This window comes from Lygodium microphyllum, chromosome 19, assembly GCF_053477565.2.
Source record: "Lygodium microphyllum isolate KBCC chromosome 19, Lygodium_microphyllum_v1.1.10, whole genome shotgun sequence".
NCBI lineage: Eukaryota > Viridiplantae > Streptophyta > Polypodiopsida > Schizaeales > Lygodiaceae > Lygodium > Lygodium microphyllum.
This window is the reverse complement of record NC_141153.1, coordinates 42,601,384-42,673,472: the sequence shown is the minus strand read 5'-3', so window position 1 is coordinate 42,673,472 and position 72,089 is coordinate 42,601,384. Positions and strand designations below refer to the sequence as shown.

Sequence of the window (72,089 nt, the reverse complement as noted above, 5' to 3'; positions counted from 1 at the left end):
GTGATTGAGGAGGGGTGTTGAGATATTTGCAATCACACCTAATATAGCCTCTTTGTATGAGGCAGTTTAGGCTGAAGACATGCGGACTGCAGGAATCCCATATGCACAAAGAGGGAAACTGCTACCCATCCAGCAACTATAAAGCATTGTACTTAACTACCACTTTTTCATATATGATGAATGCAATATCATGATGCTTTACCATTTTAGTTAGTGTCTTGTTCATTGTCAGTCTTATACACAAGATTGTGTTTATGAGTCCAAGTCTCAATCTTGGAACCTAATTCACTTGTGTAATAAGTCAAGTCTTGTCTATGCCATCATGGTCTCAATCTTCATCTTCGATCCACCATAGCCATTGACATGCTCTAGATCCCGCATCTTTTACAGAGAACTGTCTCTACTCTAGCAACATCCAAAGGATGGAAACTTTGGTAGATGGATGTTTAAAATGTGTTCTTAAATGGGGATCTAGTTGAGGAAGTATACATGGAGCAACTAAAGGGTTATGTACATCCAAATTATACTAATCATGTATGCAAGTTGAAAAAGGCTCTTTATGGTTTAAGGCAAACACCAAGGGGATGGAATGCTAAGATCAGCTTTTATCTATAGGAACTTGGATTTCATATGGGGAATGCATATCACAGCCTATTTACAAAAAAGACAAATATAGATTATGTTTTCTTAGTTATTTATGTTGATGACTTAATCATCATTGGAGATGATGATTCAAGTATTGCTAAAATTAAGTCTATGTTGTAAGTGGAATTCAAAGTGAAAGACTTGGGAGAGTTAAGGGATTTGACTACTACAGAAGTAGTATGCATAGGAGATATACATGTTTAGAAAGTAGAATTTTGTGATTGAAAGAGATTATTGGGACTTATGTATTGGAGATGAAGCTAAACTAAAATTTCCAGATAGGAATCCTACTCCTAAGCAGTAGAGAGCTCATAGATTATGGATAGAAAGAGCAAGTAAAGTTCTACATTGGTTTCCATTATGCATCTCAAATGCTATGGCCATGCAAATCCTTGACTGTCGATCTCCAAAGAATGCATGGGAGATCCTTAAGAAATTTACCCTGGATGCCACTATTCCTAAACTAAAGGTAGCCATGTTTTCTCATGGCATTGGAGCAATCAAAGATGTTGAAATTTGGCATAAGCACATTGGGCATGTTAGTATACAATGACTGAAAACTATGCAGCAAAAAGAGATTGTACTTGGTCTTCTGAGAGCTTGTCAATTTGGAAAGCAAGCGAGATTTTCATTTGTTAGACATGTCAAGAATAGCACTGGACTATTGTAGTTATTAGTGCACTCAGATGTTTGGAGTCGAGCATATAATGCATCATTCAGTGGTGCAAGGTATTATGTATCTTTCATTGATGATTACAGCAAGTACACTTGGCTATATATTTTGAAGCACAAGGATGAAGTGCTAGATGCCTTTAAGGATTTCAAAAGTCATGTTGAAAAAGAGTTTGGGTCCTATATCTCTTTTTGATATCAAATGGAGGAGATGAATATGTCTCTCATGAATTTGAAAGGTATTTGGCTAAGCATGGAATCAAAAGGTAGCTTACATGTAGTTATACACCACAACAGAATAGTGTAGCAGAAAGGAAAAGTAGAGTGCTAATAGATGTTGCAAGAGCTATGCTAAATGAGAAGAAATTTCCAACTTACTATTGGTTCAAAGTAGTTGTGACTACTATGTATGTTTTGAATAGGACTCCTATAGCTATTATTCATGACAGTACACCATATGAGAAATTGTATGGCCACAAACCTAATATTATCCATTTAAAAGTCTTTGGACATATTGCCTATGTACATGTACTAGATGAGAAAAGGAAGAAGCTGGATCCAAAGGTAGTCAAGTCTGTATTTGTTGGCTATGCATAGGACAGGAAAGCATCCAAATGCTACAATCTTCCATGTGTGAGACATTGTTTAGCAGAGATGTTGTATTTGATGAGTTGGCTTCTTAGTATGTAGTCAAAATGTAGTTATTTCTAATGGACTAGCAGATGATACTCATATTGAAATTTGTACTATGTATATTACTAATGTTAGTGGGCCTACAGATGACACCTCTACTATTGGGCAGGCCACTTGCATAGTCATGGTTCTATGCCCACTAACACGAATATGTCAATGAGGAGGAGATTGGATAAAGGAAAAGAAAAAATGTTTGAAGATGTTACAAGGCCACTTACTTGTGGTTATGAGTCACCTAGGAGTAACAGTTTAAACAATGATCTTGGTATACCATCATGACTATGCGTGGAGTTAGGCAAAACAAGTATATACCACACCACCTCATCAGAGGGAGTCTCATAGTGCACCACAGTTGAGAAGATCAAAGAGAGTCAGAAAGAATATTGATAGGCTAACTTATAGTGGATATATAGCCAAGAACTTTGCTTATATGAAAAAAGTAATGGGTTATAAAGAGCCCACAAAATTCAGTGAAGTAGTTGTTGATGAAAATTGGTGCATAGCTATGGATGAAGACTATATTGCATTAGCTAAAAATGATACTTGGGATTTGGTTAGATTACCTAAAGGTAATGCACCTATTGGTTGCAAATGGGTTTACAAAGTGAAATGCAAAGCAAATGAGACCTTGGAGAGATTCAAAGCAAGTTTGGTTGCCAAAGGTTATGCACGGTAGTATGGACTTGATTATGAGGAGACTTTCAATCCGATTGCTAAAATGTTAACTATGAGAACTGTCATTGCTTTGGCTATATCCAAAGGATGGAAACTTTGGTAGATGGATGTTAAAAATGCATTCTTGAATGGGGATTTGGTTGAGAAAGTATACATGGAGCAACCAGAGGGTTATGTACATCTAGATTATCCTAATCATGTACGTAGGCTAAAAAGGGCACTTTATGGTTTGTAGGCATAGAGGGTATGGAATGCTAAGATCAGCTTTTATCTGTAGGAACTTGGATTTCATATGGGGAATGCAGATCATATCCTGATCACAAAAAAGACAAATACAAGTTATGTTTTCTTGGTCATTTATGTTGATGACTTAATCATCACTGGAGATGATGATTTTGGTATTTCTAAAATTAAGTCTATGTTACAGGCAGAATTCAAAGTGAAATACTTGGGAGAGTTACAGTATTTTCTTGGCATTGAGGTAATGACTACATCTCAAGGGATTTGGTTGCTACAGAAGTAGTACGCATAGGATATGCTATTCAAATATGGAATGCTAGACTATAAGCCCACGGAAACCTTGTTAGACCAAATTGTAAAGCTTGGAGTTAATGTTGGCAGTGAGACAGAGAACGTTACAATGTGTAGGTAGATGGTAGGTAGTGAGATAGAGAATGTACGATGTATAGATAGGCAACCTCATCGATCTTACCATTACGTGTGCTGACCTCAGTTACTCAATGGGGCTGATTACTCAATTTATGAAAAAACCATGCAAACCTCATTTGGATGCAATTAGGATGACTTGTAGTAGTTGACTTATAGTAAATAGTATTGAAATTTTCTTATAGTAAAACTCATTAGAAAATCCAAATTATGTTCTCTAGGTTGGTAGAAAATTGCTCCCACTCCAAATTTTGAAGCATCAATGTGCACATGGAAGGTTATGCTCTAATTTGGGGCTCCTAAGATTAGTGTGATAGTCAGAGTCTTTTTTATTTCTTCATAAGCATGTTGAAATTCCTTAGTGCTTAAGGGGGGATATTGAGATTCAAGCTCAAAGATGGACCCTAGTTAGACAATTATAGCCTAGCTGTCATTAGTCATGTGTGATATAATAAATGAGTCAGTCTTACTCAACCATGGTTTATGTGTATGACCAATTAGTGACCTATCTTATTTTTCATAGTAGTGTTAGACTATGATTCTTCTTGTTCTACATAATGGAATGATGAAGAGAAGAGGGATCACTGCCCTCTATTGTGACTGGTGGATCTATCCTATGTCTTTCTCTCTTCCTCTCTTTTGACATCTTGGTGATCAATTTTGTCCTTGATTCCAGAAATAAAACCAAAATGTTGGCTAACATGCACAACAATGGGACTTAGATGGAACTCTTATCAATTCGATAGCTTCAAGCACATTGGATCAAGGTATCTCTCACTTAGCTATTGCACATTCTATCGCTAAACCAACTATGCATTCTCTCTACTTATCCAAAAAAGCAAGAATACAAGACACGAGACTTGAGTTGTAGCAAACTCACCTATTTACCTCCCATGTTATATTCAAATCTTGAAGTTTCATAAATGGCTCCAAATTTCATATAATGGTTCTTGATTTTCTCCCACTACTTTGTTGCATTCAATTTGATCTATGAATGCTCTAACAAATATAGGAAACATAGAGAATAATAATAATAATAATAAAGGTGTAGAGAAGAGCTTTCCCAATCAGTCCCTCACTCTCGCTCACACACTCTCACACAATCTTAACCTCACACTCTACCTCTCGCCCTCCAAGCTATGGAAGAATAAGGGGAGGAAGAGAAGGAAAGCAAGAAGAGAGAATAACCTCACTCTTGACATCCCTCACTTGCACTCTCATTCTCACTCTCCCTCATGCATAATAAGATGCATAAGATGAGCTAGAAGCAAGGAGAAGGGTTTCTCTCAAAGTTGACAAATAAGAATGAGACCTTTGGTCACTTTTTGACTTTATACATTAAAGTTAGAGTTAGTTTTTCCACCCAAGGATGGGCATCCTATCCATTTTGGTGGCTTGTAACTAGCCATTTCAATATTTCATCCATGTCACTTAGGTTAATTGATCCAAAAAAGTGAATTGAAGTTTTATGCCCACAATCTAACATTTGTTGCAAGGCATCTATCTCTGGGAATTATCACAATTTTCACATTTATGAGCCCATCTCTCACAAGTTATTGCAAATCACTTGAGATCATATCACAATTACTTAAGGTAACATGATGAAGCTTGAAAAATTTTTGTTTTCTTCAAGGAATAACTTCACACTTGTCATTTATCTCCTTTGACTTGTATTTTTTACCCTTCACTTACTTTATCTTTACCACTCTTTCTTGAGGTTTATAGAGGAGAGAAATTTTAACAACATTGGCTATTCTAGCTCATAAAGATGAGGAGATGATTGAGAAAATTTTGAAGTAACCCATTTCTATATACTTTATCCAAAAAGGTACTTTGAGCCTTACAAAATAGGCTTCAAAGAATATAGGACATGGTTCTATAGAGTAGCTCTAAAAGAGGGAGAGCTATAATTCCATTGAGTGATTCTACCTCATAAAGATGAAGATATGATGGAGAATGGACTTTCCCCATTTAGAAATATTTTTTATCACCCAACTAACATATTTTGAACCAATCAAGAACCAACCAATAGCCAGGCAAGTTTCCCAAAACTTTGATGTATAATTCATGGGCGTCCCAAAAGGTGAATCTCAACCTCTAGTGGAGCTATTCCCCCAAATTACTTGATTTTGGAAAGAAGTACCACAATATACTCTACCACTTTTCACTAATTTGTGCTTGTATTTTTTACTTGATGGAGCTTTCTAATGAAGTGGCCTTTGTATCTATAAAATTACTTGATGTTTCTACCTTTGTTTATAATACCCCTTCCATGGCACATGTTTTTCATATATGCACCTCAAATATGTTATTGGACATCTCTATGCCTTAAATTCACACCACCTCCAAATGTCTATACTTCTTTAGAAAATATGAGTCATGAGCATACAATCCATGTTGTAAAATTGCATGTTGTATAGACAGTAAAGCTATAATTACAACAATAAACAAATGTTGTGGTATTTTAGGTGTGATTCACATTCACTTTGGTAGTGTCTCAAGGCAATTCAACTTAATTTGAAGTCTAAAGTGCCAAAAACCTTACATTGGGATAACCACTCATTTAAGTGGCACCAATGTATTTTCTTACAAACTTGAAATTTGGAAATGTGCTTATCAATGCCAGGACTTCAAGAGCAAGGCAAAATTTTGAGCAAAGTCACTTGGAATGAAGACTAAGAAATAGAGAGTCACAATGAAGCAATGCATTTTTCACATGGATGCATAATCTTTGTCTCCACCGTTTAGTTTTTCATTCTTTGATACATGAAAATTCTTGAGACATTGATCTTGTCCATGCCCTTATAGAGAGGAATCTAGTATTCTAATTTTCTAAAATTTTTATATTGAAAATAGAATTTTTCTTATTTCTCTCTCCTCTTTCTCTTCTACACATAGAGAGTGTTTGTGTGCCTTCATTCCTACATGAACAAGGAGTGGAAAGAGAGAGGATGGGGTGGAGTGAGAATTGAAGAAAATGTTGGAGATGAAGTAGAAGATAGATTAGCAACTATTGGTGTTTTACAAAGAAATTGGCATGTACTAAAAGTAATTGTATACTATTGCATGATTTCTTCATTTGCATAAGCCACAAGGAAATGAAAAAATTTACATATGCTTTTGTCTTTTTTCTTTTTTGACCACAAATGGGGGTCCTAGAATCTCCATCCTAGGGTTGCATCAATGTGGGAATTCCAAGGACATGAGTTTATGCAAGTAGGTCTCATTTCTATGTGATTGTTCATTATACATTATTTTTTATGTCTTTCCACTAATTGATTATGATTCTTAGTGATGTTAGTTCTCCATTACACCAAGAAAGACTTAGAAAATAGTTTTTTCATGAAATAGAGAAAGTGGTGTGAAAAATAGAGAAACTTTGTCTCAAGTGGAGAATCATTCTAAAGAGCACTCTAAACCAATTTGGGATTTATATGAATGATTTAGTTGTTGCCATTCTAAGGAGCAATCTAAAATGATTTGGGATTGATATAAATTATTCATTCACTGTCGTTCTAGATTAAGAGTGGTTAATATCATGAGGATAGCATTATGATGCCTCTGTGTTTGGTATTTAGCTTGGTATTTAGCTAGAAGTTGTCACTTAGGGATAGTACAAATTCTAAAGGGTCAAAGGAAGGGAAATGAGGCTTTAAATTTAAAATTTTTAGAATTATTGGATATACGTGACAATTTTTAAAAATTGAAGAAGATACATGAAAATACCATATAATGTGTTACGCACAAGTGGTTTGTATGATGAAATAGTATGAAAGAATAAGTTTAAGGGTCTATTTGTTTATCTTTCCTTGCATTTAAGCAAACCCTTAGGGTCTCATTTGTGTGTTAATGTGGAACTATGGGGTAGCACAAGGTGATCCTTGATGCCTTAAATTCATTATGTTAGCAATGAAGAAGTATGTTAGTTTATGCATGCAAGTGAAAGAAGCAAACATATGGTTGTGCACATAAGTAAATTTTCTCGATTAGATTAAAGTTTGTAATCTCACTTCCCATTTTTTGTGAGAAAAAGAAAGGTTTCATGAATTGCCCTTCAATTGCAAAAACTGAAGCTCTACATCCTTCATATTATGCATCCCTTATGTCTAGCACATATGAATGTCAACCATGCTATGGAAACTACATTGAAATTTCTTCAATGTAGCAACCTTTAGGTTACTACTTTAATATTATATGGCATTAGTCTCTATTTTTGCATTTGTTTCTCTCAATGTGAAGATGTTTTAATAAACACGTGCATTACATTTCACTTTCAATCTCTAAATTTCCATGTAAGTGGGTATTTAACTAACTACCAATGCAACCATGCAAATAGTCCTAATGATTAGGAGTATCTGGCCAGGAAGTTGAGTGTAGGTGTCACATTAATAGAATATGTATGTCATTGGTTGCCTTGGCTTGAGCCCTAATAATTTCTTGTTGCCATAGAATAGCATTTAATGCATTCATCTAGGGATGCCAAGAGTGAGAAAAGGAGATGGAGCTATGAGCCATGACTAAGTGTTTCTCCCCATGTACATGCCCATATACATTTACATAACATAGCCCATGTACATAAGGCTACCTAGATGGCTGTGCATGCCCATAACCATAATGCGGCTCATATGAATGTGTATATTCATTAGATGCATGCTTCTAGTCATAATATGCACAATCATCATATGCATGTTGACCATAAGTATGTGCAAGCTATTGCCTTTGCTCATCGGACCCATACCAATGGTCATGGTACTCATAACTCCCCTAGAAATGCCCATGCTACTACTCCTAATCATGTTGATCCATCTTGTTTAATCATAGCCATGTGAGCAACTTAAGTCGTAGGGGCTACAAGTTTGTCATTGGTTGCCTTGGCTTGAGTGTTGGTGGCTAAGATGGCTAAGATCAGTTGGTCCATCTTAAACATTAAGACTCCATTAAGATACTATGTCTCTTAATTAGTCCATTGTCTCTTTTAGCCTTGATCATTTCAATATATCATCCACCACATCTCAAGGGGATACTAAAAACCATGCAGCTTTTCACAAAGCTAAGGAGGATCTTAAATTCGATGAAGAGGAATCCATGATTATACATTCTATCATGCAAACTGCCCAAATTAATGATAAGCCCACATTATACTCTCAAGATTACTAATCGAGTGAATCCCTAACTTGGAAGGAGGATTTGCCTACCCAGAGTTGAGTTGGAAACTAAGCCACACAAAAGTGTGCATGTGCTTGAACCAATATGTATAGGCTAATATGCCAAACTTCCCCAATCATGTGGCTCCTAGTAACAATACAATAGCATGGCAGGGGACCACCTTTGCCTTTAGGCCAATGCTACTCCTACAAGAAGTGGATCCTCTCCAACAATTCGCAACTCAAGACTTGGTAAATTAGCTTTTGATCGAAACCTTGCCATGCTACCCCTGCAAAAGTAGATCTTGTCCAAGAGTTTGTGACTAAATCGTGCCACCATTGCAAGCATAAAATAATAGCAAATGAATAGACAGCCTCCCCCCCTGCAACTAGCAAATAGAAAGCTTTTTGCAATCTTGCATTACATCAACTCAAAGCCACACCACACACCTACAGTAGCAGCATCAAATAGCACATGAAAGCTTTTTGCAATCTTGCATTGCATCAACTCAAAGCCACACCACACACCTATAGTAGCAGCATCAAATAGCACATGAACCCACCACACTATTAATAGTTACAAGAGAGACCTATAACTTAGAGCCATTCCAACTACAAGAGAATCTTGGCTATTGACTATCGTTGGCATGGCTTTGAGTTAAAAGAGTTGATTGTAGTTGGCATGGCTCTAAGCCAACTCAAGAGAGCATGCCAACTACAAGAGAATCTTGCCACATGTAACTCAAAGCCATGCCAACTATAGTCAACACCTCAATAGAAATGGGTGATGCCATAGTGTCTCTTGTAGCACATGAAGGCACCACACAGTTTGTTAGCAAAAGAAGGAAAAGAACATGAAGAAATTTGATAAGGCTTCTAAAGACATGGATCTTGAGGCCATTTTAGCAAGGCTTACTCAGTTTGATCAAGTGGAGTTGAAGAAGAAATCTCTAGAGTTGTACCTTTGATATCTTCTTCATAGACTTTTTCTTCTTGGGACCTTCATACCCCGGTAGATGGTACTCCAAATACTTAGGATGAAGTAGAGAGAGCCATGACAACACCCATTTGTAAGGAAGGAGTAAGGTCTAAGAGATATGAAGAGATCTTGGCTTGGTACTCCATGGAAACCCCAAAAGGAAGCTTACAAGGAAGAAAGGGAAGACTTATTTTTAAAAGTAATTGTGACTAAATCCCTTTCTAACTCCTGAGAGTCCTTCTTGGCAAGTTTACCTCTAAAATTTGATTGGGGGTTGAAAACGAGCTGCCATGTTTGTCCTCTTACCTCCATATTTGTCCAAACCTCCTACCATAGCTTGTGTAGTCTTCAAGAACACTACTAGCATCATGTGGTACTCCATTAAAGCTTTTTATAGCTCTTGTCCTCCCTAATGTACCTATCTGACTAGTTTTTTTTTTTTTTTTTGTAACTAGATATGAGAAAAGGGAAAGAAGAAGGGACCAAAGAAAGTTCTAATACCAACTGTGATGAAGGAGGCTAAGAGGAGAGAGAGTGATCAAAAGAGAGAGAAAGAGAGGAAGAAGAGGAGAGAGAGAGAGAGACTAGGTGAAGAGAGAGAAAGAATGGAAGAAGAGAGAGAATGCCGAGAAGAGGAGAGAAAAGGGAGAGGAAGCCATGAAAGATAAAGGAGAAGAAAATGAAGATGAAAGGGTGTTTGTATTAACTGATCCTCCAAAAATGAGATCCCATACATCTTACATACTTGGCCTTGTAGCTGATAATTTTCCCTATTTTTCTTGAAAATTTATATTTTCCCTTCTTTACATGAACATGTCTCACCATTTGAAATACTTTAATTCTTAACACAAAGTCCTCATCCTATTGCACACTTACTTAGTTACAATGATTGATCAAGTAGATAATAAGGCCCCAATATCAATGGAGTCTATAATTGCATTAAATGTAAGTTTTCTTCTTGCGCAAGCTAATTTATTTGGGAGCTATCAAACCTCCCATAACACTATACATGCACTAAGGTGGTGCAATGTTGCTCTCAATAGCCATCTTGCATTTGTTGCATATGGAAGGTATTCTTCGAACATTACTAAATCAAATCAAAGAGGTACATAAGGATTAAGACCTTATGATCTCTAACTTCTATTATTAAAGAAAATCATGATCCCATATACAAATAGTAAAATTATTAGAACAATGCATACAACTATTCTTGTCCTAGGCCATGTGATGTTTCTAGTAGACTCTTAACTCTAAGTTGCAAGTGTTGTAGCTATAGCCTCTACATATAGGGTAAATGAATAAATATTGAAAACTAGCATGGGTTTTTAACGTTGGGAACTACAAGTATTCACGTATTAGGAACTATGGGTTCTAACAATTTGACACTACTAATTAGTACCAAGATCAAGCTACATTATCACCCCATGGATTTAGCAAAGCTTCTATTGAAGAAAGTTAAAACTAGTGCCATGAAAAATTATTCTCATGAATTTGTATTATAGATGCAAGTATTGATGGAAATCCCCTCTAAAGTTTGTTTCTTATTGAGGGCAATGTTGAAGGGGCTTGCATGGAAAGAGATCGATGTGGTAAGCTATTAAAATTTGTAGTATATCAATTTAGCATAGTAAATTTTGATATTAGAAAATTTTATGGATGTATTTGAAAGTTTCAAGGTGTAGTCAAACTTTTGTGTATTAAAAGTATTTCTCATTGTTACACAAAAAGGTTTAGAGTCCTACATCCAAATAGACAATTGCTAATTCATTATCTATTATATCTAAATAATGATATGAGTATCGTAGAGTTTTTGCTGATAAGGTGCATGTGTAAGCATAAGTAAAGTGTATTTGAATAAATACAAATTTTAATGGATTTATCTTGAGTACATTTAAGTTAACTAGATGTATTTTGCTAGGTATAGAAACTTTTATAGGCTTAGGCTATAAACATCCTTCTACAATTTGAAAAGTTTTTATGGATTCACAAAATCTAATGTAGAACCATTTGAAGGAGTAATAACATCTAAGGTAATAAGAATAGTACCTCCAATGCATTATCTAGCATAAAATAAACTCTAACAATCGATTTAAAAATAAACTTTGACATCCAACTTAATAATATGAAAGTTAATGTTATTTGAAAGAACAATTTCATATGTTTCACATGTAAGACCATAGAATGTTGAGATAGAGACTTGTAGAGAAAAGGTTGGGGGGTGGGTGTGAAGGCAACATTATAAAATAAGAAAGAGTAACAACAAAACTCCAAACAAATATACAAAGTATCTAACATAAATGACCTAGCAATGCATCCCTAGTCTTCTCCCATATTGTGGAGTTCTTAACCCAATGCATAGGGTCAAGGGCTTCATTCAAGTTTGGGACAAGTGGTTTGTTGTTCATTTCTAGACCATAACTCTAAGTTGATATTATGAAGCATGCAACAAGCAACAATGATCTTAGTCAAGAAACGCTTGTGTGGTTTTCTTATGGGCCCATCAAGGATTGGCCAAGATTGTTTTAGTCTATATATGCTATCTCAACATGGGTTCTACAAAATGCCAATCTAACATTGAAGTCTCGCTTCCTTACATCTTTAGGAATTAGAAATGGTGCCGGTAGCTAGGGAAGACAAATGTATCATGCATCTTCAATTATGTATTTAGGGATTTCTTGAGTGTTTTTGGTAATTATAAAGGGACCATCTAGAATATCTCCATTTTTTGTTAAAGCGTAGATAGAGCTATTTATAGTATGCACAAATCACTATCTTATCCTATCCACATTGCATAAATGTACATTGGTAACCGTATAAAAATACATGGATACATGTGATTTTGGTTTCTCCATGATAATTGTGACTCATTAACGAGTAGCTCCACTAGGCCACTTTGTAGTAGCAAGTGAAGTTGCCAATTGCCATGCTATCGCATGGTAACTTTGCTCGACAATCCATTTCTCCTCTTTCTCTCTCCTCTTTTTCCTCTATGCTTCTAATTTTGTTATTCTCTCTCAATTCCTAATGTCTATTTTTCTCTCTCTCTTTCTCTCTCTACCTTTTATTTTAGTTTATTTTCTCTCATCACCTTGTTCTCTCTCTCTCTCTCTCTCTCTCTCTCTCTCTCTCTCTCTCTCTCTCTTCTCCCCCTCTCCTCTTTTTTCCTTTTTTCCTTCTTCTTCTCCTCACTCTCTTAAAACATTATTTTCTCTCTCTTTTGATTTTTTTAATTTTCTCTCTATGTGTTCACATTCTCTCTTCTTCTTCTTCTTCTTCTCTCTCTCCCCTTTTCTTCTCTCCCTACTCTTTCTCTCTCTCTTTTCCCCCTCTCTCTCTCCTCTCTTTTCTTTCTCTCCTATTTTTCCTTTTTTATTCTCTCTTTTAAATTTTATCTTTCTTCTCTCTATAATTCTCTATCTCCATGCCTTTTATTTTAGTTTATTTTCTCTCATCTCCTCTCTCTCTCTCACCTCTTTTTTCATTTTTTTGTATTCTTCTTTCTCTTTCTCTTTGTTCTCTCTTTAAATCTTATTATTCTCTCTCTCTCTCTCTCCCTTTCTTTTAAATTTCATATTTTCTCTCCATAATTTTCTCTCTTTGTGTTCATATTTTCTCTTCTTCTTCTTCTTTTCTCTCTCTCCCCTTTTTTTCTCTCCCACTCTTTTCTCTCTCTCCTTTTTTTTCTCCCCCTTGTCTCCTATCTTTTATTCTCTCTCTCTCTCTCTCTCTCTCTCTCTCTCTCTCTCTCTCTCTCTCCTTTCTTCTCCCCCTCTCACCCCGCTTCTCCTCTTCTCTCTCTCTCTCTCTCTCTCTCTCTCCCCCCCTCTCTCTCTCTCTCTCTCTCTCTCTCTCTCTCTCTCCTCTTTTTTCTTTTTTTCATTCTTCTTCTCTCTCTCCCCCCTCCTTTTTGCTTACTCTCTATAATTCTCTCTCTCTCTTCTCCCCCTCTCTCTTATTATTCTTCTTCTCTTTCCTTTTCTTCTCTTCTCCTCTCTTCTTTTTTCCTTCTCTCTCCTTCTTTTTTCTTTTTTAATTCTCTCTTTTAAATTTTATATTTATTCTCTCTCTCTCACTGTGCCTTTTATTTTAGTTTATTTTTTCTCCTCTCTTTATTCTCTATCTCTCTCTCATTAAATGTAAAATTATATATGTCTCTATTCTTTTCTTCTCTCTCCCCCTCTCGCTCTCTTCTTCTCTCCCCTCTCTCTTCTTTTTCCTTCTCTCTCCCTCTTCTCTTTTTTTGTTGTTGTGTTGTTATTCTTCTCTCTCTCTCTCTCTCTCTCTCTCTCTCTCTCTCTCTCTCTCTCTCTTCATTCTTTCTTTAATTTTTTATATTTTCTCTCTGCCTCTTTTAAATTTTTATCATTTTTCTCTATAATTCTCTCTCTCTCTTCATAATCTCTCTCATATTTTTTTCTTCTCTCTCTTATTTTCTTCGCTTTCATCTTTCCTCTCTCTATAATTCTCTTTGTGTGTTCGTATCCTCTCTTCTTCTTCTTCTTCTTCTTCTCTATCTCTCTCTCCTTTTCTTCTGCCTCTCTTCTCTCTTTTCCTTCTCTCTGTCTTTCTTTCTCCTCTTTTTTTCTTTTTTATTCTCTCTCTCTCTATAATTCTCTGTGTGTTTCCCCTCTTTCTTCTTCTTCTTCTTCTTCTTCTTCTCTATCTCTCTCTCCTTTTCTTTTGCCTCTCTCCTCTCTTTTCCTTCTCTCTATCTTTCTTTCTCCTCTTTTTTTCTTTTTTATTCTCTCTCTCTATAATTCTCTGTGTGTTTCCCCTCTCTCTTCTTCTTCTTCTCTCTCCTTTGCTTCTCTTTCTGCTTCTCTCGCTCTCTCTTCTCCTCCCCCCTCTCTTCTATATTTTCCTTCTCTCTCCCTCTCCTCTTTTTTCTTTTTTTATTCTTCCTCTCTCTCTCTCTCTCTCTCTCTCTCTCTCTCTCTCTCTTTCTATGTTCATATGCTTTCTCTTCTTCTTCTTCCCGTTCTCTCTCTTTCTCTCTCTCTCTCTTTCCTATTTATTGTTTTCTCCTTGTTTTTTAACTCTCTTTTAAATTTATATTTTTCTCTTTGTAATTCTCTCTCTCTACTTCCCCCGCACACACACTTTTTCTCTCTCTTTGCCTTTTATTTTAGTCTATTTTCTTTCGTCTCATTATTCTCTCTCTCTCTCTCTATGTCTCTCTCACACTAAACATAAAATTCTCTCTTTGTCTCTCTGCTTTTCTTCTCTTTTCCCTCTCTCTCTCTCTCTCTCTCTCTCTCTCTCTCTCTCTCTCTCTCTCTTTATTTTTCTCTTCCCCTCTCTCTCTTCATTCTCTCTTTAATTTTTAAAATTTTCTCTCTCTTTTCAATTTTATATATCCTCTATAATTCTCTCTCTCTCCCCCCTTTTCTTCCCCCCCCTCTCCTCTCTCTTTTCTTTTTTCACTTTTTATTCTCTCTCTTTGTCTCTCTCCTTTTCTTCTCTTCCCACTTCTTCTCTCTCTCTCTCTCTCTCTCTCTCTCTCTCTGTCCCCCCTCTCTCTCTATCTCTCCCCCCTTTTCTTCTCCCCCTCTCTATCCTCTCTTTTCCTTCTCTCTCCCTCTCCTCTTTTTTCCTTTTTCTTCTTCTTCTCTCTCTCTATTCATTCTCTCTTTAAATTTTTTATTTTCTCTTTTTAAAATTCTCTCTTTTCAAATTTTTATTTCCTCTCCCTATAATTCTCTCTCTTCTTCTTCTTCTTCTTCTTCTTCTTCTTCTCTCTCTCTCTCTCTCTCTCTCTCTCTCTGTTTCTTCTCCCCCCTCTCTCCTCTCTTGTCCTTCTCTCCCCCTCTCCTCTTTTTTCCTTTTCTTCTTCTTCTTCTCTCTCTATCTTCATTCTCTTTTCTTCTTCTTCTTCTCTCCCTTTCCCCCCTCTCTCTCAAAGTATGTGAAAAACTATGTCAAAAGAATTTTTAATTAGAAAATGCCTTCTATAAATGTTTAATTAAAAGAAAAATAAAATTTTAAGAAAGTTTTTAAAATATTTAATTCAAATAGGAAGGAAAAAGAGAACTAACTTGTGTGTGTGTGTGTGTGTGTGTGTGTGTGTGTGTGTGTGTGTGTGTGTGTGTGTGTGTGTGTGTGTGTGTGTGTGTGAACCTACACGTGAGAGAGAGGGTGTTTTAATTGAAAATGGGAGGTTTGGGAAGTCCTTAGGAGATTCGGGGCATTTTGAACCAATAACCAAAATAATATAGTAGTAAGATGTGGTGATTGTCAAGAGCACTACAATAGTTTGGAAAGATTAGAAGAGGTTGGAAGTCTAATGAATTTCTTGGAGGTGCTAGGGTCTCATAGGCTGAGAAATGAATCAATGCAAATGTGTGACCTATGCATCCACTAATTGATGTATAATTTTGGATTATGTTAAAGGAGAAACACCACACAATTCGAAATTTTTTCAAGCCTCATGTTGGATCTAAGATGGGAAGAGCTACAACCACCTTCATATCAATGGGATTGATAACATATGCAATGTGTTTAGCCCTTCAAAAATAGATTTTTGTCAAAGTCAAGGACAAAGCAAGTCAAATAGAAAATGATAAAGATGTTAAGGAATTCTATTGTTATTCTCGAACTTGAGATCATCATCTTCCACATAGTGTAAGAAAGCGCACCAATGATGCAAAGATGTTGGTTTGATATACCACCTTTCTATAGCAAATGGTTCATGCAAGTGAATGATGTGCACCATATCTTTCAAAGTAAATAACACCATTGTTCTATAGGGTTATTAGTCACTATGTTTTGAATGGAGTTGAAGAAATTGTGAAAGGAAGATGGTTCTAAATATGTGACTGGATATTTGAGGGAGTTAGATCGGAAGAAGAAGGATGACTCATCATCCATGTCCTCCTCCTTTATGAAATGCTGCAATGCAAATCCATCTTCTATATGAAAATCCATGAGATATGAAAAACAAAGCATGTGAAAGTGAGATCATGAGTTGAAAGTACAATTGCGAGTTCCATATTTTGGACATGTTTGTGGGTAAGTTTCTTAGTACATACTCTTATATTGTGCTTTGTGGGTTGATTCCCCTTCAATATTCTCTATTTCATGTTTTCATGTGGTTATCTTTTGTAAAACCTAACAAGAATAAATATGTCTATGTTTGTGTGCGCGCTCACAATGGGGCAATTTGGAGCTAAAGATTGAATACATTTTACTTTGTCATGTTGCATTTGGACAAGCAAGCAAAGTGTGCCCACATGAGACTAGTGACCATTCAAAATTGTGAAAAGTGCTTTCAAATACAAAAATGATTATTGCATTGTGATTGTGTGTGGATGTGGCACTTATGGCATCTTTGATACTTCATCGAAATAAAGACTTCAATCTACATATCTAGCCTCACAAAAGTTGGCATGTTTGATTGTGTTGACGATTGTTTTAAGGCTATCAATAGGATATTGGTAATTAATGAAGCCACAAGTGTGTTAGCATGTTGTGTGTATGTCTTAGAGTGAAGTAACTTATCCTATATGAATATGTGAAGTAGGCATACATTGATATATGCACATGCGTGCATGTATGCACGCACACACACACACACACACACACACACACACACACACACACACACACACACACACACACACACACACAACTTACTCACTCATGCAAATGTAAAGACTACAAATCTTATTCACCTCGAAAGTTTTTTAATTTAAAATAGAAACACACGTGCACGTTCACATACATGTTATACACTTGAGATGGTCAACATAAACACATAGACTTGAAAAGCACCACTATGCATTCATCATTTGAGTAGTCATTACAAAGAATGAGGGAGTTGCAAACTATATGCTTGCACGTGCTTTGAAAGAATGAGTCCAAAAGATAGAAGGCCATCACAATGTGAAAATACAGCCTTGCAATTGCAATCTTGCAATTATTTCAAAACCTCATAGGCATCCTTACTTCTAGTAATGCTTATATAAGCCTACAATATTAACATTGCTATAAATTTTCTATGTTTTTAGGATGTGTGCTTTTACAATCTACAAGTGACTTAAAGAAACCCACTAAGTCTATATTAGGCACTCTATGCCTAGATTCTTTCCATCGAATTTTGCTTTTAGGATGTGTGCTTTTATAATCTACAAGTGACTTAAAGAAACCCACTAAGTCTATATTAGGCACTCCATGCCTAGATTCTTCTAATGCTATGCATGGCTGGTTTAGGCCAGTGCTTTGCACCAATGTCAATAATAGTTAGGGCACTTTGCATCAAGGGTTAGATATCAAGGGGGGAGGGGGGTTTCAAGTAATGCATAGGTAGGTGCATGCAAAGGGCATGGATGGCTAGTCATGAGAGTAGGCAAGCATGGACACAGGTGACATCGGGTAGGCAACCAAGCCAAGCCTGGTAAGGGCAAGTCCGAACCATATCATCGATCATCAATCATGTATTGAAAAGAGATTGTGGCATATGTATGTGCATGTATTTATGACATTGAAATAGAAAACAATGTTTATGTGCAATGTTTCTAGATGTTCTTTGGTATGAGTGCTCCCATGTGCCAAAATGTTAGTATCGACATACGTTTATGGATTCCCATCATTAGCCAAGTGGCTCTATTTCCCATAGGTAGTTGTGCAATCACCAACCTTGCCCACAGGCCCCCACCCATCATCATTGCCATTGTCAGTACTATCACCGCCAATTGTTGATGATCGCCCCTGTTATGTTAATTGAACCCTTAACTTCACTATGGTATCATTGGCTTGGTTGTCCATCTTCTCCTGCTTCCACAGTAGCCTTGTTGAAGATATGTCCATCTTCTACTTCTTGTTCTTTCTTTGCTAATCATCTTCTTGTTAAATGGAAATTTTATATATAGATGTGTGTGTGTGCGTGCACGTGCTCGTGCTTCATAAAATGTTCATTATTGAGAGAGCTAGGCGGAGGAGAAAAAGAAGAATTAGCTTTAATTTTAACTATTCTTTAGTGTTAAGAAAAGCCTATATACACTTCCAATAGGCTTCCAAGCACCTCCAAACATTAATAGCCAAAAGAAAGCCCAAATTACACCCAAAATTGCTACCATGAAAATTCCAACATTAGTTGGCTTGATGATTTTTAAATAGAAAGATACTTAGTAAACAAATGATGCCTTCCTCTTATCTTGAGTGACATAATAGCTCATACACGCCGAAGAAAAACCATATTTAGTACACATGCATGTCACATCAACATCCCTTACATGGATAGTCGTAATACTAATTGACTTGACCAAAGGAGTAGCTCTAGGAGACAAATCTGCAATAGCAGAGCCAATGCTGGTGGCAACCCTTATAATGACCCTAGATGATTATAGAAAATATCAGTTCATTATTATGAACTTCCCTTCTAGTGCGACCTCAAATAGCGTCCCCAATATTCTTGCTACTTTCTTTATTTTGAACTTATGGAACTTTTCAAGTCACCTCCATCAACTACCAGGTCCGAAATGTCCAAATTAGGATTTTGCCTTTCTCCAAGTCATGCATGGGCTCGTGGACTTACCTCATGTGCCCCCTCTTGGTTATCCTTGCTCACTCCTTGCCATCTTCGTTGCCAGCTCATGTGCATCCCCAATCACCCCTACCTACTTTTGGCTACCCATCTAGCCCACCAACCACCTCGTTTGCCCTCTCTTGCTTGCCTTTGACAACATGAATCTACTCTTGATGAGAGAGAGAGAGAGAGAGAGAGAGAGAGAGAGAGAGAGAGAGAGAGAGAGAGAGAGAGAGAGAGAGCAAGATCTTGCACTTGTATTGGCCATGGTCTCGAAGACTCGAAGAAATATAGATTCCATTCGAACTGATAAATAACAATTATGGACTTGCCTTCATAACCATGGACATCATCACAATCACGTTTCTCTTTCGATTGCTAGACCTACATGAGAGAGAGAGAGAGAGAGAGAGAGAGAGAGAGAGAGAGAGAAGAGAGAGAGAGAGAGAGAGAGAGAGAGAGAGAGAGAGAGAGAGAGAGAGAGAGAGAGAAGAGGAAGAAGAAGAAGAAGAAGAAGAAAAAACAATAATGCATTTGAAAGAAAAATATGCATTTTATTTGAATGCTCTCTCTTTATTCGTTTTATTTTTCTAATAGAGTTATTGAGCATGAGCACATCCTTGGTTTGGGATTACCAATCCAAACCTTTTAAATAATATATAGAAAAGATGTAGAATTGTGATTTGTGATTATAGGGATATATATATATGCACATTTACATGTATGTGCACATGTATACACATGCATTTTGGATAGAGCAAGAGAGCCTTACTTAAATGATTGTGTAAAAGTTTAACTTGCATTAACCTTTTAGAGCCAACAATGTGGGTAATGCCTTATGGGCAATGCTAAGTTAACAAGTGCATGGTAGGTGTATGTTGCAGCACTGGGCTTTTTAGCTCCCCATACCACTTTAATTTCCCAATGCAAGTGCACTTTTTCTCTCTATATTAAGAGCAAGGGCTACTTTTTCTCTCATTAGGCTAGAGGGGCTAGTACTATGGAATGTACTAGGTTCCCTATCAATCAAGCAGTGCCAAAAGTTTCTTAGAAAATCCTTTAAATCAACCTTTCACATAGGTGTGGTGAGCTTTAAAAAATAAGTTAAAGCTCATGATGGTTGAAGCTTGTAGAGATCAGAGCTCATCAAACCATTTTAGTTGTTCAAAAAAGGCCCATAAAAGAATGGCAGATGTGGGCTAATGAATGAGTAGGCTGTATGATGGCCTAACATGCTAGGCCACTTCAAGCTTGCCAATCATATTGTTGGGTTTTTGCTCTTCTATTGGACTCGAGTCTAGTTCAATTCGTGGTGCCACTTGTGCTATACAAGGGGGCCACAAAATTATTGGGCCGTTTACCCTCAAGGTAAAATTTTCCTTCAGGATTTGCCATGTCATTATGCTATTGCATAAGGGTATGCCTTGATGTTGAATGGGAAAGACAGACACTTTAGCTAAAAGCAATATTCACGGAAAACAATTTCAATAAGAGATACATAAACCTTTAGCCCAAAATTTCTTTGTAACAAAACTAGTGTTCACGAAAAACCGAGGTTTAATGTAAAGTGAATTGCAAATTTAAAAAAAGACTTTCAAAATTGAAAGAAGAAGGTTTAAAACCTTAAACTTTAAAAAAAATTTAGTTCTAAAAATGGCAAATACATGTAATTTGATTCAAAAATCTCTGCAAAAATTTGAGTTAGAGGTTTTTGTATCTGCTACCAAAAATGTTTTTCGTGAATACTGAACAAAACAATATTTTTTCGAAAGTTGAAAAATTTAAATCTTTTACTTTAAATTGAAAAATTTGTACTTTATTTTACATTAAACCTCGATTTTTGCAAACATTGCCAGTTGTAGAAAGGATTGGTAGCTTTAAGTTCACTCAGTTTTGCTTTAACCAGAGAGAGAAATTATAGAGAGAGGGAAGCAGAATGGTTCAAGGGGCGGTGCGAGGGCCCGGGAGGTAGACTCTAGAGGGGGGGGGGGGAGAGAGATATGATAAATTCGTTGGCCGTACACAGACACCCAGGTTCGTCTCAGCCCCTCAAGGCATAACGATGACGACCCATTCTCTCGTCGGTACTTCCATTGGCTTTGTTCGCAAATTGCCTTGTACCCACTTCGGATTCAGGGCATGGCTCTCTGTTTCCCGCGGGAAGGCTCTTCCCACCATAAAGCTCACTGCTTTGACGGTATTCTGTGGCCTGCATACCAGTGGAGATCGCAACGAGGGAGCCCCTTCCAAGCAGCCCCCCAATTCCCAATCCAGTGCAGTGAAGCAGTTGTCTGACGTCTTCAGGGATACACTCAAGAACCCCCAAACCTTCTCCGAGACCGTCCAGGCGCTGAATGATACCGCTGACAAGCCGGAGTTGTGCACTGCTGATGAGCTGCATTATGTATCAGTGCCAGGAACCACCTGGAAACTTGCTCTGTGGAGGTATCCACCCCGGCCTGAGGTATATTAGCCTGCATACAGGGGACTGTTGCATCCAATGCTACCAATTGCAGTACATGCGGAACATTGTCGATGTTAATGAAGCAAGTCTGCCTACTAACATCTGCTCATGTTTGCAGGCTCCTGCAAGGAATCATCCGCTTCTAATGCTGTCTGGAGTTGGCACCAATGCTATTGGTTTTGATCTTGATCCTAGCGTAGGTTCAAAAGCCACCTCAATTTTCACGATCTTGAATTGCATTGTACATCAACAATCATTTGTATGTCTCATTTGAATTTGGTTCATTTTGAACATGATTATTTTGAGTTGCAGAAAGGCATTGAGGAAAGACTTGTTAGTGTGAGTGTTTAAGGTTTTACATGGGATGTGCTAGGAAGCGTCTTATGCATCCTTGCTACTGTTCTGCTGTGTTTTGCTGTGTCGCATCCGCATGTTGCTGCACTAGCCCCAGTTGACCTATTTGCTGCCATCAATTGCTTCCAAGTGACCTTCAACTCTGTGTTCTGCAGTTTTGCTATTGTGAAAGTCTCCCAGGAGTCATGATGGCCGCAGTTGCTGCTGCATTGTGCTGCCAGGACCTGCCCTACTGCATCATCATCATTTGCAGCTTGGACCCTCTCTACGAACAGCACTTTGCTCCTTGAGCATCCCTTCTATCACGCACCTCTATATACTTCCGTGAAACCAGCTTTTGATAGCTCAAAGGGCAGTAAACCCTATTTTGCAAGCACGAATGACAACAAAATAACTCTGAAATCAACAGATCAATTAAATATTCACAAATGAGAGCTAGAGTGCTCCTACTTGGCAAAAAACATAGAATTGGCCCCAAAGATTGTCACCGCCTTTGTACCTCTTTAGACGGCTGAGAATGGCTTGGAATGGACACAAATAGCTGAGATTTCTGTGGTTTCTTGCAGCATGCTTGATTTTCATATGCTCCAAGGCATTGGCACCATGAGAGAAGGCCTCAATCAAACTCTAGATCAACTAAAAACTCATCCGCTGATGTCAGCATCTTAGACTATAAAAACAACACCACCACTTTGCATCCCCAATCCACCGAGCATTCATGCCCTTGGCTGTCATGATTTGTCCTATTGATCCACTTCTCTGTTTTTCTCACAAACAAGATTACTTCTTGTGACATATCTGCTCCAAACTGACTTCCTTCATAATAAAATTACTCTATTGTTGAGATCTGAAAGAAAGAGAGGAGGTCTTAGCCCATGGACTTGGAATAATCAATCTGAGAGAATAGTAGAGAATGCTGGTTTCAGGGCTCCAAAGCTGTCAAGCTGATTTCCAAAACATAGAGGAAGAGATCAATTGTTGCCTTCACCTTTGCACCTCACATAGCTGTGCGCACTCTCACACACCAATGTAGTGAACTTACCTTTGAATTCGATCGACTTACCTCCTCCTTGGAATTCGCCGGTAGCTTCATAATCAAAGATGCGCTCTTAAGCAAGCTCCAAGCTTCAACCTCCATAGACATGCATGCGAGAAAGCAGAAGAGAAGAAGAAGAGAGGAGAAGAAGAGCTTCTCCATGGTCCCTCACTCCTTCACACACACACTCTCCCTATTTCAGTGTCATGAGGACATGTATTTTTGAAACCTCACTTAACATGTGGATTAATTTTTAATCACATGATTAAGTAAATGATGTACATGTAAGGTGCAACTAGGATTAAAGTAAATTTACGAGCCCAGGACCCAAAGAAATCACGGGATGTCAAAGACAAAAGTTGCTATAAGTTATGCTGCACATGTACTTGGTGGTATCTGATGTCAGTTTTTGGCCTAGGTCATCCATTTGGCCATAAGTGTCAGTTGGTGACACTAGAGAAGTGTTTAATAGTACCTAACGTCAATCTGATGTTCAAAGATGGCACAGAGACACTTGGGAATGGAAGTTGTCTAGCCAATTTAATTATTGGCCAGTCAGAAAAAATTTTAAGGCATCAAAATAATTATTAGATTAATTTTCAGTATTTTAAGGCTGAAAATTAATATTTAATTATAAAAAATGTTGAAAAAACCATTTGGGAAGGTTGTCACTAGTGAAAAATGCCCATGCAAGATTGAAAAACGTCTTTAGAGGTTGGAGAGAGGCATTTCTATAAATTCAGTTTGCAAGAGAGAGGGAGAGGAGGTTGCTGGTCTGATTTGCAGCCATTGGAGGACCTTCTGAGGCAGCAAGGGACAAAAAAAGACCAATCAATAGCAGGAGACAACATCTATAGGCTGTTGAGACAGGGCAACAACAGTAATTGACTGATTTTCTTCAGTTCTTTGCATCTATATGCTGTTGTGGTAGAGCAGCAGCTGCACTTGATTGATTTTCAGTCATTCCTCGTAACAAAACTCTGAATTTTCTCTCTCTATAGCTTTCCCTCTTATCTTTCAGCCATTTCACAGCCTTGCTCCGAAGATCTCAGCATTTGGACCCTTGGAGGTTGAGAAATTGCAAATTTCTTTGCTCTAAACCCTAATTTACAGTAGAAATTAGGGTTTAGTAGCAGCCTTGGGAAGTACGCATGAAATTGGAAGCTCAAAGACCTGGATTTAACAAGGCTGAAGGTGAATTTCAGCTGAATTCAGGTGGAGGACTAGCCAGCCATTGAATTTGGGGCATTTTCATCGTCTATGAAGTGAGTGAAGGCCAATTGAGTGCCCGAATCAAGCTGGCAAAATAGATTGAAGACGTGCTGGTCACTTTGGATAGCAAGGGGAGTTGAAATTATGGAAAGGGATTGGGAGAATCCCATTGTAAGTCAAGTTTTTTTTCAATAAAGCTAAAGAAATACCAAAAGGGGTGCCAATTTTGGGGCCAATCGGGTGTGCATTGTTCAAGATCAGTAGGTAAATTTGTATTTTCAGATTTGCATTTATTGTTTGCCGTTGTAATTAAGTTGTAATAAAGGATTTATCACCCTATCCGAGGAGGAAGGCTGGTTATACTCACACTCCCTCTCTCCCTCTCATACACAAGAAGGAAGCAAGAGCAAGAAGCAAGAAGATAACAAGTTTGGCCATCCCCTTTTTGGTCGGAGCCTTTGTCCATTCCTCTATTCTCTTTCCTTCTCCTCCCTATTAGCATTGGTTTTAACCCGTGCCTCTCATTTTTTACAACTTGCATGGGAGAGAGCGCGACATTCTTTTACAAGATGAATTACAAGGCATTTGGCACTCTTTGTTGCAAAGATATTAAAGTGCGCTTATTTGTGTGCGTCTTCCTCTTATATTTAGGACTTTTCTTGCGCTTTGTGTCTTCAGATTTTTCTTATTGCACCTTTGTTCTCTGTCTTTCTCTTGTCTTGGGATTGTCTTCAGCTTCTGATTTTCCGGATTTCCCGTCTTGATCTTTCGAGGGTTAATATACTTTGATACTCACTTTGCTTACAACTTCTTGATGTTGGCTTGTTTGAGGGAGCACAGTGGTGCATTAAGACATGTATTCATCATTGATGAGTTTAGGAGCTCCCCTTTGGCTTCTACTGTAGGAGGGATGTAATGCACATATATAGTTAGGACATGGGATTTTGAGATGAGGTGAAGCGAATTGATGCCACGGTTCAGTCCTCTATACACTTATTGCGCGTTGTAGATGTGATGCAATCATATATTGGCAAGGTCTAGGAGGCCTTGGATAGGATGATTGAGTACCTAGAGGAGTTGGTATTAGATGAGAATTAGTATGATGAGATCCGCACCTTATGTGTGACACATTGGGATACCTATCATCTCCTTTGCATTCCGCAATACACACGTTGGACCCAGAGTTTTAGGGTCGTGGGTAGGAGAGTGACAAGGAGGTTGTTGATGGCTTGAGGTGCATCTTGGAGCACATGGTTCTTGATATTGAGACGAGGCACATAGTGAAGGATTAGCTTGCACTCTATAGGAAATTTCGTGGTTCATATGGTTGTGGTAATGCAAAGGTGGACAGGTTCACCAGAGGCGGTCCTCTGTGGTGGGAGGATTATGGATATGATGGCCCTGAGCTTCAACACCTAGCAGTTTGCATTTTGAGCCAGGTGGCTTGGACTTGATCAAGCTAAACAGAAAGAGCTTTTTTGAACGAGTGCTAGATATGTACGTACGAAGCATGTGGCTGAAATTTCAGCATTAGAGCTTGTTGCAACTAAGGAGAGAGACCTCAAATATATAGATGTGGGGCTTGGTGTTCAATTGCTTGACTAAACTTTTGATTCCTCTTAGACATCTCATCAATAACGATCCAAATATAATTATAGGGCATTTTGGCCATTGGCCACACTTGTATGAAAATATAAATATTTAAGGGAACTTTTAAAATAATAAAATAAATCTTGTTTCAAGGTATATGATCATCAAATTAATTTGCACTAAGCCAATATATCTTGGTAACAATTGATATATAAAAGGTTGGTTATATCCCTCCCTTGCATTGGAAGAACGTGATAAATAATAATACTTTGAACTATCCAACTTGAGAGAGAGCTTCAATATATAGCTATGGGGCTTGGTGCTCGAAAGTGGAAAGTAAAGGCTACAAATGACAAGTGTTGAGCAAAATATATATATTAAAAGTGACATGTCCTATTCTAGATGCTAGTGGCCACATGTCATTTTTTTAGAGAAAGAAGCTTTTAAACTTTCTGCTCTAAAAATCTCTCAAACGGTTAAGAATTTGAAATAGCCGTTGAAGACAAAATTGTTCCTTGTGAATTTCGGAGCCTTTGATGTGAAAAAAATTCCATTTGAATAACTTTCAAAAATAGCAGCCTTCTAAATATTAGAAGTTGCCAAATATGAATTCAAGAGAGCTTAAGTGTATAGGTTCACCGGTTCATGGTTGGTGCCTTCTATCATGAGCATTTGGTTTTGCTTTTTGTGAAACCACTTATTACGTGGGCTTCTAGTGAATGTGACCACTACTCCAATGAAAAAGTCTTAGTCATATGGGCTTTGTGGTTAATTTGAGCACTTGCTAAACTTTTAAATTCTCTCGGGCATCTTGTCAATGATGAACCAAATATAATTATAGGGCATTCTAGCTAGTGGCCAGTGAAAAAGTCTTAGTCATATGGGTTTTCTAGTTAATCTAAGTGCTTGGCTAAAATTTTAAATCTTCAAAGGCATCTTGTCAACGATGAACCAAATATAATTATAGGGCATTTTGGCCAATGCCACCCTTGTATGAAAAGTTTAACCGAACTTTTAAAATACTCAAATAATATACAAATCATCTTTCAAGGTATATGATCATAAAATTCATTTGAATCATTGAGCCGATACATGTTGATAACAATTGATACACACCAGGTTGGTTGCCCAATGTGTATGAAAAGTGTGAATACCTTGTTTTCTGTGGTCACAAAGCTTGATTTGAGTGGAAGGTTAACCAGAGAAAGGTGGAAGGTTGACTAGAGGAAGAAATAACTTGAGATTAAGGTGAATCTGGGTAAAAAGTAAATAATTGGAAGTCAACTTTGATTTTATACCATGGACACCACATCCATGTCTGAGAAACATTCTACTATTGCCACGTAGCATCCATTCATTGGGCCTAGCATTTGAGGTGACATGTAGCACAGAAGAGATGGTGGTCTCAATGCATGTATTAGCTCTTCAAACCACAAAGCCTCATAACTATTCTATCTGGGACAGCTCTGCAATTTGCCTTGATTGCCCCAAACAATCTTCACCACAACCAAGCCATGAACACTTCGGCTCACCTCAATTTCATGTGCACTTCAACACATGGGCAAGACTTTATCCTTACTGCTTCTTATAAGTGGCACGAATAGAAGGAGAAGGGGATGCATTTCGATGATGCCCTCTGCTGCTCCTTGCTTTCACTTTTAAGCTGCCTTCTTCCGATGTGCAGCCAACAAACAAGAGCTTTTATATTAAAAAGCTGCTGACTCCTTTTTCTAATGTTTCACCAACCGAACCAAGACTTAAGCTATCTTTGCATGATGTTAGCGATCCTTTTGATGCCACTACCTTTTGTCAGACTGTTGGATGCCTTATGTACTTGTGTAATACACAGTCAGACATTCAGTATGAACTTTCCCATCATGCACAAACCAAAAAGCACACATGGGCAAGTTGTAAAGTATGTGTTTTGTTACTTACAAGGTACACATTGTCTTAGCTTGTTCTATCCCAAGGGGGGTGACTTCAGTGTCATACTTTTGGTGATTTAGATTGGGCTGGCGATTATGATATATGTTAAACTAGAGGTAATCTCGTCTTTCTTGGAAATGCATGCATTTCTTATTTGAGCAAGAAACAAAATCATTGTTGCTTTTACCACTACTGTTGAATGTTTATGGCTGACACGTTTGCTGGTTGATCCACATGTTTTAGTTGAGGAATTGACTCCTGTTCATGGTGATAGTTTGACCGCTGTTGCAGTAGCACGAAACCTTGTGTTTCATGCCTGCATGGAACGCATTGAGGTTCACTATCATTTTGGCAGGGAATAGCTTCATGCAGCTGATATTAGCTTGCCAATCACAATATGGCTGATACATTCGCTGAGGCACTTTCCACAGAGAAGTTTAAAGCATTCTACACGCTTTGAACATGCTTCCTTTTGGTGATTAATGTATTTCTTTGTACACATGTCATTGTAACTGCAGGGGTATAGTTTGAAATACGAAATGCCTATGTGGCAATGCCAATTTCGAAAGGATTATGGTTAGGTTTAGGGTTTAGGCCTATCCTAGCTTTCTCATTTTTTGTTGTACTCATTATTGTACTTGTTCACTGGTGAGTTTCTCAATACAGCTTTGCTTTCTTGCTATATCTACTCTCTATGCACCCATTTTGCAGCACAAAGGGTAAAATTTAAAAGAGTGTTCATCTTTGATCATGGGTGTGGCATCCTTTGATTATGGGCTTAAGGCCTGTATTGGCAGCTTGAATCTTCTTGAAGCTCATACCGACTTCTTTGTTGAGGGAGGTATTTTGGCATAAATTATGGTTTTGTCTTATAGAATGGGTTATATGTACATTAATAAAGTGGTTGAAAAAGAGTCTCCCTTAAATGATCTTTGTATGAGCCAAACTGCTTCTCTTTTCATTAAGCTCAAGCCCAGTCATACTGATGCCTATGTGCATAGTGAGACAATTCACCATATGCTTTGATTTTGTTTGCTTTCTGGTTCCTACTGTTTGAGAGTGCAATTTTGAAGGCATAAATTATGCGAAGCTTTAATACATATTTTGGAGCATGCATGGTGTTTTGGGCACTTTGGTTGGCATTGTTTGAATTGCAATTTCGAAGGTATAAATTTTGCAAAGTTGTATATACATTCTGTAGTATGAAAATCTGTTTTTCTTTTGTTTTTCGGCCTTGTTGCTCAATGGCTAGTTATGTTGTAGGTTTCGATGGCACGCTTCATGGCTGAACAGGGGTTCGATACTTGGATTTTGGAGGTGAGAGGAGCGGGGTTGAGTAAGAGAGAGGGCCAACCTACGTCCAGTCAAAGTCCAATTAGTGTGAATGGTGCTGTCAGTGGATCTAATGCAATGGTGCCAAAACAGTCTGCATTATCTCAGACTGGTGTACCTGAGGTGATTGACCAGGGTGATGGATCAGTCCAGAGTGACACGAAATCCACCAGCACGAGTCTGTACAACCTCTTTTCTCAAGTCTCAGAAACTTTAAGCAAATTCTTAAATGAAGGACAATCGCTTCTTTCATCATCTCCTCTATTAGATCGAATATCGAGGCTATTAGAGAACTTTCCCTTGTCGGGCCGATACGAGGAATTTTGGGAAGGCCTTGTACGAGCTTTGAATGAGAGGCAAAACTCGGCCATTGCTAAGCAGATCATAGCTCTCAGCAATCGGTTGCTCAAGCTGTTAGAAGATGGTCAGAAGGCAGTTTCTCCCCAGTTATCAGATCTGCAGGAAAAGCTTATCAATGCAGGACAACTAGCTGATTTGCAAGAACGACTGATTGTCACTATTGATGATTACCAAAAGCTACTGGATTTAATCTTGACATATGATTGGGATTTTGACAATTACCTTGAGGAGGATGTTCCTGCAGCAGTGAGTATATTTCTTCTTTCCAAGTGGCTATTATGTTTTCACTGCATGAGGTTTTGTACTGTGTGTTTTGTTGGATAACATTTGTCTTTCATCATTCTTTTTCATATAGATGGAGTACATTCGGAATCTTAGCAAACCCAAAGATGGTAAGGTCCATGCAGTTGGCCACTCTATGGGTGGTATAGTTCTATATGCAATGATAGCTTCACAAAGTAAGTATGATCTAAGTGGCAATTATCTTGCTGCGTAAACTTCTCTAAAAAAGATTCTGTGGCAGTGCTTCAAACAAGCTGATAAGGTGGGTAGTTGATTGCTTTTTTATTTTTTTAGGAGAGAAATGCAGTCTGGCATCGGCTGTGACCCTAGCATCTTCTCTCGATTATGCTGTCTCTGATTCGTCTCTAAAGTTGCTACTTCCACTGGTGAAATTCATCAACCATTTTCAGTTGTGTCAAATGTCGATAATATTTTTGTTTGCACCTCACTTGTCTCGATTTCTTTGCTTCATTGCAGGCCGATCCAGCTCAAGCCCTCAATGTCCCTGCAGTACCTCTTGGGGCTCTTATGGCAGCTATCCATCCTCTTGCCATGAATCCACCATACTTCATGGCCTGGTTGAGTCCTCAAGTCTCAGCGCAAGCAATGATGGATCCTGAGTTGTTCAAAAAGCTGGTTATGAACAATTTTTGTTAGTAATATTCACTACCACTAGGCATATGCTGTTGTATCAAAAATATCCATTTTTCCTTTTTTGAAAATCTGTTTTTGTTTCTCAGGCACTATACCTGCTAAATTGCTCCTGCAGCTGACAACAGTTTTCCAACCTGGTGGCTTGCGCAATCGGACTGGGACAATATTCTTCAAGGATCACCTACATACTTGCTCAGTACCTGTGCTGGCTGTTGCTGCTGATGAGGATTTGATTTGTCCTCCTGCTGCTGTTTTAGGTACATATTTGGATCACCCTTGACTTTTTGACACTGAATCAGGAAAAACAATGTCTGTGCTGCACCACCATCTTGTGTCTCTCATGCCAGAAATGCATCTATGATATTCTTTGGCACCTGCCAGGGCACCCAACTATTAGAAATGTTATGCCCTGTGAGGATTTGACACCTTACGTGCAAGCAAGAGGGCTAATACAGGGCACACGGATTACTTTTGACCCAATTTCATAACCCAAACTGCCAGTGAACTGTCTTTACTCTTGAGTACAGTATGGGCCTGGGCCCAATTTTTAGCATGCACACAAAGGGGCTGTATTCTCCATGCTATAATGAAGGTCATGCCTCATGAATGCATTTGCTTCTTATTTTGCCAGGTTGGCAACATGCATAAATGAGGAAAGAGAGGTGGCTAAATCGCTGTCAACTCTTGTTCATTCTATGTGTACATCAGGAGTATGAGGTCCAAGTCATGAGATACATCAGTTTAAAATCCTATCAATAGGGAAGGAGAGAAGAACTTTAGTCAGTAGGGAAGGAAAGAAGGGTATTACGTTTCTGGCAAGCTGATAAGCCTGCAGAGTTGGTTGAATCCCTCAGCTAGCGAATAAGCTGATTTAAGGAACTAGGTCCAGCTTTAACTGGCCCAAAAACCTGTAAGTTCCAATAAAGCGACCTGGAATTTAGATTTATTGTTTGTTAGATGAGTATTAGTAAGCCATTGTCAGCTTAAACTGCAGTCAAACATTGATTGTCTGTCATCAGCATAAAGGCATATACATTCAATACATGGCAGAAGGGAGTGTCAAAATAACAGGTATGCTTTGATACCATGTCAAAATAGTGTGATAGAACAATATGCACTCATATCATATCAGAGAGACAGTAGGGTTTGCAGGGAGAAACACAGTGTACGGAAAACACTGAGAGAAGAAGAAACTCAGAGAAAAGGCAGCAAACAAAGCAGGATGAGGCCATTCTCCACCTAGATGAGGACAGCAGGAGCGGAGGCTGCCCATTGCAGCAGTGGTTGTGTTTTCAGCAATTCAGGTGGTAAGTGGTTGTCCAATGCATTGATAGTTGGGCTTCAAGCAGTAGAAGGCTATCCTTCCCCTAGGTGAGATAGGAGGAGGCTGTCCAAAGTAGCAGAAAAGGCTGTGTTTTTGTGGTAGGTAGGACTAGAAGACGGCATTTTCCCATGTTGAGGTGCAGCTATTTTTCACTCGGGGAAGGTCCTAGGAAGCATTGATTTATTTTAGTGAGGCTGCAAAGTGATGTGTTTTTCGAGGCCGTCATCTATGAGATGGAGAAGGTGTAGACAATTGTAAAGCATCCTTAGAAAGTCGTGGTTGTATGAGGCTAGTTCTCTACAAGCTCTCATTTCAGAATGCCAATTTTAGAGGTAGTTATGTTAGTGCCATATTTTCAATTCGATGATGTATGTAAGTTGGGAGATTAAATTTTGCATTTTGAAAGAGAATGATTCAACCAAACAGGGATAACATATCCACATTGGGATATGGTCAAGGGAAGACCCGAATCTCAAGGAAATAACATCCTTACCAAGGTAGCAGATATAGCCAGAAAAGCGGAGTTAGCTCATGTACTACTACTTATTCTTATATGGTATGGAGGGCTGTATTTTAAGTCAAAAGATGGAGAACGATAGGGTAGGTCCCAGAGCATTGTTAGAGATTGTCATCCCTTGGACAAGCATTCATTAGATAGGCTGTGTACATATGCATTTCTTGTCAGGCAGGCATTTGCGAGCAGTTTTGTGTGGTGGAGCAGGCAGGATATTCATGTGGCAGATTTTTGTGCAATCGAGTAGGTAGGACATGTGGCAGTTTGGTCGTATAGTAGGTTGCAGTCATCACAGGTGCCACATGGCACAATAGGAGCAGTCAGCCAGTTTGTGTGCGCAGTTGGCTGCATTTAATGCAGCCAACCTGCATTATTGTTAGCATTTCTTTTTGGGCTATTTATACTGCCCAGCCTCCACACACTTTTATATACTCTGATCACAAGTTTCCAGATTATTGATTGTGGAGATTGCTGTACATATTTTGAGGTTCACAGCTCACGAGATCTTTGAGGTGGAGACATACACAGACATACACTCTGTGCCCATGCACATATCTACTTCCTTATACAACATTCTTCATCGCAGATTTTTTGCATTCCATTGTTTCTCTCTCTCTCTTCTCTCTCTATTCACTCTCAATCTTGGCCATACGCTTTTGCATCGCTTCACTCTAACATGGTATGAGAGCATTGAAGGACTGACTAAGGGTGGATCTAACCGAAGAGGAGATTTCAAGGCGACACAAGGCTGCATTTTCAACGTTCAAGGGCGAGTAGGAGGGTTGCGCATCAGAACAAGGCTAAGGTGAGCATGGGCGCGTAAGAAAGGAGCAAAGTTGTTGAAGCTGCTATTGATTTTTGCTATTTGAGAAGGAAGAAGGTTGTGTTTTGGATCTTTGAGTGCAGATTTTACCTTTTCATTGCCTCTGGCAAGTGGAGCAAGACAAGCGAATAAGCGCCCTAGCAGGCTATGTTTTCACAATCAGAGGGGGCTGCTTTTTATGTTTTGTGCATGAGTTTTGGATGAGGATGTCTTCTGAGGCCGAGACAAAGTTTCAGGTGATCATGGACCGGAAGGTGCCTTAGTTACTAGCTTTTCCATCAGATCAAAAGCGCGATGCCGAGAACTATTGCATCTGGCGTGTTATGATGCTCGCCATTCCAGAGTCTTATGATTTGGCGGAACTTGTTACAGAGGCTATCCACCGTCCTCCATCGAGAGATAAGTTCAAACTCTTTATAAGTGATAAGTTGGAGTTAGCAAAGGCTTAGGCGCATCGGGACAAACTAAATGCTCGCATTCGCTCGTTTTTATCTCTCTCATACACTACAACTGTGATCTCCCATATAGAGCATTTGACGGTGGCTTGGGAGATATGGGTGAAGTTTAATCAGATGTATAATCGATTGATTGTCATGAAATGTTTCTTTCGAAGTGTAGATGAGGACCACAAGTGTCAACAAGTCATTTTCTATGTGGGAGTATATCAACAAGTTGAGGTAGCTTCAGATGCAAGTGCAAAACACAGGGAAGGTGATCACTTCTGAAGACATGGCAATAACTCTTCTTTCACAATTACCGCCTTGTTTTAGTGGTTTTTATTTTGCCTTGATTACCTCAAGCTAGTCAAAGACTCTTCGTTGGGAGGAGTTGGTTCCTATGGTCTTAGGTCAACAGGAGCAGTTGAAAGGGACCAATGCTTCTAAATCGGAGGCATTGATAGGTCAGTGACTGAGTCCTCTCAGAAGAAGGGGAAGGACCAAAAGGAGGAGGAGAACAAATCCAAGAAGAACAAGGAAAAGGAGTCTACTTGTCGTATTTGTGGCAAGACAAGTCATTGGAAGGACTGCCACGACAAGGAAAAAAAAGAAAAGGAGAAGGAGACATCTTCAATGTAATGAAAAAAGCTAAGGGGAGAGAGAAGGAGAGCTGAAGAGAGAGAAAGAGAACAAGAAGAAGAAGGAAGAAGACTAGAAGAGGAGAGAGAAAGAGAGGAAAGAAGAGAGAAAGGAGAAGGAAGCCATGGAAGCTAGAGATGAAGGTGAAGAGTGTGATCTTGATAATAATTGGTTGCCCTAATCTGGGGCTCTTACACCTTAAATACCCTGGTCAGTGTGACGGGGTGTTAAACCCTAGTCGGTGTGTATCTCGCTTGTTACAATCCATCCCCACTCGAAAGGTTTTTGCCCTAAAAAACAAGGAGAAACAGGGGGAGTGATGGGTGGGCTAAGGGAGGGTTGCAGAGTACTACTCAAAGCCCTTTGATAATGAAGATTAGGTGTGGAGAGACTAGGGACAGCATGCAGTCCTGGACCGGTCGGCTGAAGTAAACTGGTCATAACTTTTGATAGGTAGCTCTAAATGGGGCATACTCTATGTCGAAACGGAGCTTATGACGAGTACTTTCAGCCTATGTAGAATGCACATGCATTGGATTTGGGTAAGTACAAAACTGTTCTAAAACAGTGTGCAGTCTGCGGACAGGAGGTGGGCAATTTGGTTCATGACCGGCTAGTCTTCCAGCCGTTGGGGTTCACGGAGGTAGGGAAATTCATCGAGGATGGTTGCTGGGCGGCAAGAGGCTTCTTCCAAGGGTAGGCCTTGCCATTTGATGAGGTATTCTTTGATGGATCAGGATTGTAAGTGCTTATCTCGCTGCCCAATGATTGCTTTAGGAACATATTGAGTGATGCCCTCTTCATCGATGGGGGGAAGTTCTTCCACAGTCTACTGAGGAGCTTACAAAGGGTTTCAGCTGACTGACATGAAACACATTGTGGATTTTGGTGGTAGGGGAAAGTTCTAAGCGGTAGGCCAAGTCGCCAACTCTCTTCAACATGCGGTATGGGCCATAGAAGCGGTGGGTTAGCTTGTTACTGCTGCCACTCTTTGAGAGTGGAGTGGCGGGACTGAGGCACTTTCAAAAGGACCAATTCCCCTTTTTGGAATTCCAAATGCCTGCGTCTTTCATCAGCATAGAGTTTCATGTGTGTTTGGGCCTTCTGAAGATTCATTTTGCATTGCTGAAGTAAAGCTTGCATGCGATCCAATTCAGCTTGACTCTGAGGATTGATCTTATCAGTAAACAAGACTGTAGGGAGGGGAACCTTATACCCATATAAGGCCTCAAAAGGGGAGACTCCAATGCTAGAGTGTGTGAAGTTATTATATGCAAACTCAGCCAAGTGAAGCCACGTATCCCAATTGTGCTGTACACCATGGAAAAAGTACCTCAAGTATGTCTCAAGCCATTTGTTCACTCTTTCAGTTTGGCCATCAGTCTGAGGGTGGTATGCAGTGGATGGAGCAAGCTTGGTCCCCATGGAGGTGAAAACTGTCTGCCAGAAGTTGCTCATAAACTTTGCATCCCGATCATGTACTATGACATGTGGTAAGCCATGCAACTTGAAGACATTTTCCATGAACTGAGTAGCCACCTGAGAGGCAGTATATTGGACCTTAGTGGGGATAAAGTGGGCAGCTTTGGTGAGGTGATCAACTACCACATAGATACTGTTCCACCCTTTCTTAGTCACGGAAAGGTTGGTGATAAAGTCCATTGTGATGTGAGTCCATTTCCCGTTAGGGATGGGGAGAGATTGCAACAGGCCAGCGGGCCTGAGCGTACTATCCTTGTTCTGTTGGCATGGAACACATTTGGTCACAAAGTTCTTGACGTCCCTCCATAAGCCTTTCCAATGAAAGCTATTGGCAATCCTGTCATATGTTTTGAAAACACCCAAGTGACCGGCAGTGGGGCAAGAATGCATTTCTTCCATGATCTTTTGCGTGAAGGGGGAAGTGTGTGGGATGACAATCTTGCCATGGGACCAAATAAGGCCATGCTTGAGCTGATATAGGGAGTTTTCAGCTATAACCCCATGCTGTAATTTCTGAAATATGTGGCTGAAATGGTCATCTAACAAGTAAGCCTCTTGGAGCTCTTCAACCCAATCACTGTGCAATTCTGAGATAGATGACACTCTGCATGCCCACATTCGAGAGAGAGAATCAGCCACAATATTATCCTTGCCCTGCGTATGTGAAATGTCAAAGTCATAGTTCTGTAAGGTTGCCACCCATCGCCTTTGCTTAGGAGTCAAAGTAGACTAAGTTAAGAAGTATTGGAGGACTCGGTGATTGCTTTTCACTTGGAAGCGGCTGCCATACAAATAGTGGTTCCATTTCTTGATGGCATGGAGGATGGCCAATATCTCTTGGTCGTATACATTCATTTGCATCTCCTTCTCATCAAGCTTGCGGCTTTCAAATGCAATCACACCATGCTCTTGCAACAATACTGCACCGATACCCCAGCCACTGGCATCGCAATGAATGGTAAAGAGCTTAGAGAAGTCAGGGCAAACAAGGATGGGGGCTGAAGTAAGCGCATCCTTTAACTGTTTGAAGCTATGATTTGCAGTGGCATCCCAAAAGAATGACTCTTTTTTCAAGCGATCAGTCAAAGGTTCTGCAATGGTGGCATAGTGCTTAATGAATAGAATGAGGAGAGACCAAGGAAGCCACGCAAGGAGGTGGTGGTGGAAGGAGTGGGCCAATCCTTAACACATTGCACCTTTTTGGGGTCAGCTTGTATACCATTTTTGCTCACAATGTGTCCCAAGTACTCCACAGATGTCTGTATGAATATACATTTGCTCTCCTTAGCAAAGAGTCGATGCTCTCTCAGTATGTCAAACACCCTCCGAACGTGTGTCAAGTGCTCCATAGATGACTTGCTGTAAATGAGGATGTCATCAAAGAAAACAAGCACGAACTTGAACAAAAAGGGCTGTAGGATTTTGTTCATGAGGCTTTGAAAGGTGGCAGGGGCATTAGTCAACCCAAAAGGCATCACAAGAAAATGGTAAAGTCCATGATCAGTCCGGAAGGCCATTTTGACCTCATCTCCTGCCCGCATACGAATCTGATGGTAGCCAGAGCGCAAGTCAATCTTAGTGAAAAAGCATGCCCCTTTCAACTCATCCAGCAAATCATCAATCCGTGGGATGGGGTAGCGGTTCTTCATTGTAATTTTGTTTAAATCTTTGTAGTCAATACACATGCGAAAGGAGCCATCTTTCTTTTTGACTAAGAGGACAGGGGATGCATAGGGGGAAGAACTCGGTTCGATGAAACCCCATCTCCACCATCTCCAGTAACTCCTTGATTTGCTTAGCAACCTCTTCACGCTCACACTTGGAGAGTCTATAGGGGGGTTTGCTCACTGGCTTGGAATGGGGCTCTAGGTCAAGTGGGTGGTCCACTTGTCTCTTGGGAGGGAGGGATGTAGGCATCTGAAATAAGTCATTGTATTCCTCAAGTAAGGCCTGCAAGGCAGAGTCATATGATACTGTGGAGGGCTGATCAGAATTGTCCTTATTTAATTGCAAAACAAAGATTTGTGAGCATTTCTTAAACTCCCGTTTGAGTTGCTTTGCTGTAATGAGCTGAAAATCAGCATGGTCTCGAACTCCCTCTAGATGGATAGGTTGTCCATGCATCATAAACTCCATGTAAAGCTGAGAGATGTCCATAGTAATTTTCCCTAATTGTTTCAGCCAATCACAGCCCAAGACAACATCAATGGGGCCCATATCTAGGGCAATCAAATCAACCAGTGCCACATAATTTTCAGCCAAGCATAAGGGAACTGCGGGACATACATGTGTGCTGATTTCTTCTTCTTCATTTGCTACTTGGACCTTCAAGGGGTGGTGTAATGCCATAGGAATACATTTCAACCGGTCAATGGTTGATTTATTGACAAAACTGTGCGTGCTTCCACTATCCACAAGGATAAAACAATGCTTCCCATTGATATTGCCTTGAATGCAAAGGGTACTGGGGCTATGCGAACTTGTCCAAGCATCCAAGGAGATCGAGCAAAGGGAAGTGGGAGGTGGGTGGGATGTTAAATCAAGTATCTGTGAGGGCGCACTGCCCGGGTCAAAGGAAAACCCATCCTCCAGGTCATAGAACTGCTCATGATCAACATCCTCCGTGGGCTCGGTCTGGTCAATGGCCAGGTCATCCTCCTCATTGTGTCAATCTTCCATGACATACATGCTATGAACTTTGACCTTAGCTGACTTGTAGGGGCATTTGGAGGCATGATCAACAGTGTACTTATCTCCACATTTAGAGCATAGGTCCTTTTCTTTCCGTTCCTTGACAACATCTGGGGAGATGAACCGTTGACTACTGGATCCATGGGAAGGTGATGCAGTGGACTGTTTATTTTCAGCATACCGATTTTCAGCCATAGAGCTTGATGTTGTCCTAAAAGTGCCCATTTTCTTTCAGCATGGAAGGCGGGGTAAGTGGGTACTGTGGGATTGTTATTAGGCATAGAAGAGCCTTGAAAACCACCTCCGTATCGGGCTGATCGTGAAGGAATGCGGGGAGGTCCAACACCTTGCTGAAAATGCTCATTCTTACGGTACTTTCTTGCATATCTCTCAGCCAGTTCGATTGCATCAAACAGTGTAGTGGGTTTTTGGGCCATGACATCAGCTGATAGACTCGGTTCCAACCCATAGATGTACTTGTGCAATTTAGCATCGTCATGGATGCTTTCCACATACATGGTCAAGTTCATGAATTGATTGGTGTAGTCACGTATAGTGAGGTTGCGTTGGTCAAGAGTGTACCGTCTTCTTGCCAACCGTTCTTTTTTCATAGGGGACACAAAAACTTGGATCATATGCATTTTGAAATCTTCCCAATCAATGAACTGTTGATTCTCCCGATTGATATAGCGCCACCAAGTGTGCGCAAAACCTTCCAAGTGGAGAGAAGCAAAAAGTATTTTCTGCTCATCAGTGCGGGGGTAGATGTTGAAGTAGGACTCCAACTTGGACGTCCATTCTTCCAGGTCAGATGGTGAGGGGGATTGCCCATTGTACTTTGTGAGAATGACCTTGTCACGCAAATCATAGGGGCCATGTTGCTCATGAAATCCTTGTTGTCCATGCATCCCGTGGTGGCCATACATGCCCTTCTGTCCATACATCCCTTGTGGTGCATTTAGCCCATGTTGTTCATTATAGCCATGCTGTCCAAGATTGCCAGGCTGGCCATTTGTACCATATTGTCCTTGATGGGGCTGATTCATATGTGGTGCATGGGGGCTCCTAGGTAGAGCGGGTGAAATTCAACCCAAGGTAGGGGAAGGCCTCAAGTGAATATTTCCGGCATGGTGGGCAGGGGAATTCAATAGGGGCTCATCATGCATGTGAGAGGGTTCCTCGATCTCATAAGTAGAAGGGGAAATTCCCTTAGCGCCAAGTATACCCTGTGGTCCATGCGATGGTTCCTGATGTGGAGGGCATCTAGACTCATGTCTAGAGTCATTGGTCTTCTCTTGGGATGAAGCGGTCGCTAACTGAGTAACAAGAGCAGTGAGCTGTTCCAAGGTCTGTTGGGTCTTTGAGTTTGAGATGGCCATGTGCTCAATTGCTTCATCAAACTTGGACATCATCTGGCAGTGGTTGGTGACCATATCATTGTGGCGTTCCATATGACGGAGCTCATGTTGACAGAGGGTGTGATTAAGAAGGGTATACAGGTCCGTTTCAGGCATGTCCTCTTGCATATCACCATGGTAATCTTGCACTGAGCTTGGTTCCTCATTCATGGAGGTCCGGGAGTCTCTAATCTCCCTCTGGAGTTCCTCTTGGGCCTTGCTTTTGCCTTTTTGGCCAGCCATCTGGATGCAGTCCATAGGACCTGCTGTCAGTAAAAAGGGCATAACTCTTAGTAGGAAACTCCGATTGCTGAGGTTTTGGGCTCAAGTCGGAGGGGATGACGGCCTCTTCGAGATGAGCTATTAACCTTTATGACAGAAAATGATCAGAATTTTCTGTAGGGGTTTTACAGTGGCTGTCTTGGAGCGGTCTGCAACCTGTCCACAGTGACCCTAGTGCACAAAAATGGGCATAACTTTCACACCGTAACTCCGATTGGGAAGATTTTTGATTCAAACCGGAGGGGACGAAGCCCTCTTCGAGATGAGCTATAGGGTTTACCCCCAGATTCAGGACAGAATTTTCTGCAATTGGATCTTTGTGACAGTCCTGCAGGACTGTGACCAAAAACACTGTCTATCCCTTAGTGCCAATGTCTGACATGGATAGAGCATAGATCAAGGGGCCTGATCTGACACCTCAATAGCATCTTGAGCTTACTGAGCATAATCCCGAGCATCATTGCATACCCATCAACTCTGCCATTCATGCATAAGTACATTCACTGCCATACATCTCCATTGACTGCATGTACCTCAAGTGGCACACATGGGTGCCATTATCATCGCGGGGTATTCAAGAGGGATCATGGGGGTAGGGAAGTGGGGGTTATGGAAATATCTGCACCTGCAAACAAGTATTGGGCTCCGGATCACCGGAAGGTGGACAAAGTTCCCCCCGGGCCGGGTTGTGCACCCCTTCAGGGTCTTAAGTGGTAAGGGAGGGTCACCTCTCTTTTGTCTTACCACCTCGCTTGGCATCGGCCTTTTTCCTCAGCCGGAGTATACATGGCATATATTTTTAATTAGCAATCAACATGAGATGCATTGGAAAGAAGACATTGGGCCTTTTCATGAAATGCAAGGAATGATGAGGGTTGGGGTAGGGGTTACCTTGGCAGTCCAGTGACTCATTGGCTGCTACTTACCCAATTTACAATGACTAATATTCTTCCAAGATCATAAGACAAAGTAGGGGTTAATGTCAGCCATTACAATGAAATCCGGGAAGAGGTATGATGCTTGTTTGCAATCTTGAATCTCTCCAACAATGGATTAAGCTCAGCAAGTGGCTAAATTGAGAGATTAAGATCAGAGTGGCATACCTCTTTAATGCTTGTGATGACCGTTGAAGCCCGAATCGTCGTGATGCCGCTTGCTTCATTGATCAAGTCCGGTTGTTGGTTGGGCATCCGTGGAAGAGTGCTTCAGCCTTCGAGTGCTCTTGCTGATGAAGAAGGCTCCCAAGCTTATCCTCGAGCTTGAGCTTCAAGGACGGGAAGCTTCAAGTGAAGCTTTCATGGCTACCCGCAAAGCTCCCATGCATGCTGAGCTCAATGGCTTACTTCAGGCAAGAGGAATCCTTCACGGGCTGAAGGGGTTGTGGGGTTGAGCTCTCCAGGTCAGAGGAAGCTTCAGTTAGGAGAATCCATGGCTGCCCCAAACTGTTTCAAACAGTCCCAGTTGCTGTCCACCATGGGAGTTGATTCCCGGGAGCAAAGATGCCAAGGGGGGAAGACCAAGGAGCTGGAGCAGTGCCCTGGAGTGGCAGGGAGGGGAGGGCAGCAAGAGGAGAAGTGGCAGGAGGGCTGGGGGGAGCAGGACAGCTAGTGCATAATGTGCCGCAAATTGCAGGGCCGTCCTGTAGGCCTCCTGGACAGCAAATCCCCCCATTCCACCTCTTGATTAGGAGCTTGGGAGGTCAAGGAAGAGGTCCCGGGGCTGGTTAATGTCGGGGAGCATCTTCAGGTTAGATTTCTTGGGGTTTTTTGGGGTTGGCAGCCATGGGGGCTTGCAGGAGAAGAGAGAGAAAGAGGGCTGAGGCAAAAAGCAACTGAGGTTTTGCCCTCCTCCAACTCCTGGGACTCTAAACTTGGCCTGGAACCTTTAAAATTTGCATGAAAAGAAGTGACGACCTGCTATTTTAACCGTTTTACCTCCAGATATGTCTGAGTCTCCAGCCATAGCTCCGGCTTGCTCCAAAAAGCTGAAGTTAACTGCAGTCCTTCTTGCTGTACCTGTACCTGTAAGCTGAGTAACTAGGGTTTTTGGGATTTGAAAAGGGAGAAAAGGGAAAGAGGAAGAGGACCAAAGCCTGAAGCTCTGATACCACTTGTAATGAAAGAAGCTGAGGGGAGAGAGGAGAGCTGAGGAGAGAGAAAGAGAACAAGAAGAAGAAGGAAGAAGACTAGAAGAGGAGAGAGAAATAGAGGAAAGAAGAAAGAAAGAAGGAAGCCATGGAAGCTAGAGATGAAGGTGAAGAGTGTGATCTTGTTAATAACTGGTTGCCCTAATCTGGGGCTCTTACACCTTAAATACCCCGGTCAGTGTGACGGGGTGTCTAAACCCTAGTCGGTGTGTATCCCACTTGTTACATTCAAAGGATTCCAGAGCGGTGGTTACTCCCTCATTAGGTGCTTTTCTCCACTTGGAGGTGGTTGAGGCATCGACCCTGAAGGCCTCTGATGCTGCATTGATGACCCCACATACTTGGAAGTGGATTGTTGACAGTGGTGCATCCCGTCACATGACTCCTTTACTGCAAGTGTTGCTCATTAGCGGCCTTCGCATGGGTAGATTCTCATTGGTGATAGTTTTTCTATCTCTATTCAGGGATGGGGTAATATGCGTCTTATTCCTGATGGGCAGGGTGGTGTCTATACATTCGAGGTTCTTTATGTGCCAGTCTTGGGATACCATTTGCTTTGTTTGATGTGGATTCCTTCCAAATTCTTGATTGTGGATCGAGATAGGTTCTTACTTCAGGTTATGAGGAGAATGGAGTCTACAAGTTGAGGTCTTTTTCTGCCTTGACTTCTCTTCTTCTTACCTCTTAGACATTGTTCGAGCTATGCCATGCTTGGTGTCACAAGGTAGTGATACTTTTTACAGTTGCTTTTCTTATTTACTTATATAAATATTCTATTTTTCTTTTCTTTTGTTGATGTTGCTTTTTGCCCCTAGAGTTCTCTTGGAATAAGTGGGATCTTTGTATGGCCAGAAGAGGTAGCCATTGGAACAAATTGGACTAATGGTTTGTCTGAGCCTTAGGACCAGTTCTTTATTGAATGGGCACTGAAGAATAGAATGCTAGTGGTTTGGGACTGTGTGCTTAGCCACTGGAGATGGTGCAGAATAATGAGCCTAGCCAAGATAGAAGATGTTCATGTGAGAATGCTCACGGAATAAAAGTCACTGTAATTGAGCCACATTACACTTTTGATGTGGTCGCAATGATAAAAGTTGCATAGAACAACTCGAGGAATGCAGGGGTCACAATCCCTAAAATTTAGGGAGTTACTATTTTGGACCCCAGAATCTGTTTGCGTCATTGTCTTCGTTTTTACACGAGGATTAATTCTCTGGTTTGTGCTGAGGTCAAATTTTGCACCGATCATAGAGAATTTTAGACCGGAAGGTTTAAACGGGAAAATTGTTACATGTATGCCATGTGGCACAAATTCCCAAAGGAGAGAGAGAGAGCATTAAAAAAAAACGTAATAGGCATAAGGGGCAGATGGGAGAATGAAGTTTGGAGGAGCTGAGGGCAGATTGCTGCAAGAAAACCAGCCATGGAGAGTACTTCTAGGTCTCTGACTCAAGCACGGAGGTAGAGCTTGCTCTCTCTGATCACCTCTCTCTCTATTCTCAGAAGAAACACTTTTCATGATGGATTGATTTCATTGAAGGTACAATTCTGTGTTTTTTTTTGCATATGCTGAATAAGAACAGTAAACTTTGTTCATGCTGAATCAAAACAGTGAACTCTGCACATGCTGAATCGTAAGAACAGCGAATTCTGTTCATACTGAATCAGAACAATGAACTCTGCGTTCATGCTGAATCAGAACAGTGAACTCTGCACATGCTGAATAAGAACAGTGAACTCTGCACATGTTGAACAGTAAGAACAGTGTGCTAGACAGTAAGAACAGTGAATTCTGCACATGCTGGACAGAAAGGGATGTTGATCTGGACATGCTGTACTGTTCCTATGCTGCTGGAATTTACTTAGAAGGGATGAAAACCAATTGTTCACAAGTTATGTATTTTGGAACATTACCATTTTTGTAATTTTCTATCTTTTAATTGATAAAGAAATACCAAGAGGGGTGCCGGTCTTCGGGGCCAATCTGGTGTTGAGTGAGGGAGAGAGGTCTCTGTTTATGTGTGTGTCTGTAAAGTCCAGGTGTTAATTGAAGGAACTACTGCTTTATGTGAGTCATAGACCGGTTGCATGATTCCATCCCCGGGATTTGAATTCTTTTTCGTAAGAATTTAAGCTCGGACAGTTTTGGGTGAAAAGGCCATACACAGGTTTTACAGAGATTACAGGACTAGAGAGATTGCAGACATGGATAAAGGCAAAGGAAAACTCCCCCATGAAGAAGAGAGTTCTTCTTCTGCTCATAGACACCGAAGAGAGAGTATTGGTGCACAGGTGTTAGCACCTTCTAGAACCGAGATTGAACCACATGATGAGGAGCAAGAACAGGAGGACTTGTTTATGGCACAACTCCTCAGTATGGTTAGCTCTTTCCAACAGCTGGTAAAGAATCCTCAGATGCAAAAATTTTTGAAGTCACATAATGAGGATTCTCAAATTGAGTCATCACATCATACCATGGAGCGCTCAAAAAGGCAAACCTCTAATGTGCGTGAGCATGTGGAAAAGACACCAAACATGGAGACAGGTCCAGTGCAACAAGAAGCACAAGCACAGGATCAAGGAGCGAATGGTCAAGGCAGTTATGCACAAGTGGCATAGCAGACTATTCCTCCTCAGTTTGCTACTTATCATAGTTACTTTGGTGGTGGGTCAGTTTTTCAAGCAACGGCAGAATTACCCACGGGTTATCAGGGATACTTACCTAGAGGGCCACCAGGAATGATGCCTATTGAGGCAGTGAACCCACTTTATGGTAATATTGGTCCACAGCCCGGTTATCAGACTCTGCAGAGTCCTTATTTGATGCCTGGAGTACAAAATGCATCCACTGGTTTTTCTCAACCTAGTGGGCATATGGCAGCTAAGATAGGTGAAATGAATATTGATAATGCACCTAAGGGACTCCCCTTTTTACAGCCACGTGTCTATGACAACCTAACACCAAAAAGTACAAAGCCTAAAGACTATAAAGAGGGTGGTCAGCCAATAAAGTTTGAAACCTTCAGTGGTATGCAAGATAAGTTGAAAGCTTTGACATTTATACAACGGTTTGATGCAGCTTACACAGGAGGGAATTTTACTGAGACTTCTAAGGTGCGGAAGGCTGCAACTCTTTTGAAAGGTAATGCTTTGCAGTGGTGGAATATATTGTTGATGCAAGGATATGTACCTGCCACTTGGATTCATTTCAAACAGTTGTTTGCAGCCTCATGGTTAACTAACACGTTTGAAGTAGATGTCATGACTGCATGGCATAAATTGGACGCGGCAAATTGTACGGATTTAGAAGAGTACAATAAGAAATTTTGGGAAGCACTTTTCCCTATGAGTTCTTACAGGACAGTGCTCTTGTCAGAACAAATTGAAAAGTACTGTTGCGGTTTGCTTGAAGCCATCAGGGATTATTGTACCAAGACTAGGGTTACAAATATGGTACAGTTAATTGAAAATGCTGGTGTGGCAAATGCATTGTTGAAAGGAAAAGCTGACAGCTTTAAAGACACTGAAAAGAAGGATTCTCAGTTTAAGCAGGATCCTGGCAAGAAGAAGAAGCAATTTCCAGAAAGGACCAGTTTTACAAAGAAGTCTTTTTGAAAGAAAAGATTTCAGCAGCAACCTCAAACTTCTTTTAAATAGGGTAAAGGACAAAAGAGGCCACTTTTTGGCAAATCATTTGAAGAAAGAAAGGCTTTAATGATGGCTGGAAAATGCTTTATTTGTGAACAGAAAGGCCACATTGCTTCTAAGTGCCCATAGCAATTTTCTAAAGATACGGAGGATTAAGATGCGCTAAGTAAAAAGAAGCCCAGCATTGACTTAGTGCCTGATATGGTGGGAGATCAATCAGTTGATGATGCCACAGAATTGTACAGAGCTTGGGGAAAGATCAGAGATTCCACAATGCTTATTTTCTTTGATCCTGGAGCTCATGCAAACTTTATCTCACCAGCATTGACAGCTAAATTAGGTATACGTCTCGAGGAAATGGGACCAGTTGGACAGGTTGATTTGGCATGCCCAAGACATACTGAACCTGTCACCCCCATTCTTGGCAAACTTTGTATGCATATTCAGAGCTATGTGGACACAGGGGAGTTCCATATTATGTCTCTAGAGGGCTGTGATGTTCTGTTGGGTATCCCATGGTGCCATAGGAAGCATGCTATCTTGGATACTTACAATAGAACGATTACTCTTGTACATAGGAGCAAGACTCATGTGTTAGATGTGAAGCTTAAAGGAGGGTCTATCCCAGTTGTTTCTGCTTCTGCAATTACTTCTGTAATGAAAAATCATATTTCTGCGTACTTGGTTTTTGCAAGGAAGTTAATGAAGTTGACAGTAATGTGTCTGTACTAGATGAAAGTAGAAGGGTTTTCTTGGATAAATTCAGTGACTGTTTCTCAGATTCGTTACCAGGAGAGTTACCCCTTGAGAGGCCTGAAGATCATACCATAGATCTTATTCCAGGGACTAGTCCGCCCAATAGGCCACCATACAGGGTCAATGTAGCGCAACAGAAAGAGATTATGACATAGGTTAATGAGCTTTTAGAGAAAGGACTAATTCAGCCCAGTAGTTCTCCGTTTTGTTCACCTGTGTTACTAGTTTAGAAAAAGGACGGCTCTTGGCGAATGTGTATTGACTACAGAGCCTTGAGTAAGAACACGATCAAGAATAGGTTTCCGATTCCGAGGATAGATGACATTCTTGATCGATTACAGGGAGTAGGAATGTTTAGCAGGATAGATTTAAAAAGTGGACACCATCAGATCAAAATCAGGCTAGAGAATATCCATAAGACTGCTTTCAGAACGACATTTGGTCTCTATGAAATTTTAGTCATGCCGTTTGGATTGACCAATGCTCCTGCTACGTTTAACAGGATGATGGATAGAATTTTCCGCCCTTATCGAAGTTTCGTTGGCACATTCTTTGATGATATGATTATCTTTTCAAAGAATGAAGAGGAGTATAGAAAACACCTAGTTGCAGTCTTTAATGAGCTTAAGTGTAACAGATTGCTCATTAATGGTAAGAAGAGTGAATTCTTTTTGGAAGAGATTCACTTCCTTGGGCACATAGTTTCTAAAGATGGTGTGAAGATGGATCCTGCAAAGATAGAAGCAATTGACTCTTGGCCAGACTTGAAAACTGTTCATGATGTCTGCAGTTTTCTTGGCCTATGCTCTTACTACAGAAGATTTGTAAGATACTTTGCAAAGATTGCTTCTCCTTTACATACACTTGAAAAGAAGGATGTCAAATGGCAATGGACTGACAAAGAGAAATCAACATTTAGATGTTTGAAGGGAAAAAGGACTACAGATCTAGTACTTATTTTGCCAGATTTGTCTAAGCCATTTGTAGTGCAGTGTGATGCATGTGGAAACAACATTGGTGTTGTATTAATGCAGAATGGCCGAGTTGTGGCATACGAGAGTAGAGTTTTCTATCGTTGAAAGGACTTACCAAATTTATGAGAAAGAATTATTGGTTGTGATCCATGCACTCTCTAGTTGGAAGCACTATTTGCTTGGTGCTGATTTTGTAGTGCAAACGGATCATCAAACACTTAGATACTTTTTCACACAGGCTAAATTGTCAGAGAAACACATGCGTTGGGAAAATTTCCTATCTATGTTTCATTTTCAGATAGTGCATGTGGAAGGCAAGAAGAATGTAGTTGTAGATGCTTTATCTCGCAAACCACAGGTGTCAGCTGTTTCAATTTCTTATCACCATGAATTGGATGATATGAAAGAGCAGTATGCTGATGATGAAGATTTCTCTGAAATCTATGAACAGTTGATCAATGGCCAACATCATGACCATTATGTGTTTAAAGAAGGCTTTATCATGATGCATGGAAGACTATGCGTTACAAAACAGCTAAGGCCAAAAGTTTTATTAGAAAGTCATGCCCCACCGTATGCAGGACATCGTGGTATCGATGCTACAGTCAAAGTGGTAGAGACTTTCTTCTATTGGCCAGCTTTGAGATCTAATATTGATGCATATGTCAGATCTTGCCTTGTATGTCAAAAGGTCAAATTTGATAGACAGAAGGCACTAGGGTTATTGCAACCACTGCCTATTCCAGAAAGGCCATGGGAAAGTATTGCCATGGATTTCATTTTTGATCTTCCAAGAACTTCTTCAGGGAATGATGGAATCTGGACTATCATTTGCAGATTCAGCAAACATGCACATTTCATTCTTGTAAGGAAAAATGTTAAGTAAGAACACATGGTAAATATATTTATGCAAAATATCTTCAAGTACCATGGAATCCCACGGTCAATTGTCAGTGATAGAGACCCAAGAATGACTAGCTTGTTTTGGAAAGCATTGTTTGAAAACATGGGCACTACGTTGAAATTTTCATCTTCTTTCCATCCACAAATTGATGGACAGTCTGAAGAAGCAAATTCGATTGTTTTAGATTTACTGAAGTGTTATGTTTCAGATCATAAGACTTCTTGGGAACACTACTTGTCATTGGTTGAGTATGCATAAAATAATACAGTGCACTCATCTACTGGCAAAGCACCTTTTGAGATTGTGGAAGGTGGAAAGAAATTGCCTTCCATTTTGCAGATAAAAGATAACATCTTTGAGCAGATCGTTATGTAAAAGATTGGGAAGAAGCATATAAAAAGGTCAAGTATACCCTAGAAAAGTCATAAGCTAAACAGAAAAGAGCTGTTGATAGTCATCGTTGGGAGCTCTTGTTCAAAAAGGATGATTGGGTCTTATTGCGTTTTGAAAAGGCATGTTTGAGAAAACAGAAGAGCAAGGAACGTTTGTTTTCAAAGTTGAGTATGCGTTATTATGGCTCTTTTCAAGTCTCAGAGAAGATCAATGACGTAGTATATAGGCTGAAATTGCTAGATAATTGGAAAATTCATAATGCATTCCATGTGAGCCTATTGAGGCCTTTTATTGGTGAACTGCCAGAAGATTTGGTTCAAGAGGAACAGCCTGAAGTAGAGGAATTAGATGAGATTCTAGTTCCTGAGCAGATCCTGGCACATAAGGATATGAAAGTGAAAGGTAGAGTTATAAGAAGATTTTTGGTGAAGTTCAAGAACTATTCACCAATGGATGCCAAATGGATGGAAGAGGCTAAATTGGCAGATTCGACTCAGTTATTGTAACTTTACCGAGAAGCTTTCTTACTGGAATCTACAGTGACTTAGAATGCTTTTTTGAAGCAATGTACATTCTTTATTGTATAGTTGAATATTGTATCTCATTGAATGAAATCTCAGTGCTTTGAAGTTATATTTGTTACACTTTAGTTGAAAGAATATGCATGTTGTGACACTAATAGTTCGCGCATACGTGCTATCGCCCTGTGTTGCATCCAGAAACATGTATATTAGAAAGGCTCCTAATAATCATAGTTAGATACAGGATGTAATCCTCCATCTATGTGAGACTTGAACTTGCGATGACACAAATGGTAGTGGGGAAGCCCCTACCATCGCCCCGTGTCATCTATTAGCAAGTGATACATGCGATGGCACTAATAACATGGAGAATCTTGTTATCGCCCTGTGTCATCCGTTAGCATGTGTGGCATGCAATTGAGGTCGCTTGCTTCTTTCAAGAGAGAGAGGTATGTCACTAGGTGGTGATACTTTTTACAGTTGCTTTTCTTATTTACTTATATAAATATTCTATTTTTCTTTTCTTTTGTTGCTGTTGCTTTTTACCCCCAAAGTTCTCTTGGAATAAGCTGGATCTTTGCATGGCCAGAAGAGACAGCCATTGGGACAAATTGGACTAATAGTTTGTCTGAGCCTTAGGACCAGTTCCTTATTGAATGGGCACTGAAGAATAGAATGCCAGTGGTTTGGGACTGTGTGCTTAGCCACTGGAGATGGTGCAGGACAATGAGCCTGGCCAAGATAGAAGATGCACATGCGAGAATGCTCACAGAATAAAAGTCACTGTAACTGAGCCACATTACACTTTTGATGTGGTCGCAATGATAAAAGTTGCACAGAACAACTCGAGGAATGCAGGGGTCACAATTCCTAAAATTTGGGGAGTTACTATTTTTGGACCCCAGAATCTGTTCGCGTCATTGTCTTCGTTTTTACACGAGGATTAATTCTCTGGTCTGTGCCGAGTTCAAATTTTGCACTGATCATGGAGAATTTTAGACCGGAAGGTTTAAACGGAAAAATTGTTACATGTATGCCATGTGGCACAAATTCCCAAAAGAGAGAGAAAGCGCATTCAAAAAAAACGTAATAGGCATAAGGGGCAAATGGGAGAATGAAGTTTGGAGGAGCTGAGGGCAGATTGCTGCAAGAAAACCAGGCATGGAGAGTACTTCTAGGTCTCTGACTCAAGCACGGAGGTAGAGCTTGCTCTCTCTGATCACCTCTCTCTCTATTCTCAGAAGAAACGCTTTGCATGATGGATTGATACCATCAAAGGTACAATTCTGTGTTTCTTTCTGTATATGCTGAATAAGAACAGTGAACTCTGTTCATGTTGAATCAGAACAATGAACTTTGCACATGCTGAATCGTAAAAACAGTGAACTCTGTTTATGCTGAATCAGAGCAGTGAACTCTGCACATGTTGAATAAGAACAGTGAACTCTGTTCATGCTGAATCAGAACAGTGAACTCTACACATGCTGAATCGTAAGAACAGTGAACTCTGCTCATGCTGAATAAGAACAGTGAACTCTGTTAATGCTGAATCAGAACAGTAAACTCTGCACATGCTGAATCGTAAGAACAGTGAACTCTGTTCATACTGAATCAAAACAGTGAACTCTGCACATGCTGAATCGTAAGAACAGTGTGCTGGATAGTAAGAACAGTGAATTCTGCACATGCTGGACAGAAAGGGATGTTGATCTAGACATGCTGTACTGTTCCTATGCAGCTGGGATTTACTTAGAAGAGATGAAAACCAACTGTTCACAAGTTATGTATTTTGGAACATTACCATTTTTGTAAATTTTTATCTTTTAATTGATAAAGAAATACCGAGAGGGGCGCCGGTCTTTAGGGCCAATCTGGTGTTGAGCGAGGGAGAGAGGTCTCTGTTTATGTGTGTGTATGTAAAGTCCAGGTGTTAATTGAAGGAACTACCGCTTTATGTGAGTCATAGACCGGTTGCACTTGGTTTGGCCACTTCAACTATGATTACCTTCGAAAGGTGTCTAGAGGATAGCTTGTTCGGGGTTTACCAGATATTGTAGTGAGTTAGCAGCCATGTGTCTCTTGTATCCATGGGAAGTAAACTCGTGATGCTATTCCTAGCAAGGCTTTGAGGCGGTCTTCAGCACCCTTGAAGCTTGTTTCTCCCAATCTTTGTGGACTAATGTGGATGGAGTCCCTTAATGGGAGCTTGTATTTCATGCTGATTGTGGATGATTACAATAGAATGACATGGGCTTATTTTTTGAAGCAAAAGTCGGAGGCTTTCTCCAACTTCACTTTTTGAGGAGAACTGATCGGGCCAGAAATTGAAGATCTTATGATTAGATAAGGGCGGAGAATTTGTTTCTAATGGGCTTGCTCGTTTTTGTGCATATCGTGGTATCCACTAGGAGTTTGCAAATACAAACAACCCTCAGGAGAATGGTATATTGGAGCGGAAGAATCGTAGTGTGATCGAGATGGCCTATACCATGATGGAGCATAGACAGACACCTGAGTGTCTATGGGTTGAGGCTGTGGCTATTGCAGTTCACATCCTTAATCGACCCCCTACTTTTGCTGTTGTTGGTATGACACCTTATGAGGTGTATTTTGGATCTAAGCTTGATGTTTCTTATTTCAGGGTTTTTGGGTGTGACTCTTGTGTCCACATCTTGAAAACACAGTAAGACAAATTTGAAGTGGCTTTTAAAAGATAGGTGTTTGTGGGCTATAGCTCGCAATCTCAAGGTTATTGATTATATGATCCCGTTAAGCGGGACATCTACACGAGCTGTGATGTTCAGTTCGTGAAAGTTCCAGCCTTAGAGGGAGGTGGGGAGCACCCCGTTCTTGGAGATCCAAGAGATAGTTGGGTGCTAGCAGCTGTGCCTTTGGAGCTAGTGCCTCTTGAGGATTCTTCTTCAGATGAAGAGCTTATGTCTCCACCGCTTGACTCTTTGATTGAGCCTCAGCAATCGGTGGACATTCAAGAGACTTCAATAGATGGAGAGTGATGAGAGGAGAGATCTGACCTCCTTGTTGGGCACATGACACTCTCCATGATGCAGGGATTGAGGGGTTCCCGGGTCCCTGAGGAGTGGTAGCTGTAGGATGGCCCTGTGGCATTCTCTGAAGAACCGGGCATATTTCACTGATCTTGTGTACACTAATTACTGTCTTATGACTTGTGCCATGTAGGACAAGGAGCCTAATTGCATGTAGGAGGCTTTAGAGCACGATCATTGGCTGAAAACGATAGAGCAGGAGCTGGAGTTGATTGAGAGGAACGACATTTGGTATCTTGTACCTAAGTCTTCTCATAAAAAGGTAATTAGAGTCAAATGGGTCTTCAAGATCAAGTACCGTAGTGATGGCATGTTGGACAAGCACAAGGCCCGCCTTATTGCTAAAGGTTTTGCACAACACCTAGGTGTTGATTTCCATGATACTTCTGCCCCTACAGCTCGGATCGCTACTATTCGTGTAGTTCTTGTCTTGGCAAGCTATAAGAGATGGCTGGTTTATCAGCTAGATGTGAAGTCTACCTTCTTGAATGGGGAGTTGAAGGAGGAGAGCTATGTTGAGTAGCCTTCAGGCTTCGGTTTTTTGATGGTAAGGTGTACAGGTTGAGGAAGGCCGTCTATGGCCTTAAGCAGGCTTCCATGCTTGGAATGAGAGGATTGACTTGTTCCTCCAAGAGAGATTTGGGTATTGGCGTTCCAAGGCCAACCCACAGCTTGATGTCCACATCTTGAGTGGAGGTCGTGTGCTGTTTGTTCTTTATGTGGATGACTTGATTGTAAGAGGTGACCATGCCCAAATGGTCAAGTCGGCAAAGGTAGCAGTACATGAGATGTTCGAGATGACGGATATGGGACTTTTTCACTTCTTTCTAGGTCATGAGATCTATTAGACTTCGAGGGGGATCTTTCTTTTCCACCAGCGATATTTGCAAGAGCTCTTGACTATGTATGAGATGGAGGGACACAAGTCTATTATGACGACCCCTATGGATCCAAGCTGGAAGGCCATAACTCATTCTAATTCTCCTTTGGCAGAGGCTACATGTTATAGGCAGTTGGTTGGCTCCTTGATTTGGCTTCTCAACACTCGTGTTGACTTATGTTATTGTGTAGGTGTGCTGGCTGGGTTCATGAGTGAACTCAAGATGGTGCATTGGCAGGCTGCTTAGAGAATTTTGCGGTTCCTTCGGGGGATCCTTGATCTCGGGATCTATTATCTAGTAGGTACAGGTGATGCAAGCTTGGTACTTACAGGATGGAGTGATTCAGATTGGGCTGGTGATGTGGATCATTGGAGGTCCATGACAGGTTATTGGTTTACCTTGGGTGTAGGTGCTGTTTGATGGAGCAGCAAGAAGCAGCCCACGTTGTCCTATCTTCGACTGAGGTGGAGTATTGGGCAGTGTCTTCTACCACATGTGAGGTAGTGTGGCTCTGCAGGTTATTGGAGGAGCTTGGCTGCCCGTAGATAGGTCCTATTGTTCTTCAGTGCAACAATGAGAGTTGCATTGCCTTGGCCCGGAACCTTGTGTTTCATGCTAGGACAAAGCACATCGAGATTCAATACCATTTCATCTGGGAGAAGCTTCTGGATGATTCTATTGATGTGGTATATTTCAAGACAGAGGACAATCTTGTAGACTTGCTTACGAAGGTGCTTCCTCAGGGCCCAAGCTTTACTTTGACAGCATTCTAGATCCCTCAGCCTTATACCACGTCCACGATTTGTGAGGGGGTGTTAGAGATTGTCATCCCCCTAGATAGGCATTCATTAGATAGGCTGTGTACATATATGCATTTCTTGTCAGACAGGCATTCGTGAGCAGTTTTATGTGGTGGAGCAGGCAGGATATCCATGTGGCAGATTTCTGTGCAGTCACAGTAGGTCAGACATGTGGCAGTCTGGATGTACAGCAGGTTGCAGTCATTGCAGGTGCCATGTGGCACAGCAGGAGCAGTCAGCCAGGTTACTGCCCAGCCTCCACACACTTTTATATACTCCGATCACAGGTTTCCAGATTACTGATTGTGGAGACTGCTGCACATACTTCGAGGTTCACAACCCATGAGATCTTCAAGGTGGAGACATACGCAGACATACACTCTGTGCCTGTGTACATATCTGCTTCCTTATACGGCATTCTTCATTGCAGGTTTTCTGTGTTCCACCGTCTCTTTCTCTCTCTCTTCTCTTTGTGTTCACTCTCAGTCTTGGTCGTATGCTTCCACACTGCTTCATTCAGACAAGCATGTCTTATGGAGGGAGAGGTACTAAAGTGGGATCCAAATGTCTCGGTGCTAGAAGTGGAGTGCATGCAGATGAGGCTTCTGATATGTATTATGGATGCACTCCTGGGGAGTACTTTAATTGACCTTTTCGATATAGATACATGTTTCGATTACCTTTCTATTGTGGCTTTCATTTCATCACATGATAGGATAGTTGACATGGTGCTACAAGGCATGTGCAAGTATAATGATGGCTTGTACAGTTTACATCTGCCCAGAGTAAGATTATATAGAGTGATAGCAAGCAAATCTTGATTCATTGGATGGTTGTAAGAGAGCTATTGTGTGTTGTTTGTGATCAAAGCTATCATATGCCATTCTCTACTTTGAGCAAGCCAGGATTGTCAAACTCAACTCAAGCAAGAGAAGACATTTGCAAGACTTGGAGTACAAGTGATATATGGATCTCTTTTCACATGAGTTTTTCCACCTGACTACACATATTTTGGATTTAGTTCACATGGATTTGTGTGTAGCTATGATCACTCTTACCACTTTGGGGGATTGTTCTCTAGTTTGATGATTGCTGTCAAAGTCATGGGCTTACTGTTTGAAGCGCAATTGAGATATCTTTTCTAGTTATTGCATTGCGTTCACTGGCTAAGACTGAGACTGGTTCATGAGACGAGTGATAATGGTGGGGAATTGTTAACCACTTGTTTGAGAGACTTTGCAAATACAGGGGCATTGGGCAGCAGTTCTCCAATCCCAATACGTCCCAGTTTGATGGAAAGAACAGGACAGTTGTTGAGATTTTTGTTGAGAACTGACTGCAAATCCAGTATGTGAACGACATTTGTGACCTCTAGATTTTAAGCATTACCTGCCTGTGTGGTGATTAACAGCAGGCTCAAACACTGATTCAATTTCTGTGCTCATTTAGAAATGTTTTTCTCTCTGTAGACAGGTGAGCCTCGTCTTGCTTTTATACCAGCAAGTGCCTGCATGGATTAAAAAGAAGTCTGAAACCTAGAGCGCTCATAGTTCTTTAAGCACTATGTAAAGGCTTTTCTTTCTTCTCTGAAACTGTTAATGTCTGTAAGGTCAGTGTCACAATATCATGCTTACGTCCACCATTCAAAAGTCTTGGGGAATATAACAACAATTTAACTGTCTGTGTGGTCAACTGACAGTTGGAAGCTGAAACTAAAGTATTTCTTTTTGCCATGCTGTTTACAGATACCGTCAAATGTTTTCCAGAACACATAGTTACATATAAATTGTTCGGAGGGCAGAACAACTGTCACTATGGTCATTATGACCTTGTTTGTGCACACATGGTATGTAAAATCTTTATCATTTTCTACTTGAGGAAGGCTAGAAGAGTTGATGGGAAGTCTAATGGGTGGTTATGATGAAACTTTCACAGGCTAGACAGGAAGTTTTCCCTTGCATTCGAGACTTTCTTGTCCAAAATGACAGTCCAAAACTTTAGGTTGGATGCTGGACTTTACACTCGATCAACATCCGTGAGCCAAAAGATGTACATATATAGATATATAAATTTGGATAGCCATGGTGTACGATTGGTACATGCCTTGAGGGCTTCCTTCTTCTGAGCAAATTCTTTAATTTCTTAAATAAACATATTACATTGCTGGGTTGCTTGCTCTTTTAATGAGCTTTCATCTTGAAAGCTGTTTTTCTATGCATGGTTTTGCAACATGGATGTAGATCTTGCCTGCACTATTTCATGGATTTTGTTGGAACTGTGATCAACAGTTATATTTTGAGGTCTTGAATGGGGCCTCCATAACAAATTTGGAGAGAGTGAGCAAGTTTGTGCTTTCTGTTTTTGATACCAAGCAAGTCTTAAAACCTGGTGTGCTATCACATGTTTATGCAATGCAATCACCAACTTACAAGTCAAATATCGAAGTAAATTTCTAAATTGAGGTGAGGTATCAAACCTTTATGAGGACAACAATTGAGGCTAACAAGACAAGCAGTGTCAAGTGACATGTACTACTCTGAAAGACTACTATAAGCTGTAATTTAGATACCTACTTTTGAAAATGGACAATGCTAATGTACATGAGAAGACCAGTTTTTGAGGAACAGGGAATGAGAAACCATGTTAGTCACCATATCTGGCATGAGAGGGCTATATCAGTGTTTGGTCCTACTTGGAGAAATTAAACAGTTGATGATTGGCTTGGAGTATAGTGCATCAATGATTGGTCTTGGATATGAGTTGTTCATGTCTTCATGCTTGGGTTGTGACAAAAGTTTTACCGATATCAATGTTTTTTGATGATTAAATTAGCATTTGAAGCACGTTCAACTAGAAAATTACTAATTTGGAAATTGATTGGATATATATCAAAGTGCTTTTCATTAGATTGTTAGCTCATTGTAGCTACTTCTAGATGATTTCAAAGCAAAACATCTTTAATATTTATCATCATCTTAATCTTGTTTATTAAATATAGATTGTTCAAAGCTTTTGGGGATGATCATGTGGTGGCCTTGTGAGGTGTGCCATGTGACCACCTCTCAATTTTTGATTGAAGATTAAATTTAGAAAAAATTCTTTTAAACTTTTTAGATATTGCACACAATTAGTGTGGTGACATTAATTGTTGTTTTTTTACATCTATGATTGGTGGAATTGCAAGTAGACATGATAAGCAACATGCATAGGATATTACTATTCAAAATCACAAAAGACATTGGAATGCTCTTCATAAGCTTTACCTTGACTTGATACGTGTATTGATTCACTTTAACTGTCCAGTCACTTTCTTAGGAAGGTTGGTAATGGCTTGATTTAATAGTAATTACATCAAGCATAAAATTTACATAAATTGAAAATGCAAATGGTATCACTTTAACATTGGATAATGGCTAGCATTCTAATCCCAAAACTAGTGTTTTAACTTGTGATATTTTTTAAAGCTTTTATTGTAAATGAAGTATAATTGAGATTCTTTGATATCTTTCGCTAATCTAGGTGCTATGTGTTGTTAAAATTAACCAGCAAGTCTCCAAACCATTTTGTCTCTTGATTTGCTCAGGGATTGGTCTTCATCTTGCTCCTTGAAAGACAAGTTCAATCTTAAATTTAATATTGGCTACTTGGTCTCTTAAATCTCCTTGAATTTTTTAATTTTAATTATTGGAATTCAAGTCTTAGGCCTTTAATTTTGAGTACGCATTTGGAGATGGTTATCAAAGCTTAATTTTTGTTGTAAATTGGGAGGTACAACAAGCCCAACTAAATTGAGTATTGAAAATTTTACGTCAGACTTCTCTATTGGTTATGGCTCTAGATGTACACAACATGTATCAAGTTAAAAAGTTGTGCATTTTTATGATAACCTCTATTTGAATAAAAAATCTTCAATGTGTGAGTAATTGAGCTCTCGATGGTAGAAATTTTATTAAAAATACATTCCTTGAAATGATATTAATACTACAATTATGAAAGTATATTGTTGGACTCTCTAATACTCATAAATATAAGAGGTATGGTCAATAAGAGAGGACTAAAATGGGAGGTGACACTCCTTCGAGAATTGATCGAGAGACAATGAAGGGGCGTTTGTCTTCTTCCTTTTCCCCCACCCCCCCACACATACACAAAAGTGAAGCAAAAAGAATTTAAGAGAGATATGGGGGTAAAAGATGGGCTTTGTTTCTGCTGAAATAGTCTAATCTCCTTTCACGAGTACAAAACACTTTTACAAAGTGAGCTCACTATGCTCTCCGAGCCTTCTCATTATGGTGGTGGTTCACAAAGCTAATGTATGTCTCCACAAATGACCCTCACACAACAAGGATATGGTTAGGTTGTGAAAACTGTGTTATTTAGGTTTTCCTTTCAATCATTCATCTTTATCATTGGAGTGTTCACATAAAGGTTTATAAGTTTCAACTTACATGTAACTGGAAGACCCAAGTGAAGACTTAAGTTTCAATGATCATAGTGGATTGTGAAGAGACACTATTCTAGCTTTGGTGACTCTTTATATTAGACATACTTTTGAGGAGTGTCACTATGACCAAGAGAGGATGGCATTCTTTGTCATCTCTTCTTCCTTGTCTTTGAAGCACTTCAACTGTTCTTCAAGCTTATGCACTTTATTTTTTTGATCTTGTAAGGATTTTAGCAACACACTTCAAGAACCTTGGGATTGTAACAAATATTAATTAGTGTTATATAACATTGATTTTGCGAGGATTTTAGCAACATATTTAAAGAACCTTGGGATTGTAACAAATATTGATGAGTGATTGATAATATTGATGCATATGAATCTTGCCATGTAAGCATTTGTAATAACCTAATAAATCTTGTTTATTTGTGTCTTTAGCCTCTTCTTTGCAACAAGCACAAGTGACACTTGTAATAATCCTTTGATTGTGATGCAGGGAGTATGGGAACTCTCTCAACCCTGATAAATGCATTTTTGGAGTTTATTTGGGAGTACTTCTTGGCCACATTGTTTCGGCATAGGAAATATCAACAATGGATCTAGCAAACATAAAGATGATTGTATCCATGACCACACCCACCAACCTTAAGCAGTTGAGAGGATTCATAGGTCATCTAGGCTACTACGGAAGGCTCATTTCTCATTTTACAACAAAGACATGACCCTTGTATAAATTTTTTAGGAAGGATATAGAGTTTATTTGGACTCTTGAATGTGAAGAGGCTTTCAACACCTTAAAGCAATGCTTGACTAAAGGACCCATTCTGCAGCCTCTTGAATGGACAAAGGATTTACATGGGCACATGGATGCATCACTAGAAGGGCTAAGATTAGTCTTATGTTTGAAAGGACATTCAAAGCTAGATTAGCCTATTTATTATGCAAATTGTAAGGTCACTAATAGGGAAAGAAACTATATAGTGATATAATTGGAATGCCTCACTATGATATTTGCAATGCGGAAGTCTTGGCACTACCTTCTATTGACCCATTGAAAGGTGGGAGCATGAGTGGGAGCATAAGTGCAAGAAAGAGACAAGAAAATGCTATGGATGTTCAAACAAGAAAGAGCAAGACGGTATGTGAAAACTCCAACAGGCATAATGTGTGAGAGGCCTCTCCTTATTCTAATGTCATGTAAAGAATAAATAATAAAGTGACAATGATGGATACTCTCCACCTACAGAGTATGGGTGTGTGGGCACCCACCACTTGTAGTGTACAAGTGGGGGCAAGAGTGGAAGAAAAAGTGGAAGCAAGAGGTATGGAGACTTAAGGAAGAAAGAGCAAGACGATATGTGGGAACTCCAATAGTCACAATGTGTGACTAGCCTCCCCTTATTTTATTGCCATGTAAAAAATAAAGAATAAAGCGACAATGATGGGCACTTGCCACACGTAGTATAAAGTATAGAGTAAATATAGGGCAACTAAGGTACATATGCCTTTAGCCCCAACAACCTCCCACTTAAAAGCAAATATACTTGAGTGAGGAGTAAAAGAAAAAAGAAAAAGTACAACATGTACATAGAGTACAATAGGATGAGGAAAGACATAATCTCATCCTATGCCCATAATCTTCATGAGGAAGGCATATCATTCCAGTGGGAGACTTTTAGTGATTAGATCTGTAGGATTCTCATTAGTTGCAATTTTGACAATATCTATTTGCTTGTCCTCAACAACCACCTTCTTGATAAAGTGGTAACAGACCTCCATGTAGTTGGTGCTTGCATGAAAGACAAGATTACATGCCAATTGAATGGCACTCATAGATTTTGAATACAATGTAGGCGTCGTAATAGTGATGCCAAGATCTGCCAACTAAATGATCTAACCATAGGGATTCTTGCAAGCCTCAGTGGCTACAATGTACCTAGCCTTTTCACCTTAGATATCCAAGAGATAGCACCCCCAATAGAGGTGAATACATCCAGAGGTGGACTTTGTTTGCATATCCTACATAATTTGAGTCAGTGTAACCCACGACTAATATATCCTAGCTACCATAGCCAATTGGCATATTGGCAGTGCCTTTAAGGTATCTCATAATACCCTTCATAACATCCCAATGTCATTTTCTAGGCGTAGCCATATAATGAGCCACAATTCCCACTGTGAATGCTATGTTAGGTCTAGTACTATCATGGCATATATCAAAACTCGGTCACCATCAATGCATATGGGATCTCGGCCATCTCGGTCTTCTCATCATCTTGGCTAGGGATGATTTGCTTTACTAACCTTCATATGAGAAGGTAATGGGTAGCCAATAGGCTTACCAACATGCATATGGAACCGGTCGAGAACTTTATGAATGTACTCTTATAAATGTACTCCTTTGATAAAAGTAGAGGAGTCCCTTAGAGCAAGTGTGCGTAATGTGCATGCCAAGTATGTGTGAAGCCTGCCCCATATTCTTTATCTCAAAGGTATTCTCGAGTTGAAGTCTTTAAAGCATTAAGCTCAACATGAGCACTTCTAGCAATAAGCATGTCATCAACATATAGCACCAAAATGATAAGGTTATCATCACGAGCATTTTTCATGTAAAGACACAGATCCATATTACTATAAAAATATCCCTGTGCATGCATGAAAGCATCAAACTTATGATTCCATTCCCTAGGTGCTTGCTTAAGTCCAGAAAGACTCTTCTCAACATTCACACTAGGTATTCCCTACCATTTTCCTTAAAGCCCTTAGGTTGCTATGTATAAATGTCCTCATGCAAGTTCCATTTTTACATCCACAAGTACAAGTCTAGATCCATTTACATAACCAAGGACAATACCAAGTGTAGGGTAGTCATCTTGACCATAAGAGAGAATATCTTGTCAAAATCCACTTCCTTCTCTTGCTTAAAATCCGTAGAAACCAAACTATCCTTATATGCTAGCTTAGGGCGACTAGGGGTACTCTTCAACTTGTATACCCACTTGCATGGCAATGCATGTTTCCCATTGGAAAAAAGAACCAAATTCCATGTACAATTTCTTTATAGTGAATCATAATCAAATTACATGGCTCTCTCCCAAGAGTGAATATCATCTTTGTATAGACTTATCATATGTGAGAGGCTCAGCATCTCTCACTATGACATAATGCATAGAGAGCTTAAAATGATCAAGATGACGGGAGGCTGTAGTGGAGTGTCTCAAAGCAAGATGTGGGGCTTATATGGCATGTTCTCTTTGTCCACCATCATGATATGCATACCAGATGGATCTTGGGTTACTACATCATCATCACCTACATCAGGCTCCGCTTAAAAGATTACCCTGCATACCTTAATTATGTGCTCTGGTCTCATATGCATATTTTTCTCATGGAATATAACATCATGACTGCCGATAACCTTCCTAGCCTATGGATCCAAAAAGTGATAGCCATCTTACCTGCATCACCATATCCAAGAAAGATACATTTGATGGACTTTTGATCTAACTTATTGCACTTGTCTTTGGAAATATGGCAAAAAACCTCATATCTAAAGACTTGCAAGTGTGCATACGAGGGAGGTTTACCAAACCATACCTCCTTTGCAACTCTAATATCAAGAGTAGTGCATGGGGATCTATTAGTGAGAAACAGTAGTAGTAACTACCTCAACCCAAAAGTATTGTGGTAAGCCTGCTTGACTAAGCACTCTACAGACTCTTTTCTAAATAGTTCTATTCATGTTGGGTAGACAATTGAAACTTTAATACCCCTCGCATCACAAAGCTACTCAAAATCCTTAGAGACATATTCACCCCCATTGTTAGATCATAGGCATTTCAACCTATGCTCAGACCCATTTTCAACCATGGTAAGAAAGCACTGAAACATAGGCAAAACATTCGATTTGAGCTTAATAGAATAGGGGCAAAACCTTATGCAAATGATCATCTATGAATGTGAAAAAGTACTTCATGCTACCTAATGAGTGATAGGCCATGGGACCAATAACATCTAAATGCAAAATAGCAAATGGCTCACCCATGCGTGTAGCACCAGAATTTTTATGAGTTACATGTCTGCCTGCCATATAGACAATGGATACAAGAGTCAAAACATGAGCAATCAAGAGGTGAAAGATACTACAAATGAGTAAGTACTTTCATTTCTTTCAAAGACATGTACCCAAGGTGGCAATGCCATAAACATACATGGGAAAGGTCAATCACAGCCAAAACATGGTCAATAGACCTAGAGATAAGCAAGGGATAGAGGCTAGCATCTTTGGTACCTCTAGCAAAAACAAGACTACCATGAGTGATCTTCCATGTAGAATCACTAAAAGATTCATGGTACATGCCATCATCCAACTCTCTAGCTAAAATAAGGCTTTGACTCAAAGCCGGGACATGATGTACATCATGAGAAGCACAAAAGGAGCACTAGTACCAAACTATAATCTAATATCACCTATATTAATGATATCCAATGCAGTGTCATCTCTGAGTCTAAATAGAGCAAGTAATAGTATGGTAGCTATGAAACAAATGCCGATATGGGGGAAACATGGAATCAAGCCTGTGAATCAAGAAGCCAACACTGAAAGTAGGAAGATGAAATTGAGCAGCATCAAGTGATAAATCAACAAGTATGTAATCATTGGAATTGTATTCCAAGGCATTTATCTCCTCTATCTTCACACTAGACTTAGATACAATGTTGTGATCATTAGAAGATTTAGCATTATCGTGTGCTTTTCCCTTAAATTTTTTCGTGCTTATGATTGCACATCTTACGGCACTACGGTCTTAGGTGATGCTGCTACCCATAATAATGACATGTCCAAGAGGACTTGGACTTACTACGTGATTGCCCATGAGATTGAGAGTTGTCCTTGCCTACCATATTTTCATCTTTCAATATTGAAAGTTGCTACCATCCAGCTTTTTGATATTGAAAATAGCATTGTCGTTGGATACATTTCCATTAGGTTTGTAAATGATTGTAAAGTACAAGAATATATGTTGTTGTAATCATAGCAAAATAGTCCCAAAACTAAGCCAAAAGTGTAGGCAAGAGGCGGGGAACAAGAGAGTATATAGCTGTCCACAAATAGTAGGCACTAGAGTACTCAAACAAGATGTCCGCTCTCAAAGAAATGTCTCATAAATAGTTTTCAGCATTGTTGTTCATAAAGTTACAATAAATGACCATACATATATAGGAAAATGACCAAAGGAGTAGTCTCCCATTGCTAGGATTATCCAGGTAGCAACCGAGATGTACAATGCTATTGGCAATGCCAAGAGAGCATAAAACTGCCAAGTACCAAAGATTGTCAAAACATCCAAGGTGTCAGATACATAGATGCATACAACAATGGGTATTAAACATGTATCCACCACTGACAACCCACTGACAATGATAGATACAATGCATCCAAGCTCAAAAGTAAATCATCCCATAGCCATGAATCTCTTCAATGGAACATTGTAGCATAAAACAAAAGAGTATAAAGAGTCTCTTGCTGTCTCAAAGAACTAAGCTCTACAATATTAATACAAATGGCTTCCACTAGAAGCAAATCCAAAATGCCCAATAGCACCACAAAGATCAATACATCAAGCACATAACATCAAGGAAGCCCAAGTGCATCAATTATATATTCGAGAGCATATATATCCAACTCACAAGTAAAGAATCACTAAAGCAAATGGATAACATCCAAGTACATCCAATAGAGCTCAAGTCCAAGCTTCAAATGTCATGATAAGCATATCCAAACATAAACATAAATGTTGAGCATCAACATAATCATATGGAAGACCTGAATAGGATGTATACATGCAATACATAAAGTTATGTAACCTGTAAGCTTACTATCTAAACTAGAACTGCTAATTTTGCTTTATATTTGGGGTTACACCACCTGCATGGGCACAAATGGTGTTACTTGTTATATTTTGGACATTACAATTTTTATTTTTCATATTTAGTGCTTGTGGTCTCCTCTTTTGATCTTCATCTTCATGGCTTTAGCTCCACTTTTTCTCTTCTAGCTTCCTTTCTTAGCCTTCGACATTCTTTGATATTATTTGATGGTCTTCATAGTGACCCTCATGGTGTCCTTGCTCTTTTTGATTTTCTTGAACTTCTTTGTCTTCACAACCTTCATATTTTCTTGGGACTTTTCTTTAAGTACTTGCTCTTTGCCTTCAAGTTTTATGATAGTCTTGTTTTTCTCAATAAGATGGATACACCATGATACATTGCTTTGACTTGATAGCTTCATGGCATACATTGTTTGGTGAGACATTACATAGATCATTTGGGGATATATGAGGTTTGGGATTTTGTTTGAATTTGGATTAATGACATATATGGAATTCAATGATTTTTGAGGCATTGGATTTTTTTTTGGTTTTAAGACGCGTCCACAAATTCTTTATAGAGAGGTCTTACTAGGTTATTTCCCACAGTAGTGTATAGCTCATTATAAGATACTCAAAGGATTCTTTAGAGAAAATTTGTCAAGGTTTTCATGCAAACAATTTGTTATGCTTTCACAATAGTTGATTTGGTGTTTGTGCACATGTGAATATAGCCCTTTTACAACTTGAACCAAATTGATAAAACCACCTCAATTTGAACCAGTTCAAGATAGCAAGCAATGTGAAGACCATTTACAAATATCTGGTTCATTATAAGATAATGTGAACAAGGCTTTAGCCAAACCGATTTAGGGAGAGATAGCATGAAAGGGGTTATTTGGAAAAGGTTATTTTAAAAATTGTAGTGGTAAGGTTAAAGAGAGAAAGAAAAAGAAGAAATTGAGAGCAGGGGTGTAGAAATTAAGAGCAGGGGTGACCATTTCTAGAGCACATGATTATGCTAAGCCTTCAATATCCTAGGGACGCATTTGATCTGTACGATTAGATCCTTTGGCAACAAGTGACCTGATTTTGAGCTCCAAGCTCCACAACTAGCCACCTCTTCTCTCTCCTCTATCTCTAGCACTAGCAAGTAGGCTCCCTACTTCTTTGACAAGTTGCCCCCCAAATTTTTGATAAGCAGCTCCCTTCTCAAGTTGAGCCTCATCTTAAGCATTCCTTGAGCTTGACTCAAGTAGCCCCCTTAAGTAGAGGGTTCAAGAAACCCCCTTGCTTGGCAATAGCAATTGACATATACCAAAGATTTTGACCTTGAACTACCCTTCTAATGGTTGTATCTTCAATGGTAGCTACTCAAGAATGTAATAATGACCAATTGAGGATGAATTTTCTTGTAGCTTGCTTTAGTGAAACTTGTTCCACACCTCCAATGCACTTGATGCTCTTTTAAGCCTTCAAATCTTGAGCTTCTTCAACCTCATGCATAGCAATGGATGCCTCTCTAGCTCATAGCCTTGAGGAAATTGGCTATGATACTATGTTGCAAAACAGGGTTTGGGCAAGAGTAGAAGAGTAGATTATGGGGGAAAGAAGAAGAACAAGTAGGGATCATGATGACATGAAAGAGACTTGATTGATTTGATAGTGAAGCAAATACATTGTTTTATAGCCTTTCAATCATGCCACCCTTTCCTCTCTTTGCTTACGGGATACAACCGTTTTACAAGTAGTACATGTGTCTTTAACACTAATTCTAGCACTATACTTTTAACAATTTGGTCCCTACAATGTACTTACAGTCCATGCTAATGGTTCATTCCAAATTCCGGTGGTTGATGATTCTAAAGATCCCTTCCTTATCAATGTTGGGAGTAAAAGCATCTGTGCCTAATCGCTTGTGTGTATTCATTATATTGATAGTACCCACATACCTGCACATTGTAAGTGGTGGGTGTCCATTACTATCACTTCATTGTTTATTCTTTCAATGACATTTGAAAGGGAACGCTGATCACACATTGTGATTGTTGGAGTTTCCACATGGTGTGTCTCTCTCTTGCTCTCTTGCTCCATCCGCCATAGGTCTTGCTTTGCTCTTGCTTCTGCTTGTGTGCTTCCACTCAGGCTCTACCTTTCAACTGGTATTAGAGCCAACCATTCAAGGAGCTTCTTCATCCTTTGCTTCATCCCGGATTCAAAGCTTCAACTCAAGGTTTCATGGCAACCATTGTTTCTTCCTCTCGAGATATGTATTGAGTCTTTCCTTCTTTTGGCTTGTTCCAACTTGCTTCATGCTTATTGAGGAGCTTCCCAAGGCTTAGCTGAGCCTCGTTGAGTGTTTATTGAGTTGAGGAGAAACCATTTTATCCATTTTGAGATAGTCTATAGCAATGATGATATACTTGGCTTGCGCAAGTACTATGCCGCAAGACTAATCGGCCCAATAAAGTCAATTCCCCTTGATTATTTTATACACAAGTCACAACTAAGCATTATGTGTTATAAGCCCTGTCCTATGCGCGATGCAACAAAGATGCCTTTGCACAATTCCGTCTTTTTACCTATGCATCATACATTCAGAATTCCAACTACCCTTAACCACGAAAGTACAAGCAATTGCAAATATTTGACATGCAACTAAATTTTGTAAATCGGGTGAGCAAATAAATTTCCCAATGTATTTAATCTTGCCTACGAGAATTAAGCATGCCTAGTGCATCCTTTTCATGCGGGAATATTATCGAAACTTGGGCATTAAGAATCGGGGCGTTGTCTACTCGCGTACTCGGGGTGGAAGCTCCCGCATGTGCTCGTCTTGCCTTTTGCTTAAGAGCCATTGATGCGATAGATTTCAACGCAGCGAATCTTCCTTGGCTCCCTTACTCACTTGGAGGGTACTACTGTCCGAGATTGTCCTCTTCCGCGCAGGAATTTGGGTCTTGCAGTCACAGTTTTAAGGAACCCGGGAAGGCATGGGTGAATAAGGCCTATGGAAGTTTCAATAGAAGCTCACAATAGAAGCTTCCAAGCTTCTGTCCAGAGGCAGATGACGTGGAGAGAGAGTGATAATTGGGGAGATGATGACGATGGAGGTGAAGATGACGATGAGGATGACGACGATGATGATAATGATGATGATGATGATGATGATGAAGGTGGAGGCGGCAGTAGCCTGCGGCGACGGTGGCAGTCTCCTTCACGACGGGCAGCACGATAGCATGATCCTCCTCTCTCCCCTCAAGCTTAGGGAGGGGTGGTTCATCTATAATGTGAAGGGGGGGAGAGTAGCCACACAAGTGGTGGGTGGCATGCTGCCCCTCCCCATGCTCTCCTACTCCACACATACTCATACTCCCTCTCCCCACCATGCAGCGGCTGAAGGGGAGGGGGTTTAATAAAAAAATTTGCACAAATTCATTATCTCTTTGTCCCATGAAGGATGTTCCCACGGAGGCCTACGGTGGCTTGCGGTTTTCAAGCCACGGCTTCCTACACATGACGCGGGGTTGGTGTTTGTTGATGCACGCGGAGGGAGCACTTAGCCCAATGTTTCTTTGTTGTAGGAGATCACTCGAAATTGCTCTTGTGCGGGATGTGCGGGATGTGCGGGGTCTAGGGTCGTTAATATTTCATTGCGGAAATATTACATTCTCTCCCCCTTAGAGAAATCAAGATGTCCTCATCTCGAGAAGAACTGGGGGTATTGTTGGTTGAGAGTACTTTCATCCATCCAAGTGGCATCCTCTTCGGGGTAATCTTTCCAATGGACGAGGTATTCTCTCAAGGTCCTGGATATCAAATGTCTCTCCCTAACATCTAAGATCTTGTCAGGCTGTAGCTCAAGGACTCCTTGGCTCGGCATTACATCTTGTGGATCATCAAGCACGTGACTAGGGTTAGGCATATACTTTTTCAATAGATTGATATGGAATACATTATGAACTTTTAGGTTTTCAGGGAGTTGTAATTTGTAAGCATTAGGCCCTAGGCACTTGAGAATCTTGTAGGGTCCACAATACCTTGGACTTAGCTTTTTGCATTTACCCAGGGATAGGGAACTCTTCTTTGGACGTACACGAATGAAGACCATATCACCTTCAACGAAGGATCTATCTTGACGTTTCAAGTCCACGTAAGCCTTCTGTCTGTCCTTGGTGGCTTGGATGTCCTATCTTATTGATTTGATTTGGTCATCCATGTCTTCCAACATCTGCTTTGAGGCTTCAACCCTCAAGGTTGGATTCGAGAAGCTTAAAGGAGTACGACAATCATGCCCATACAATGCTTGAAAAGGGGTCATCTGAATGCTTTGTTGGTAGGAAGCATTGTAGGCAAACTCAACCAGTCGCAAATATTGAATCCACTTTTTGGGTTCGCGACAGCAGTGAGCCCTAAGCATATCCTCAATAACTTGGTTGACTCGTTCCGTTTGACCATCGGTTTGGGGATGGTAAGCTGTACTGAAACAGAGTTGAGTCCCAATGGCCTCGAAGATAGCCCTCCAGAAGTGTGAGGTGAAGAGAGAGTCACGATCACTAATGATTCTTTTGGGTAACCCATGCAGTTTGAATATTTTCTTGATGAATAACCTTGCGATGTCTGAGGGTTTATAGTTTGTCTTAACAGGGATAAGATGTGCAACCTTGGTGAAAATATCTACCATGACCATAATGGAGTTGTATCCTCCCTGAACTTGGGGCAAGCCAAGAACAAAGTCCATACCAATGAATTCCCATTTCATTTGGGGAATGTCAAGTGGTTGCAATTTCCCTGGCATTTTGACATATTCGGCCTTATTGCGTTGATAAGACAAACATTCCGTGACATATTTGAGAACGTCACCTTTGAGCCTATCCCAATAATAGCTCTTTCTGACCGTATTGAGGGTCTTGGCATAGCCAGGATGTCCTGAGAAAGGGGAGTCATGGGCTTCCCAAAGTATCTTCCGCTTGAGTGATTGGCTTGCCGTAATACATAATCTTGTCCTATAGTAGACAAGTCCACTATTGATAGAGAATTCTTGATACTTTGTTTGTAACTTTGGGTCTTGATCTTTGATGGGAATCTCCCTTAGCAATTTTTGATAGGTTAGGTCATGTCATGCCTCTTCTTTAGCTAGCTCAAGAATTGGGTTGTTTGGCATGGATACCTTTGTGGCTAGAGATCTTGCTGTTGATGGATCTTGCAAAATCAGAGAATTCAAAAATGCCTTGCGACTGAGTGCATTGGCAACTACATTCTCCTTTCCAGGCCAGTATTTGATTTCAAAATCATATTCTTCCAGCACTTCAATCCATTGGGGTTGCCTCATATTGAGCTCATTCTGGGTGAAAATCCATTTAAGACTTTTGTGATCCATCACTAAGGTAAATTTGTTACCCAGCAAGTAGTGTCTCCAAAGTTTGAGAGCATGGATGACAGCCAACAGCTCCAAATCGTGGGTGGCATAGTTCCTTTCATGGCTCTTCAATTTCCTTGAAGAGTATGCTACGGGATGACCTTCTTGCATGAGCACACATCCTAAGGCAAGTGCGCTAGCATCAGTTATCACTTCAAACTTCTTACTAAGATCTGGAAGTTTCAGGATGGGTGCTGATACCAAGATTTGATTTAGTTTTTCAAAGCTAGGCTGTTCAGCAGGTGACCACACAATTGATACTTGCTTCTTTAGTAGATCAATCCAGAGGCACTGCAATCAAAGCATAGTTTTTGATAAAGACCCTGTACCATCCTGTCAATCCAAGAAAACTACGTATTTCTTTGATAGAAGTTGGTGTTGGCCACTCCAGAATGTCTCTGACCTTGGCTAGATCTATTGAAATTCCTTCCCCTGATACAATGAATCCAAGATATTCAATTTGTTGCTTGAAAAATGCACACTTCTTCTTCTTGTCATAAAGCTTGTGTGCCCTCATTGTCTCAAGGACGATGCAAAGCTGGGGTTCATGATCTTCTTCCTGTTTGGAGTAGAGTAGGATATCGTCAAAGAAGACAAGTACGAAGTCATCAAGATAGGGCCTAAAGATATCCTGCATTAGCCTGTTGAAGGTAGTAGGAGCATTTGTCAGCACGAATGACATGACCAGGAATTCAAAGTGTCCATACCTCGTGCTGAATGCTATCTTTGGGATATCTTCTTCCTTGATCCTTATCTTATAATATCCAGACCTGAGATCTATCTTAGAAAAGATCTTCACACCTTGAAGAGGGTCAAGAAGTTCATCTATTCTTGGAATGGGGTATTTGTTTTTAATGGTCGATTGATTCAACCCTCTGTAGTCAATGCATAGCCGAAGCGTTCCATCTTTCTTCTTCTAGAATAGCACTGGAGCTCCCCATGGCGAACTGCTAGGACAGATGTAGCCTTGGTCTAACAGTTGCTTGAGTTGCTCTTTTAGCTCAATCGCTTCTGGCATGGTCATCCTATATGGTCTCTTTGCGATTGGTGCAGCTCTTGGCGCTAGCTTGATTTCGTGATCGACTTCCCTTTGAGGAGGAAGTTCCGTCAGCTCTTCAGGAAATACGTCTGCGTATTTCTTTAACCATGAATGTTCTTCCCTAAATTCCTGATTCTGATCTAGCTTATTTAGCTTAATCAAATAGATAGGTAGCCCCTTTCTAACTCTTTTTATGATCCGTGTTGCTTTTGCTAGCTGAATCTTTGACTTGCCAGCCTCTCCTTGAGTTGTGACTAGTTTCCCTTCAGAATTTTGGAAGGAGACTTGGCCCTTTCCATAGTGAATGTGGGCGTCATTGGGTATTAGCCAATCCATTCCGAGCAAACATTCGTGGACTCCTAGGTTCATTACCCTGAATCTGACCAAAGTCGACTTTCCACCCAGTAGGAATTTCACCTTAGCAGTTTGCCTGGTACAAGTGACCTCACGACCATTTGCTAATTCCACAAGTAAGGTAGGTGCATCTTTTGTGGCTATTTCTAATCTTCTTGCACAGATTGGTGAAATGAAAAAATGTGTATTGCCACAATCAATCAAGGTTTTGAAGCTTTTACCTTGGTAATCCGAAGGGGTTTGAATCATCATTCAGGCCTTTCTTGTGAAGGGCGGCATGAACCGTTGCCCTCTCAATGTTAGCTTCCATGGTTGGATCTTCTTCATCATACAGCTCCTTGTTGGGAACACTGGAGGTTCTCCCTCTGGCCCTGACGGTGGCTCCTTGGCCATGGACGGCTCCTTGGAAAGGCCCTTGACCTTGTCCTCTACTAAGCTTGGGACATTGCCTTTTAAAGTGACCAGGCTCATTGCAATGGAAGCAATGGAGATTGCGGCCATTACCTTAGGTAGGAACGAAATTATTGATAGTGTTGGCCCTATCTTTCTTCCTTTGTCCCTGAATTTGCTTGCGCTCTCTTAGCCTGAGACCTATACACTCCCCTATTCTAGTCCTTGTAAGACCAAGTCATGTTATTCCTTGGCTTGGTCTGCACCTCTTGTATTATGGGTGCAACTCGAATGAGCGCGTCTTGAAGGTCCGTTGGGCGCATTGACTCCAAGCGGGTGTTTATAGGTGGGTTTAATCCGGCACAAAACTTTGATACCTGTTGTGTCATATCCATTTGTGGCACGCACTTTAAGAGAGACAAATTTTGAATAGTATGCATCAAGGGATAGACCAAGCTGCTTCAATTCATAGAACTCGTTCATCTTCTATGTGTGATAGGCAGGTGGTAGATATCTCCCTCGCACAACTCTTTTAAGCTTCTCCCAAGTAACTGTCCCTTCCGAGATCTCTTGGTCTCTACACCATTTCTTCCACCAAAGCCTTGCTTTGCTGGTAAGCTTCAGTTTGGTGAGCATCGCTTGGTTAGCGGGTGCAGTCCCTACTACTTCGAAGTAATCCTCCATGGATT

The 72,089-nt window shown here is 40.2% G+C and overlaps 1 protein-coding gene and 1 pseudogene across 5 annotated transcripts; both read left to right on the top strand.

The window, feature by feature from the left end:
- Positions 1-20,970: 20,970 nt before the first annotated feature.
- LOC148019792 (alpha/beta hydrolase family protein) lies at positions 20,971-56,538 on the top strand. 5 transcript variants are annotated; one of them, XM_087699959.1, is made up of 9 exons: positions 20,971-21,461; positions 21,580-21,657; positions 28,843-29,517; positions 29,627-29,729; positions 29,848-29,939; positions 30,031-30,205; positions 30,294-30,464; positions 55,630-55,730; positions 55,820-56,538. In XM_087699959.1, exons 1-9 carry the CDS (start codon positions 21,060-21,062, stop codon positions 55,883-55,885), a joined length of 1,863 nt encoding a protein of 620 aa, XP_087556085.1. In that variant the 5' UTR covers positions 20,971-21,059; the 3' UTR covers positions 55,886-56,538. The 5 variants fall into 5 exon arrangements, with proteins under 5 accessions (XP_087556085.1, XP_087556086.1, XP_087556087.1 ...); XM_087699960.1 differs by lacking the exon at positions 55,820-56,538 and having other exon boundaries at positions 30,323-30,464; positions 55,630-55,732; XM_087699961.1 differs by lacking the exons at positions 55,630-55,730; positions 55,820-56,538 and having other exon boundaries at positions 30,031-30,189; positions 30,294-30,458.
- On the top strand, positions 44,319-46,410 carry LOC148019793 (uncharacterized; annotated as a pseudogene).
- Positions 56,539-72,089: the final 15,551 nt, after the last annotated feature.

What these genes read in the sequence shown, in the direction of transcription:
- LOC148019792 (XM_087699959.1), top strand. Translation starts at nt 21,060, where the DNA reads ATGACGACCCATTCTCTCGTCGGTACTTCCATTGGCTTTGTTCGCAAA. An exon ending in GCTGGTTATGAACAATTTTT is followed by an intron (nt 30,206 to 30,293) that starts GTTAGTAATATT and finishes TTTGTTTCTCAG; the next exon opens with GCACTATACCTGCTAAATTG. An exon ending in ACCTTGTTTGTGCACACATG is followed by an intron (nt 55,731 to 55,819) that starts GTATGTAAAATC and finishes AAACTTTCACAG; the next exon opens with GCTAGACAGGAAGTTTTCCC.